Source organism: Mya arenaria, chromosome 16 (assembly GCF_026914265.1).
Source record: "Mya arenaria isolate MELC-2E11 chromosome 16, ASM2691426v1".
Taxonomy (NCBI): domain Eukaryota; kingdom Metazoa; phylum Mollusca; class Bivalvia; order Myida; family Myidae; genus Mya; species Mya arenaria.
Window position 1 is genome coordinate 22,285,959 of NC_069137.1, and position 72,089 is coordinate 22,358,047.

The following is a 72,089-nucleotide window of genomic DNA, read 5'->3' on the forward strand; positions in this document are numbered from 1 at the left end:
CAAACAATACAACATACAATACAAAATACTCAATTAGGTCCAGCATCCAAAAGGATCTAAATTCACTTAGGTACAAAGAGAGTAATGCTATGAGATTGTTTACTTATTTATCCATTCGATAAGCCTTTACATCAAACACTTAAAAGCATTGTAAAGTCTATACCTTATAAAAAATCAATCATTAAAATTTTGAATACTTTTTGTCCTAATATGAATGTATGTTGGAGTATACGAGTTGCTGATAAGTATTTGAACAATTTGCGTGTAAGTGTAATCATTGATGATTTTGATTTAATTGTTATACTCCTGTATTTCCTGTATACTCCTGACCTTTATTTTGTCGTAGATGAAAACAACATTGTAAACAAGATCATTTTGAGCCTTAATACGTCTTTATAAAATCAAGTTATTATTGTTATAATAACTATCCGACAAAACACAATATCCCATATATTATCTTCAGGTGTATGTTTAGTTTATATATATATATATATTATTACTTAAAAAAACAGATGCCGCATAACAAACACCCGTTACATAGGCGAGAGTTGCCGTGGTAACGAGGAATGTGAATATCCTGGCACCTGTCAGTCTGGCCAGTGCGCATGCGCGAATGAATACAGGGAGATCACCGAAGAAGAGTTCTGGATTGATCCGACTTTGACAATTCAGTGTCGACCAAGACAGTATAATACATGTATGTAAACACTAATTCGTAAGAACAAATATATAGCGATTATTTATATGGGACTTTGTATAATTGAGGTGATAAACAACAACAATCTCGCCCTGAGTTCGTTCATATATACGTACTTCCAACATATTATAACTTTAAACAATATGCACTTTGGAATGCGTTCTTTTACTTAAGGTTTCTGTTTAATCCGTTTGCATAGCGTTTGATTTATCATTTCAGGGAAATGCAATGGTACCGTTATCAAAGTTCCATCACAATTTCATTCGGATATTCCTGCTGATGTTCATGCGGAACTCACTCGTAAGTTTCCGTAACAACTTAGTTTTTGTTCCATCTTAACGTTTATTTGCTCTTTTACGTACATTTCCGTCTTAGAAGAGTGCATTATCTAAAGGTTTAAAAATATGGTGTTCTTTAACGTTGTTTACTGGTTAATAAATTGTTAAAAACTACAGCTGTACCTATCAACATCAAAGCTACCAGTGCGTTGTTTTACAAGTGTATTACATAGAACCATTTTGCATTGATCAGGAATTAAATGATTCTCAAAACTCACCTTAATACAAAAGGTAATCATATTGCATAATAAAATGAAAATGAAAGGACACCATGGCATGCTGATATGACGTAAAAACATTTTAGACACAGGAGGCCACGCGGGGGTTGATCACGAGGACCACGTAGAAGTGAATCCAACCATTGTTGTGGACGAGCATGATTCAGGTATAGCCGACAGCCATGATGATAAAGTAAACTCTCTCTCTACCCCCCCCCCCCACCCCCCTCTCTCTCTCTTCCCCATTTAAATGAAACAAATTGATAACGACAATTCTTCATCGAAATAGTATGTGTAAATGTGTGTAATCTCCCTTGCATTTACCATGTTATCATTTTTCGCTAAATATACTTTGCTATATCATGGGTTTTATTTCTTTTCAAACTTATAGCGAAAGCAGACTATGGCAACCAATGTTAATCAAAAGTTTAAGGCAAGTAAAATAGGCTAATTCAAAAGTAAAAAACAAACATGGTCAGCCTTGAAAATTAGAACCCCCCCACTTTGCTCAACATTCACAGTAGCAAATATATAATGTTAAGGAACACGAATAATGACATCAGTGATTTCCATTGCAGATGAGGACTACTTGATGCCCTTACACATTGCAGGCATTTTGGTGGCCGCTTTTCTTGCACTTTTGGTGGCTTGCATCTTTAAGACCCGCAGACGAAAGTAAGAACACATTTTCGGAATCTTCTGTTAATGGTTTTAAAACATCTTGAGATTTAAGCCCCTAATTTTCGAAGCCGTGTTTTAGAAAACTACATTACATTATATCAAACCAAATTATTGTGCGTTTAATCATAATGTATAAGTATATTGTTAATCGTCGTATAATGTAAAATATTTCTTGTTAATCTTCTAGGGCGGTCAAGCGAGATATCTCCTTGACTCGGACCAATATTCTCGCCAACAAGTCACTTTCTGCTGCTGAAGAGGAAGCATTGAGCCAAAAACACCTCGCACTTGAACAACCAATGAATGCTGGCCTAACAATGGAACAACCAATGACACACGGTCTTGAAAATGGTACAATGCGTGCGCAAATGTCACCTGTCAACAATATCGCGCATATTGCTATCCCTAGCAACAACCTCTCCGCACACAGCAATGCGATGGCTGTGCATAACAACATACTGACGTCCAATAGCATTCCAATGTTGGGCAACATTGCCATATATAACAAACATGGATGGCATGAAGGGTTCGCTGATCGAAGTTTCTATGACAACACAACTGATATGTATCCCGAATCTATCACAACTACGCGCAGTACCGGCCCATTCATCGTAGACTCTCCCAAATCAAGTCCGACTGGAGTTGTTTCCCCTTTCGCAATAAATAGAAATGGTCCGTACATCGTGGATGGTCGTGGGCAAGACACTATCAATGCGCATGGTCCGTACATCGTGGATGGTCGTAGTCAAGACACTATCAATGCGCATGGTCCGTACATTGTTGATGGTCGTGTCGGAACGAATGACTCCCAAGGAAATGTTCATTACGCTAATGATCCTGCTGAATGGCGCACGGAATGCACGAGCGACCAGGAGCCCGACCTTGTTTTGTTCTGAAAATGCTTTGAATAGACGTTTTACTATTACTTATATGTTAATAACTTATTAGGTGGAATAAAGCAAAATCATGGAACATCACGTGAACCGTCAGTCTCAATATAGAACAAAGTGTAATTTTTCCAAAATATTTATTTTGCTTTACTTGTGCAAATTTTAAGTGACGTTCATAATGTGTATTTTTGGTTTGAATATACAAACACTGCTATACTTATTTCATTGTAAAATAATATTTCATTGTTTTATGATTGAATTTGTATGATGCAAATTTGATGAATAAGCACATATCTGTATATTCAACTTTGATTTATTAGAATTGTTTGAATATTTTTTATTTACTGATGAAATAATAGGACTTGATGTTAATATATTCAGCTGACCGAAAATATAATGACAGTGACGGATAAACTACTTGAAATTTAAATTAAGATTTAATGTATTAACTTTCAAAGTGGCTTACTTCAAGGTTCCAAGCCGTGTTAAGATGACTTCAAGTGACCTACTTTAAGGTTTCAATCCGTGTTTAGATGTCAGATGCTTTACATAGATAAATTAAAACATAACGCTCAATAAACCATTAAATTTGTAAATGTCATCGGATGGAAAGTATTTAAGTGTACCGATTTGGTCGCCTTATATTTCATAGTGATCTCTAGTCTTGTCAACGTTTTGGATAGACCTTGGACATCGGCTATTGTAACCTATTACTGTTATGTCAATTTGTCAGTATATCTGATTTCAGTTACAAAAAGTGATTCCGTTGTTTTAATCTCACATACAATACAACAATGTTAACAACAGGGACACGCCCAATATTCGAAAATTCAATATAAACCACCATAAGAGGCATAATGCAATGACCAAAACGACACTGAAATATATATAACACGCATGCAGTTTAAATATGCAGATAACAGACTAGTCTATTAATGAATAACATTTATAAGCGAAGATGTTCAGCTTAATTTGACTGGATTTAATGCTTAAGATTTTCATTTCATTAGTTCTGAATGATTTCATATTAACAATGAAACATTTCTAAAAAGATATGATACTGACTTATGTTCACCTTATACAGAGAAGACCGATACTTGATCGCACGGAAAACGATGCAATGGAAATTTTAAAAGAAAAAAGGAAGATATAGACCAATGCTTCAAATATATAGAATACTATAACAGCAACTTTCGAGCATGTTTTCTCGCTTTTGTTTTGTATAATTGTAATTCTGTGACTTGAATGTGTCATATATTTGAGCAATTCATGTTTTTTTATGTTGTTTTTTTCTAAGTTCGGTACAGCCAAATGCCGAATTATATGCATGTTAATGTCTGTACAATGCCTATACATTTATAAGCCTTTAAATTTCATTTCAAGGGTCGCTCAGTTATATTTAACTAGTGGTCATAAGTTGTAACAATGTGTATTTCAGTGCTACTCAGAACAACCAGAGCTTGATGAACTGGTATCTCATAACGTTGTAAATATATGTCATATTGATATGTATGACCTTGTGATTAATTAATGTAAATATATTACTTGAATAAATTTTGTACGTGAACTTCATAGTAATGATTTCCTGATAATAACTTATCTTTTGCCGCTTTCCATAATTTTAATGCTATTCTTGATAGGAGGACCATAATATAAAGTGATAAAAAGCGAAACAAATTAAGTAAGAACGTGGCGAACATTGAAAAGACCGATTGGCCTCAAAGAGTAGTGTAAACTCAACGGTCTAGATAAATTTGTTCCTTAATGGTTAGACTCTCTATCGACTGGAGCAACGGGCACTGGTTAAAAGGCAAACTTAATCTTATTTTGTGACATATTTAAAGCATTTGACAGAGTCAGACATCGTGGTACTTTTTGCTCAAATTACTAAGAAAAGGTATGTCAGGTCTTCGTCTTACATTATTGGGGAATAATATATGTAATGGAACCCAAGGTGTAGCTTTTTCAAGAGGTAATTTATAACGCCATTTTCTATATCAGCAGGAATTTCAAGTTTCAAAGTTTAATGTACAAAAGGCCTCCGGCCCATACACAAACACAAGAGAATACATATTTAATACAAACGTGATAGATAGTGACAATGACATGTAATGAAATCAAGCGTAAACTTCCATCAAATATTTCCTTTCTTTAAAGGCATATAGTATGGGCAAGCGCGCTTTTCTGTGATTGGTCTAAAGCGGTCAAAATTTATAGAGGTGTATATCATACAGATTGTGTGAATGCCAATACGCGTACACACAATTGCGGACATTTTTACATTTCTTGCCAAAAAGCCCTATGCCTCTTTCCAGTGAAGAAACATTTGCATTACTCCTCAAGACGTGAAATAGCGATGGCAAACTTCAGCATTTGAAATTCAATGCATGAAACTTTATAACAAAGTTCTTGACTAATGCAATTTCATGGTGCTTAAATCAGCGATGATATTGTGTAAACAAACATTTCTTGAAACAAGACATTTTATATTGTACCATACAAATGTACAAACTTTCCAGAATAAAATATAATCACCTAAAACTAACCCACACTCTTTTGAAGAATCTAGCATTCCTAAACATAATTGACATTTTCAATTAAGGTCACACTGTTTATACAACTTTAACAATATATTATACTTGGCGAGAACTTGATCAAGTGCAGGGCTGTTTTATAAAATATAAATGGTACAACGAAGGCAAATCAACCTGATATGAATTTTAATAAATGTTACAACAACTAGTCACGTGACCACCCTTGGCAAACAAACGCACGTTGAACATGGTAGATTTTGTATTTATCCAAATACTCTTTTTATGAAGGTAATTGTAGTCCGATCGAAGCATCATATCAGTGTGTCAGTAACAGTCTTAAAAGTCGGACAAAAACTTGATTGATTAGTATAACATTTTATGTTAAATGACAAACCTCTCTTGCATTTTAATAAGTTGATAAATATCGACATGCATTTCAGCAGCCTGCGTTAAAACACACTAAATCATTACGCTTCACGGCAATCTGTTTTCAATTTATTAATTAAATTTCAGTGTCGTTTTTAATTGATAGTGTGAATAATTACTCCATTCAGAACTCACCGTAGTGAGAACATCATTTAAATGTATATCCAACGACATTGCTTTTTAAAGATAATTTATAAATCATTATTATAATTCAAAGCAGCTATGCTGAAACTGTTGTGGTGGACGATCTTTGGAGATGATTTTGATGTGGATTTTGTTCTTCCGTGTGGTAAGTTGCAGTTTTAATTAAGTTATGATTTTATAAACGGTATTTATTAAGATAAACACTTTGTTGTATCGCTTGCATCTACAAAGGCCGGCAGCATAGTTCACAGCATTTTAATGTCCTAAGAATATCGTAATGAAACCGAACACAGAGTATTTTTGCTGTAATTACTTAAAACTTAAAACTAGACAGTGTAAAATTGATTTGCAATGACAAAAATCTGCACTTGAAAACCCCCAAATTAAATAAAAACTTGCGTTGAGCCGTCTACCATGATGTCCATATGCTTTGGTCAAGCATCTGCATTGATTAAAACAATTTAAACATTTTAAATGTCATTTTCTCAGTAATTTTAATTTAACTTTGCATGATTTATAGAAACATCTTGATTAAGTGGAAATACACATTAACTAGTTTATCGAGCCTTATTTTATTTAACATTAACCAATGTCCGAGCATCGTTTTTTAATAGCAAAAGTGATTGGATAAGCTTTGTTTTGTCGTTCAGTTACTACCATTGTCATTTCTGTAAACAAGTTAACCAAAGCAGAACCTACTAAAAACACTGTTAACTAAAATGCAAACTTCAAATGAAAGCGCCTCGATGTAATTTTGTTTAGAAAAACTTTAATAATAGACATTCCCCATGATATGACTTTGAATAAACGACTGTATAAACCTAAAGTGAATGTGTTTGTATAGACCGATTGTATATTTTAGAACTGTTCACTCTTAATCAGCGTCGGCATTAACGCGGTTATTATTCCTTACAGCGATGAGACAGAGTGTAAAATAGTTATAAGCTAATGGGTTATATGATTTATAAGTTAATCGCTTACGTTTACACACTGATGCAATTCAACTGTTTCAAACAACGCTGATTTATTCATGAATTATTTCTACATGGTAATGATTTAATTTCAGGTTATAGCCGATCCCTATGATCGTTTTAGACCATCTTTTGCCGAAGCTGTAATCCCAAATGACAGAACGCTACATGAAATATCGCCAACTCCCGATTGGAGAACACCGTATGCCGACGGCAGGTCCGACTTGCCTCGTAAAAGACAGCCACTCTCCGATAGCAGATCCGGATTTACACATAACAGACCGCCTTCTGCGTATAGAGTACCTAATGTTCCTCGTGGTGTCCCGAGGTATTTGCAAGCCCCTTATGTATCCGGTGCTCGAGCAAGATTAGAACAAACAAGAGCTTCATACCGTTTAAATGGCCAACCAACATCGCCACCTCGTCTTCGGGAATTTCCATTTGCCGGTAGTCCAGAAGCAAGACGGGTGCAAAAACGTCGAGCATTTCCTATGCACAACACTGGATCACCCGATTTTAATAGATTAACAGCACCGCAAAATGGACGCATGAACCGATTTACTGTGTCCGTGAGACCAGAACCATCAAGGGGGGCAGGTTATCGAAGAACAAGATTACCAACAGAACCAACGCGTAGGGGTGCAACTTTGAGTCGCATCAATCTAGACATTGCTATGGCATCGCCGAGAAGAAGAGGGCAAGCTTGGTATAGAGACCAATCGGAAAGACAAGGAAATCCTGTGCTTCGTAGCCTTGCTCTCACGAGGCCATCGAGGGGCAACATAGCTCCCGTTCAAACATTTCCTACATACGTATCGTATAGCTATTATAATACGAAAACGTCTGGTTCACCACGGGTCGGTAACAATGCATATACTCAACGAAAACGTGTGTTACCTTCAGCTCGTTCGATGATAAGTGGAAATCGTGTTATAAAAAATCCACAGAACAAAATGTCTCTTTCAGCTTTTCATGCACAATCCGAAGTTGAACGCAACGCAATACAGACAATACAAGACAGACACGAAAGTTCAGATAGAAACAATTCATCGTATGTCAACATTTCAATTGCCAGAGATATTTTTGCTGATTTCAATAATGGACAACACGGCAAAAGTAGTCTTAAATACATCAACACACACTACCCTATTTTTAGAACAACCTCATTGTTAAAAATGCGGATACAAAAGGAAATTAATGAACAGTCAGTAAAAAAAGGAAAACGAAAAGATAATGAATCCGACTGGCTTAAAGGACTTTGGAATAATCTAACCCCAAATAATTCCACTTATGAGGACGTAAATGGAAACAAAGTCATCAATTCTTTGATTTTTAACAATAATTTCGCAAATCCGCAAAAAGGCGCTACGATCAACTCCTCCAAAGTGAATGTAGAAAATCAACTTATAATTGGGAACACCGTATTCGAGGGAAATCGAATTGGCAACGAAGGGTTTGCATTGAATCCTAGTGCATCAGAACGTTTTACAAATAAGACACCTACCAGCGACCTGTTTAGACCTAATATGCATACAAAAAACATTACCGCAGCAGACACAGATGCTTCAAACGCAATTTTCGATACTGCAAATGTTACAGACTTATGGGAAACAATGGTTGATACCACACGCAACGTATATAAATCAAACATACCCAAGGATACCTCAACAAACGCAGATATTTCAAACACCAAGGTTGACACCGTGAGCAAGACAAATTTATCAAATACAAAATTGGAAAGCGCATCGAATATCTACAATTTAAACACACTAGTGGATACTGAAATGACCATAGACAATACAAACATAATAGTGGAAACTGGAACGAACAAAGACACTTTAAACACAAACGTGTATACCGCCACGAACATTTCAAACAAACAAGTTGATTCTGGAGCAAACATTGACAATTTAAACACACTAGTGGTTAGTGGAACAAATATAGAAGAAAATTTTAACACACTTGTGGGTACTGGAACAAACATTGACAATTTTAACACACTTGTTGATACTGGAACGAACATAGGCAATTTTAACACACTAGTGGATACTGGAACGAACATAGACAATTTTAACACACTAGTCGATACTGGAACGAGCATGGACAATTTAAACATACTTTTTGATACTGGAACGAACATGAACAAATTTAACACACCTATCGATACTGGAACGAACATAGACAATTTAAACACACCTGTGGATACTGGAACGAACATAAACAATTATAACACAATAGTGGATAGTGGAACAAGCATGGGCAATTTTAACACACTTGTGGATACTGGAACGAACATGGACAATTTTACCGAACTTGTGGATAATGGGACGAACATGGACAATTTTAACACACTTGTAGATACTGGAACGAACATGGACAATTTAAACACACTTGTGTATACTGGAACGAACATGGACAATTTAAATACACTAGTGGATACTGGAACGAACATGGACAATTTAAACACACTTGTGGATACTGGAACGAACATAGACAATTTTAACACACTAGTGGATACTGGAACGAACATAGACAATTTAAACATACCTGTGGATATTGGAACGAACATGGACAAATTTAACACACCTATGGATACTGGAACGCACATGGACAATTTTAACACACTTGTGGATACTGGAATTAACGTAGACAATTTTAACACACTTATGGATACTGGTACGAACATGGACAATTTAAACCGACTAGTGGATACTGGGACGAACATGGACATCTTTAACACACAAGTGGATACTGGGACGAAAATAGATAATTTTAACACACTAGTGGTTACTGGAACGAACAAAGACAATTTAAACACACTAGTGGATACTGGGACGAACATGGACAATTTTAACACACTTGTAGATACTGGAATGAACATGGACCATTTTAACACACTAGTGGATACTGGAACGAACATGAACAATTTTAACACAGTAGTGGATACTGGATCGAACAAGGACAATTTTAACACAATAGTGGATGCTGGAACGAACATGGACAACAATTTTAACACACTTGTGGATACTGGAACGAACATAGAACATTTTAACACACTTGTGGATACTGGAACGAACATGGACAATCTAAACACACTAGTGGATACTGGGACGAACATAGGCAATTTTAACACATTAGTGGAAACTGGAACGAACATGGACATTTTAAACGCTCATTTGGATACTGGAACGAACATAAACAATTATAATACAATAGTGGATAGTGGAACGAGCATGCACAATTTTAACACACTTGTGGATACTGGAACGAACATGGACAATTTTATTACACTTGTGGATAATGGGACGAACATGGACAATTTAAACACACTTGTAGATACTGGAACGAACATGGACAATTTAAACACACTTGTGGATACTGGAACGAACATGGACAATTTAAATACACTAGTGGATACTGGAACGAACATGGACAATTTAAACACACATGTGGATACTGGAACGAACATAGACCATTTTAACACACTAGAGGATACTGCAACGATCATAGACAATTTAAACACACATGTGGATACTGGAACGAACATAGACAATTTAAACACACCTGTGGATATTAGAACGAACATGGACAATTTTAACACACTTGTGGATACTGGAACGAACATAAACAAATTTAACACACCTATGGATACTGGTGCGAACATGGACAATTTAAACACACTTGTGGAAACTGGAACGAACATAAACAATTATAACACAATAGTGGATAGTGGAACAAGCATGGGCAATTTTAACACACTTGTGGATACTGGAACGAACATGGACAATTTTACCGAACTTGTGGATAATGGGACGAACATGGACAATTTTAACACACTTGTAGATACTGGAACGAACATGGACAATTTAAACACACTTGTGGATACTGGAACGAACATGGACAATTTAAATACACTAGTGGATACTGGAACGAACATGGACAATTTAAACACACTTGTGGATACTGGAACGAACATAGACAATTTTAACACACTAGTGGATACTGGAACGAACATAGACAATTTAAACATACCTGTGGATATTGGAACGAACATGGACAAATTTAACACACCTATGGATACTGGAACGCACATGGACAATTTAAACACACTTGTGGATACTGGAATTAACGTAGACAATTTTAACACACTTATGGATACTGGTACGAACATGGACAATTTAAACCCACTAGTGGATACTGGGACGAACATGGACATCTTTAACACACAAGTGGATACTGGGACGAAAATAGATAATTTTAACACACTAGTGGTTACTGGAACGACCAAAGACAATTTAAACACACTAGTGGATACTGGGACGAACATGGACAATTTTAACACACTTGTTGATACTGGAATGAACATGGACCATTTTAACACACTAGTGGATACTGGAACGAACATGAACAATTTTAACACAGTAGTGGATACTGGATCGAACAAGAACAATTTTAACACAATAGTGGATGCTGGAACGAACATGGACAACAATTTCAACACACTTGTGGATACTGGAACGAACATAGAACATTTTAACACACTTGTGGATACTGGAACGAACATGGACAATCTAAACACACTAGTGGATACTGGGACGAACATAGGCAATTTTAACACATTAGTGGAAACTGGAACGAACATGGACATTTTAAACGCTCATGTGGATACTGGAACGAACATAAACAATTATAACACAATAGTGGATAGTGGAACGAGCATGCACAATTTTAACACACTTGTGGATACTGGAACGAACATGGACAATTTTATTACACTTGTGGATAATGGGACGAACATGGACAATTTAAACACACTTGTAGATACTGGAACGAACATGGACAATTTAAACACACTTGTGGATACTGGAACGAACATGGACAATTTAAATACACTAGTTGATACTGGAACGAACATGGACAATTTAAACACACTTGTGGATACTGGAACGAACATAGACCATTTTAACACACTAGAGGATACTGCAACGATCATAGACAATTTAAACACACATGTGGATACTGGAACGAACATAGACAATTTAAACACACCTGTGGATATTAGAACGAACATGGACAATTTTAACACACTTGTGGATACTGGAACGAACATAAACAAATTTAACACACCTATGGATACTGGTGCGAACATGGACAATTTAAACACACTTGTGGAAACTGGAATGAACGTAGACAATTTTAACACACTTATGGATACTGGTACGAACATGGACAATTTAAACGCAATTGTGGATACTGGGACGAACATGGACATTTTTAACACACAAGTGGATACTGGGACTAAAATAGACAATTTTAACACACTAGTGGATACTGGAACGAACAAGGACAATTTAAACACACTAGTAGATACTGGGACAAACATGGACAATTTTAACACACTAATGGATACTGGGATGAAAATAGACAATTTTAACAAATTTGTGGATACTGGAACAAACATAGACAATTTTAACACACCTGTGGATACTGCAACGAGCATGGACAATTTTTACGCACTTGTGTATACAGGAACGAACATAAACAATTTAAACACACTTGTGGCTCCTCGAACGAACATAAACAATTTAAACACAATTGTCGATTCAGCAAGTAACAAAGACAATGTCACATCAAATTCATCAATCATAATTGTGGATACATCGCAGACTCATGAAAATGATTTATTATTTAAGATTGACAAATACATTAAACAGCATTCGGGCGCTTCTTCTCGCGATACTACTAGTGACGTTTCTATTGACCAACATGCGGGCGTTACAGTTAGCGATAATGCTCGAGTGGATTCCATTGACAAGCTTTCGGGTGTCACAACTAGTAATACCGCTCAAGATGTTTTCATTGACAGACATGCGAGTGTTACATCTAATGATTTAGCAGAGCTTTTAATCAACCAGCAAACGACAGTTAAATATAGTGATATCGCTAATGAAAGCCTAAAAGGTTCATACCATCTTATAAATTCACCTTTGAGAAACGAATCTGAGGGAATTCAATCAGTTGATACATTGCATATCATTTCAACACTTGCAGGTAATCTAACTAAGACTGTAATAAAGACTAATATAACGACAGAGAGGGCAGATAATGATGAAAATAAAGCGAATATGTGGCCATACAGAACATTTCACAATATGCTTAATAATGGTGAGGAGGCCTTTCAGGTCAATATATCTATGGAGAATAACATTTTCGTTCAACAAAAAAGGACACTTGGTACCGTAAGTGTTAATAATATAATAGATCAATTAGGTAAGTCAGTGAAAAATAATAATAAATCGAGCGAACTTTTCACTCAAAATGTGCTGAAGCAAAATGTATCGAAACTGTTCGTGCAAAATACAACTGATAGAGAAAACAATATAATGAGAACTAATGACAAGAATACTGTTTGGACAAATGAGTCATCGGATCAAAAGGAGTTTAGAAAAGCTGACCATTCCAACATCGATCACAAGAAAACTAGGAATATTCCAGTAAACCACAACGTACACTCAGATGATGTGCATATTCAATTTCAGAAGACAACAGAATCAAATGCAAAGCCATTCATCGATTATATCTGGACCTTTTCGAACAATTATAGAAGACAATTATCTGGCCAGTTTGATTTTGCTAAATCAGTGGTTAATAAGTCGATGCCAGCTATGTACATGTTTAACGTTTACCATCTTGGAAAATTACCATCCGAAAGCCATCCTAACGTGAAAAAGACAACCAAACATCATAACAACATCATAAAAAACATACCAACTTCAGGAACATTTTTCCAAAGTCACATAGACACACATACACGAACAAAACGTCAATCTAACCAGGATCCCGTTTCAAGAGATATTTTACGCAAGCTGCTTTTTGGACTACTTTTGGTAAGCAGCGGGTCCACCAAAAGCAAGCCTCCACTTGTTCTTGACCAAAGTCCCCATAAACCGCCATCTTTAATCCCTTCAAAACAAACACACGCTCCGGTAATTAACCGGGATATGAAGGATACGTTAATATATAAATTCTCAGAAAACGCTACTTTTTCACTTTTGAAAAGCCTATTGTATGGACCACTTAAGCATAAAGAACATGGTATTCAAAGCACTTTCGAATCAGAAAAGAAACTTAAGTTTTCACGGTCTGACATGACAAATGTGCCATCGACTGATGCATTAATAAAGGGAAGTAAAAACTTCGAGAAAACTACTGACAGTAATGTTATGAGAACTGTTGAAAGTACTGTTAAAACAGTCTTTAACAACACCTCTCCTGTATATACTGTTAAACCCAGTATAAGTGAAAGAGACATGCTAATACGGCTGTTGAATGGTACTTTGCGTTACAGAGATGTTTGATTCTGATACTCAAACATATTTAAAAGAAAACTAAAACATGTGTCTGATTGATTGATGGATTGGTGGATGGTTGATTGGTGGGCTATTTTATTGCTTCTTGTAAAGTGTGAAACAAACGCTACACATTGTTCTATCGTTGTTTTATGTCTTTTTCAATGTTCACTATCATTATCATAGCATTATCAAAAGAGATATGATTATTAAATGAATCAATTGAAGTACTGGTGTTGTTTGTTGTTGTTGTTGTTGCTTTAAGGTATCGTTATTATATTTAAACTTGTAATGAATGACGAATACTGTAACACTATCAGATAGATGTTAACACATGCATTAAATGTTATTTGCGACAAACAAATCAAAAACCATACCTTTCCAAAGCACAAACGAATCTACAACAAGATCAAGAACAATAACAACATCTTTAAATGCATTGATGATTTCAATTCTAAATTGCACTTATATGAACTAATTTTAAAGGGATATAACTATTTTAAGTTTTCCGGTGAAGTATATGTCGTTATTAAAATATACTTATTCTCGGTTTAGTGCTCTTAACATGTTTCCCTTCAGGTAACTGATACTTATTTCAAACTACAAATATTTCATATTTCTTGGTTTCATACTGCAATTTTGCATACGCTTTTTATTTATTTTAAACAGGTCAGACTTGTTGGTTATGGTGTTTAAAATGATTATATTCATTCTACTCATGCCATATAAACATGACACAAAAAGCTTTGCATGGAACATCATATACATATAATGAGGCATAAAAAGATGAGCAAATTCAATTGTAAATATCCTCCATATTTTAAAACTCACGTTTGGGGTTAAGGAGAAGGACATAATTTTATACCTCGTTAGTATTCTCTTTCTAAACATTAATGCTTACTTATCATTAAATCTAACAGAACTATAATGACTGGTACACGTCTTTTTTATTTACTTTTGATCTTGTCTTAGTCGTTTTTACATAAAAATAATCGCTTATAATATGCTTCTATCCATATATATTATAGAATACGTGTACGTTTAACCACACTATAGTTGTTTTTAAATCAATTCACTTTATGTCAATGTAACGGGGTCATTTCTTCAATTATTGTGGTGATACCTTAAACAAATGTTGCATGGTGTAGGAGATTGCGTAATCGACGCTTCTTTCTTTACTTACGTTTTTCTATGTATTTACAAATGTGACCTCAAGTGAAATTTAACTAAACTATTTACAAATGCAGATATAGTCATATATTGGTTGTAGTGACGTCATAATTTCAATTTCAAGTTAGTGTTGTTGTTCATTGTTTGTGCTGGACAGATTTTTCTTGTTGTTTTTAAGTTCATTTGATATAACTTTCGGCTGAGACTGTGTGATTACTAAGTGCATTTGATACACATGTTTGTTGTACAATCTACGGATCGTGATTTGTGAATTAACTGATTGAAGACGTTCCAAAGCTACTTGTTGATTTCCGCATCGATTCGCTATTAAAGGTATTTTACCTTTTTACGAACATGAACACATGGACATGTTACAATAAGCACAAGCTTACAAACAAAGTAGAGCTATTTCAGCAGAACATCGCCTAAATGCTCCTGTATCAAATAGTTCGTTCTTGTGATGGAAACTATTCCAGTAAGCGCCGTTTTGTATGATACACTAACACCGAAAGTTCATCGAAAGTTAAAATAAGTTCTTAAATTTCTAGTGGTAACACCAAAAATCCTGTCAATTGAACGTGAAAGTGTCTCCTTTTGAAAACAAAAGTATTTCCGAAAATAAAAGTGCTCAGTTTGCTTTTATAAAACCATACCATAGATACTGAAAAGGGACTACTTTTTCGCCAAAACCGATTACCCGGTAGACCATTGTTAAGCAATATCACTGTGGTCAATTTTCATATAAATTATATTTTGTATTGAAATGAAGCTCAAAAATAGTAATTGTTCATTTTTATTGTGAAAAACGTAAGTAAATCTATTGAATATTTAATTAACGGACAAAAGGCTTCGCCTACCATTAATTTTAAGAAAGTACGCTTTGAAATTATTTGAACACATTAAGGTAATTCTTTATGGCCAATTTTACATAACTTTATTTCATATGTAGGGATTATGTCCGAAAACCCGAAATACATAGAAGTAGAGTCACAGTTTGCAGATGTTATGAACTAAAAATAAAACACCATGTAAACATTTCCTTTTATTCAAGGTAAATAAGTGTAAGAAATTTACCTCTAAAGAATTCTCAACTTATTGCAATCTTTATTGTGAGACCATTATTAAAAGAAACATTTGATTTTACTTAAGAAATACTTGAAGGAAAGTCAGAGTATATGCTTAAAGAAATTCTTATGTAACAAAGTCATTGATAAATCCATGTTCATTAAATTATAAAATATCAAAATGAAACACGCAAACACTATATTGTGTCCATTTTGGAAAGTTCTTCATTTATCTATTATACAGGAACTCTCTCGGAACAGGTAATTGCGCTCTTGCAAGTAAGAGAGAAATATTTGTGCCCGATATCTACACAATAATATGCCTTCCTTTGAGCATCGGATATAATTTCCTCGTACTCTGATTTTGGTTCCACAGTACATTTCAGTAATATACACTTCACATCATTCATATTCAATCCTTTTTCCAGCACCGCAAGCATCTTTCTTAACGAACGTGCACTCATGTTCAAATTTGATTGTTCAACTCTCTTGATATTGTCTGGGAGGCGAAGAGCGTTATCACCGAGGTTTCCAGTGTCAATGGAAATGTTTTCTAAATAAATCAGCCTTGGAAGAGTCTGGCAGAGCAAACTAACGTTTTAATGTGTTTTATTATGAAGTGCTTTAATTGATTCGATCCACGGTCAAATGACTGAAAAATACTGCATTCAACAGTGTTTGAAACACTATTTAAATCCAATGCAATCGTATTGAACATAATATTAGTTGTTTCAGTTCCATGTATTGATAAGCATTTGAGACTGTTGCACGCCAAAAGGTCAAAGTGGTCAGCAGGGGAAAATATATTTACATTTGTTAATGTGTCTGAGGATTTACTGAACACCTCCTGTAGTTTCGCCTGGTTTTGACCGGTACTGGTCTTGATGTAACGTACATTGGACTTATTCATCGATAGCAAGTCATCTAATATTTCTGTGTCGGAAGTATAACTAAAATCAAAGCTGAACAGTGAAAGCTTAATATCAAATACTTGACTGGCTGTGGCCTCCTTATAACCTGAAGCAATGGTCGATTGGATTTGAATGACTCTGGTTTCAGTCACAAATGACTGATTGTCTAGGGATATACTGTTCGATATCAAGGCAGACATCTCATTTGCTAACTCAATGTTCAGACCGCACATGAAGACAAACACCTGTGAAATATCCGACATTTCACCGTTCTTCTCATAACAGGGTGTTAACACACTACGAAAGTCATCGGAATGATAAAACATGTGTATTGCAGCAAGGAATTCCTGAAAAGTTTTGTGAATGAATGAGTAACTTGATTCCTTTCTAATTAAAGACGCTGACTTTGTTTCTTGCAAGATTCCCGACTTCAGAACAAACACGAGATCATCCTGCGCTAAAATGTCCACTTTCTTGAACACCAAGAACGAAGTCATGTCATTCGAAAATAATCTCGTAAAAGCAAGTTCAGCCAATTTCCTAACAATGCTGTAGTACATTTGTACACGTTCTGTGTGCTCGAAACATTTTGGGAAATGATTGTTTTTCACAGGCACAGGTAGAGCAGTTCGCTCAAACATCATTTCAATGACGTTTGCGTATATGTCGCACAGAGAACGGCATTCATGTTTTCCCTCAAACCACAAGCATAACAGCTTTGATATAATCGGTACCGACAAAAGACGTGTGAGTTTCATTCTGTCAACATACTGGATGAAGTCTAGCCTTTTTTGTTCCTCTGGACCTCTTTTATTAAGACAGTTCAATATTTTCTGAATAAGTAATCCAATATATGAAGTTCCTTCTATCTCCAGATACGTGTCTATCTTCGTGTCTTTAACGCGTTGTTGTGACATTCTCCAGGGTCGTGATGTAATCAACACAGTTGTATTTATGCTTGTTTCCAAGTAAGGAATGACTTTGTCTCCTTCTGAACAGCTGCAGTATTTTCCTATGGGATGAGTCCATTCATCAAGGCCATCTACTATGATAACGCACTTCCTATTAGACAGGACACTATGCATAATCATGTTTGCAGCTTCCCTCTTATCTTGTTGGTAAATTCTGTTGATAAGCTGATCTCGTATCATGTCTGTCAGGTCACAGAGGTCGCAGCTATCTCTCAGAGTGAGGTTAAATGAAAACTCAATTTCCGTAAAGAAATTATCATCTTGAAAAAGGTGATCGTTTTCATTTTCGGGGAGGAACATGTGTTTTATATTACTGTAATAAAACTGTAGTTCCGCCCGGAGAGACTCAAATGACGTTTGGTGTGTATCATTTGTGTCATGTTCGTTAATGGTATTTGTTGGTGATATTTGATTTGCCCATTTCAATGCACACATTGCGGCGCAGGTTGATTTTCCCATCCCAGCCTCGCCTACAATGAACACGTTTTTCCTCAATTTTCCCGTTTTACAGAACATTTGTCTGTAAGATGTCACATGAGTTCCATTTTCTTCCTTAGTTGCACCAACCTTTCTGTGGTCTTTTTCGACGATCTTAGGAGGAACGTAGAACATGTCAAGTCTCTCAGCCTTGTCCGATATCAATGGCGAAATGGACGCGCTGTTGAGTTGGTTTTGGTAATAATTGGCAAGCTGTTTTTGTAGATCTGTGAAGATAAAACAAATTGTCAGATTTCAAGTTAGTTTTCACCGTCATATCTACACAATATTTCGAGAAAAAGGAAACCCATAAGTACCTTTAGTGAAAATCTGTGTGTTAGTATATTGAAACAACAACAACATTAGGCGACAGTTGTCGAGCAATCCGTTCCACGAAAATGCTTTAACATATACACCAGAATATGTATTGCCGATTAAAAACCTAATATACGCTTCAACGGACAAGAAATGCTTTTTGGAAACGCACGTAATGCACATGCAAGGTGAATTTGACAAATGTTCAAGAAGCATTCCAGGAATTCTGTTGCTCGGAATGCAGTCATTAGATAATATTTTAATTACCTGATCTAGGCTAACCAATATCATATGGCAAAACGATATAATGATAATGGTGTCAATTTAAAGGTGCATTTTCTGTCAATAAACACAAATGATTTGGCTATAAATTTCATGAAGGTAGTTCTTGTTATTTTTTTTTGTTTGCATTAGACTTTTTCTGCTCCTATTTAATCGTTTTACCATAGTATCATTACTGACATGACATGACTTGTTCTCCTCGGCATAATACTCCTAACAACATATACAATGGATCGCTGGTATCCGCTGCCTCGCGGCCTAACATTTACTTTTTACTTCGCGATAAGTTTTTTTAACTTGCATAAAAATTGCAATCTCATTCAACAGGGGTTTGAAAATGATAACTCTCATATTGTACGCATAGCATCAACGATATTGCGAACAAGAATGAACAATTGTTGGTGGATAAAAAAACTAACTTTGTTGTTCCTTCCCGTCGTTACTTCTGTCATATGAAAAGTTTCGCATCTCCTGTTTGACCTTTCGTTCGACCTCTGTAATTCGAAAATAATAATGATGAAAGTATGCAGTGAATCAGAAGTATATTGATAACCATTTTATTGCTAGAGATTTGAACTGAAAGGTCCCTAACACTACTCTGAAATACCATCAAGCTAAGTATTGCGTCTATCTTTCAATATGGCCACTTCGATATGAATGTGCATTCAAATGAAATAATTAGTTATGTGTTCGTACAAAAAGGTATTGATACCGTAAAACAAGAACATTACAAGTTGGAGTAATGGCTCGCTTCTCTTTTTTGGAGTAATATTTAAGTAATCGAAAAAGTTATCAAAATACCAGAATTTCCGAAAAAAATAATACGTATACATTATGTTAGTATTTAAAAATAATATCCTCATACTAGCTCATGTATTATAAAACAAACATTGCAATGCTCTGCAGATTACGGCTTTATACTATTTATATCAACTTATTGGACACAAATTCTAATTAGACTACGGTATGAATATTTATGTAAATTGTAAGTGTCAAAGGAGAACATTACTTTCATCTATAATTTCTTCCAGTTCCTTCTGTAGCCTATCATATATCGACCCCTCGATCTCATTCAGAGATTTTTTAACGTCGAAGTTTGTCTGTAGCCAATTGTGTAAGGCTTCATTCATGATACCCGGTATCTTTCAGTTTTGTCTTTGATCTGAAAAATTGCAGCGTTATGTAATGGAAGCACGTTCAATTAAGACATCTAATAAAACATAACCCATTAAATTCCGACAACCATCCTTTAAAGAAACTCGCCCTTTTTTGACCAACAATAGATTTCCCGGTAACGCATCTGATCACATTTATTTAGTCTATGTATCATTCTATGAATTCAAAGTTGCAGAAAAAATACAGTTATAATTTAAAAATGTATTTTTATTTTAGTGGGATTCGAACCCACGGCGGTATAATCAAGATTTTTTTTTAAATCCGACGCCTAGAGGTACATCTTTTGACCTCTTAACGGTACAACCATAACATCACATGCGAATGTCAGTCAACCCATTACGCAATAACAAAGCTGTTATTTAGTAATTCTTAGCGCTAATCAATATTTTGTATTTCAAAGACAATATTGGAGCAAATATTAACGTTTGCTGACGGTTTCAAGTTTTTGGTATCTTAGTTTTAACACTCCTAATGATAAACCAAACTTTATTATACAAAAAAGTGAATTGAACAAAATCCTGAGCGAGTTCCTTTAAAGGTTGTTATCATTAAATGTTGATTAGGAGAAGGTATATCCTTAAAGTGTGCTCATAATTAAAGTAAGTTAATATTTGCGCAATAAATTTTATTGAATGGTTATTATCCTAGTCAAAAAATACCTTTAAAGCACTTGCTAGTTTTTTAATATTCATTTATTAACATGAGTTAGTGGTAGTTTTGACAAATTTAACAAGGTTTGTTTGAAAGTGGTTTAATTAAATATGTATCACTGTTCTTTAAACATGTATAATATATAAGAATAGTGTTCATTTACAAAAATATTTGCTTATATTATCGGCGTAAAAATATGTATCAAATAGATATCTTTATAAATAAGTACATGTGTACAACTACTAACTTTTCGTATGTGATTAGCGGCTTGCTTGGCAAAGGTGTCATGTATAAGTACCTGTGGGTCTTCCAGAACGATAATCATCTTGACCAGGCACTCGTCTGCTGTCTGTCCGTCTAGCTCATAGTGGGCGTCATGAAGGGTCCTGTTCCTTATATCTCGGACCTGATATATAAATAGTATTATTACCTCTAGTAAATGTTTTTTATACAATGTCTCAGGGTTTTTAATGGCCCTCGTTTATCAATACAGGACTGTCAGAAATTTAAGAAATATAAATTATGTTTACCTCTCCAAAATCCTGAATATTTGTTATTTGTGTTTTAATAAACGAACTGTTCATACAGATGCTTATAAGTCCTGAGGCCAATCTCATTTGGCCCCGTGTTGTCCAAGTAACCGGGTGTATTGAGGTAACACTTGGCCACCTGCCAATAACCACTGTTTTTATCCTGCCATTTTGTAGAATCTGTATTCATCCAGGAAGGCTTCTTTCTAAGATTAGTCTTATGGATCTCTTCTTTCATTTCATGACAGAAATGGCCCAGTTCGTGTTTGAAAGTTTGTTCATTTTTTACCTAACAATGGCTACATGTCTGGTTCTTACAATTTTTATTGACCTTGTTCATGAACGTTTGGTACTGTTGTTTGCCCTTTGTGTCTACGTATCCTTGAAGTCCTTTTCTCACGTACAGAAGTCCCCAGACCACTCTCAGCCAGTTCTCGTGTCTTGTCTCGATACTTTCATCCATGCTTTATCATTCTAAAGAAGACAGTTTACAAAACACAGTATTATTTATGTTCACTTTTGAAGATTTTTTTGTGTTGGACGTTGTATTTCCTATAAAAACATTTCTGGTTTGGTATAACGCGTAATTCCGTTTATCCAAGAATTTGACACAAATATAATTAGAAAAGTAAACTGCTGAACATATGAAACATATACAGTACAAAATAAAAGCTTTAAACAATAGTATTCCTTTAAGAAAACAACACATATTTTACGTTAAAAATACTTTTTGCATTAAATGGCAGATTAGGAATAGCTTTCCGTTAATATTATTGAAAATGTAAATGTTTTGGCAATTTGAATAGGACCAAATTTTGGTCACAAAGTTGTTCGGATAAATGTACTCCAATTACTGCAAAAAGGTGATCGAATTACATAATGTGAATAACATTTTAATATATTATGCAGCGATAAATAATTGCATTCAACTTTTTCTTGTATATTATTTTAAGAATGGTTCCACGCGAGCCTTTAAGGTTATAAAACAACCATTTTGTTGCGGTATAAGGAGTTTTATGATATTTTACAATATCCCAATTGTAATGCAAGTGTTTTTAGGCACAACCAAATTATCTTTTTCAACCAAGATTGTCAGGCTAAATTGCTTACCATTAATTTATTCTTACCCGTCTCATTTTATTTTGTTCAGTAAATTTAAAGACAAAATATATTGTTAAGCATATTATATTTCGATCAATCATATACACTTATATAGCACATATTATTTAAACGTATCTGTTGTTTCGTTCGACAACTGTATAATATGTGTCCGTTTCGTTATTCCATAGTACATGTATGTCTTTAGCTTGAAAACCATTATAAAACTATAAAGACATTTCTATTCTGGATGTTTAAGAACTTACATGATAATCTGAAGATAAATTTGTATTGGCCATAACTAAAAACCTAACAAATAAGGCATGAAAAGCAGTTAAAGTACAAAGAGTGTCCGGCAGATTTTGCTTAGTAATATGTTATATATTTTTTTTGAAAGATGTGTTCTTCATAATTTAATCTAGGCAAATAAGTTTAAATACTGAAGCAGACAATTTGGTCCATTTATTTATCAATGACTAACATATAAAGCCATATTTCATAGGTTTGCTATCGAGGATATAATGCTCATAAGCATTGTACCCAAACCGTGTTTATACTTTGATATATTTTGGAGACGACAATAAATGGAAATAAATCAAGACTTTCTGAAACAATATAGCTGAATAAGCATGCTTTGTAAATATTTGATAATCCTTGCTTAAGTTAGAGAGCGAACACATGTCAATAAACGGATGAACCATAACTCTGGTTTAACTGTAGCTATATTGCCGAATCTCGCATTTTTCCGAAATATTAGGCAACACTACTAAGTTATCAAGCTGATAAACATTGGATATGAATCGTAAAACAGATAGAAAAGGCCAACTTTGATAATTGAAGTCAATAATCAAGCTGATATTTTACATTTTATATGCATTTGGTGAATGTCTGTCAATTCGCCATTTCACTTCGATTTTTAGCTTGAAAGTTCCATATCTAACAATGTTTTTTCTCATTTTTGTGCACTGGACGGGTACAACTGTTGTATTGCAAAAACTATTTTAAATGTGTAAACATGTCATGTTAAATGAATTCCTACATTTAGTTATGTATTGACATGCTAGGCATATGCAATTAAACTAAATGTGTATAGTTGATAGGTACGTCTGATTAAAATGTCAAAAGCCAAAGCACTGACAAACAAGTTTGATTTTGACCTTGATATTTGACCCACATACATTTCTTTTGTTCCAGGTGGCAATTTTTCCTGGTTGATTGAAAAAACACACTTAACAAAGACTAGTTTAAGCCATTCCAGGTCTTTGAAAATCCAGAATAAAGGGCTAAATTTAAGCAGCGACAAGCCAAATACAAGACAGAAATAACACACACTAAACGACAGACAGAGAACGAACAACATACCACAGAAATAGCACACACTAAACGAGAGACAGAGAACGTACAACACACCACAGAAAGAACACACCCTAAACGAGAGACAGAGATCGTACAACATACCACAAAAATAACATACACTAAACGAGAGACAGAGAACGTACTACATACCACAGAAATAACACACACTAAACGAGAGACAGAGAAAGTACTACACACCACAGAAATAACATACACTAAACGAGAGACAGAGAACGAACAACACACCACAGAAATAACACACCGTAAACGAGAGACAGAGAACGTACTACACACCACTTAAATAACACACACTAAACGAGAGACAGAGAACGTACAACACACCACAGAAATAACACACACTAAACGAGAGACAGAGATCGTACAACACTACACAGAAATAACACACCAAACGAGAGACAGAGAACAAACAACATACCACAGAAATAACACACACTAAACGAGAGACAGAGAACGAACAACATACCACAGAAAGAACACACACTAAACGAGAGACAGAGAACGTACAACACACCACAGAAATAACACACTCTAAACGAGAGACAGAGATAGTACAACATACCACAGAAATAACACACACTTAACGAGAGACAGAGAACGTACAACACGCCACAGAAATAACACACACTAAACGAGAGACAGAGAATGTACTACATACCACAGAAATAACACTCACTAAACGAGAGACAGAGAACGTACAACATACCACAGAAATAACACACGCTAAACCACCTTTGAATGGTAAGTGAAACAGATATTCACTGCGCGTTTAATCTAGATTCTGATATAACAAGCACGCGCTTGTGCACATATGAATAATTTAGTTGTTTTGAGTTAAAGTTGATGAAAGGGATCTGTGTGCAACTTCCAAACATTTAAATTACCCAAGTGCAATATTATATTCATGTGTAGAAGATTTGTTACGTTAGTGGAATTAAGAAAAACCCATATACTTGCCAATAAATTTCATAAAAGTAAATTGATGAAGTGCGATGTTTAATTGTAAAGTTTAACCGCGTTAAGTGAATGTATGCTTTCTTAATTACTTTAAACACAATACAGTTCGATTTCGGTATACCCGATTTAATGGCTATGTTAAGATAGCAATTACTCTTCTGTCTCATTGCATAAAGAAACAGTCTGAATTGATTTAATATAATACACCTTGCCCGACGTATTATGTTTAAGCTACAATCAATGCGGCATACCATGTGTTGAAATGCTTTATAAGTACGCATTCAGCTGAATAAACGTTCAGTCAAGGGGTAAAGTATTCCATTGATCATGATACGACAAATGACAGGCACGGTATTTGATATCCCATAGATCGTTCATACACTGCCTGTGAGGTTTAAGGTTAATTGTTGGACAAAAGGAGACACTACTCGGCTTATCATCTACATTGATCTATTAGTAACAAAATTCATCGCAATATTCTGCTTTATGTGTATGCTAACGCAAGCTGAATGTTTAATAAATTGGGCATTATGAATGAAAAAGAAAGATTCATTAAAACTTAAAACAACTACTTGTAAGAGAAAACATAGAAAAGCTTCAAAGCGTTCTGCAATATTTTGTCCTGATTCTTTGTACTTTGCATGCACTATTGCCATAATAAATCCTTTGATTGTCTTTACAATGTGAAATATTGAATTTGAAAAGGTAATGTTGAAAGAAATTGGTATTAAACCACTATGCTTTAAGAAGCTTTAAAAGTTTTGCCAGACATGAATAAGAGTTGAGTATTTTAAAGAAAGGTGAATTTATTTCATTAACGTTAAGGATGCCAACTTGGTAACGCAAGATTTCTCCCTGAACCAACCGTGCTTTCGAAGTATTCATTACTAAAATTTATAAATGTCTTTACATGTTGACATGAATAAGATTGATGTATATCTATCTCTCTCTCTCTCTCTCTCTCTCTCTCTCTCTCTCTCTCTCTCTATATATATATATATATATATATATATATATACACTCATGCTGGAATAACCGTTTAAGGTTAATATTCGTTAAGAGACTGCCGTCCTACTGTGGTCGCAGATATCAATTATACAGAAAGAAATTAAGATGGCGTGAGACAAAAGCCAATATGCATTTAGGCATCTGCAGTTTCTAACAGGTTTGAACTAAAAAAAATGCACGGGAGCTGATAACAATTGTCCGCTAAATGAATAGAAATAAAAAAAAAATCATGAATAAAAAAGGCAATAGAATTCGATCAAGATCAATATGTACAGACTACGTAGCAGTTGCTTTCGTCGATACAATGCGAGATAAACTGCCAATTATTGAAATTCTACTTACATTTTTTTTATTAATTACGACATTGCATGACCAGGGGAAAAGACGTGACAAAGGTCTGCGTTAACGACTATTTCGGATCTGTTACTATATAAAAGCCGTGATTTTGTGAATAGTGTCACGATTGACGCTATCATGGATCCCAATAAAATTTTGATAATTTTTGAATTTAAATAGTGTTCATTGTGTTGTTTATGGTTTAATTATCTAGTCAGTTTTTTTTCGAAAAATTCAAGATAGCCTTGATGTCATTGTGGTTTTGGCGTTGTTGAGTAAAACTTTTGACCTCGGTAATGACTCAAAACGTGTTCAAGATATTTGCATGAAATTTGCTGTGCTACGAACGTTGACTGTGACAAACCACAGATGAAATAAACCAAAGCCCACCAAACTGGATTTAATATTTGACAGGTTATTTCCCTTTGATCAACTCAATATAACAGGTAAGTCTTAGCGCTCGCTCCGCTCCTCTCTTCTTAAAATGATTACTATGAGTATCATATTGTATAGGAATCCAGGGTATTATGTAGATTCACAGTTTGCTATTTAATGAAACATATGTCCACTAGTCTGATTTACCCACAAATCTTTAAATTATTATCAGTTATTCAATGACGGTAGGATCTCGTTGATTATGATACTGAGTACATATGTAATAAAAATCACGACACTGACTCAAATTCTTGTAGGGTTATGCCATGATTATCAACTTCAGAGCTGCAATGCTTTTTCGTCCTCACAATTGAACATTATTTTTAAATTTGCTCCTGGGTTTAAGCGTACTCCTGATCTACACAGCCTAAACATTGTTTAAAGATTTTAGACTATCACAGGAACAAGTTTCAAGAAATAAGATATTTCGATTTTTATACAATATATATTGTGCTACAGACAACAGCCGCTTATCAGTTGAGATAAAAACACAATTATATCAGCACAAATTTAAATGATATTTACCAGAATATAATACACATCCATTGAGACTATTCTTTAGTGTTTACTGATATGAATACCTGTGCTTTCTTTGACAGATATTTTATAAATAAAAAAGTTGAAGGGTTATCTATTGAATTTACTGAACATGCCGTTGTAAGAGGCTAATAAATGTACTGAGATTTTTCCTTTCACGTTTGTGAATATGACTTATTGATGCTCATATAAGTTTTCTATTATTTCAAATCTATAACATAATGTACATGGTTGTAATAAGTATATTCATGTCCTTAAATTTGTACATTTGCTGAAAGTTATATAGTTTAGCTGTATATACTTGTTAAAAAGGTGTGTTTCTTACATGTAATATCTTCGCGTTTTCATGTGTGATAACTGATGTAAAGGGGAGCTTTTCTTGTAGATGATCACGTCGAATTCACTGTGCGAACGTCGACCCCGCAGGTGGAGACGGATACGAATTGACTTACCAAACAAGACGTGATGCAGGTCAGCAGAAAAGCGTCCAATCGTAATATTCCATTTATTACATACCTTACTATATAAGCCGTTTTCATTTATCGGTTTCGATTTTATTAAAACTTACCGCTATATGTCAAATGTTCAAATATGAATGGCTTGCTTGTAAGAATATGTACCGAACGTTTGGGCATGGAAGACAAGTGAAGCTACTCAAGCGAAGCAAGTCAGAAATCACTTTAGTGAGCAAAATGAAAAAAAAATATGGTTTATATATTACCAAAATAAAATGCTAAAACGAAAGCAATTACTTAATGTCACATCGCAAAAAAATAACTTAAATCAGCGGCATTGATTTTTTTCCGACTTTAAACAAAGCGTCATTACCTTAGACAAAAACTAGGTCATTTTACGTCAATCGCTTTCACTATCGATGACGCGAATTTGCCTTCTGTTTTGTATTTGCCAGTTGCTAGTGTTTATGATACCGTTTTCAATTTATGAACTTCGAATTGGCGAACAACTAGTTGTCTATATATACAGGAAATGTTCTCTGATTCGTGCGTATCCTCATGATTCTTTGAATACCATGCTCCTAGATATTACATGCTACTGGTGGCACGGGGAAAATAAGAGAATGTTATGAATCTTTGTCACGCTATTTTATGCGACGCGATATAAATTCCTGGACTACACACCGTTAGCATGATCAAGAATCAGAAAACGATAGTATGATGAAATGGATTTTAACTATTGGAAATGGGAAAGGAAATGCTAGGTATAAGATAAAACATACATGTACCTATTTGGACACGTCTAAATGCTTACAGGGTCCAACACCGATATGGACACGTATGAATGCTTACATGGTCATGTACCTTTTTGGCCACGTGTGAAAACTTACAAGAACATGTATCTATTTTGATACGTGTGAGTGCTTACATGGTCATGTATCTATTTTGATACGTGTGAATGCTTACATGGTCATGCATCTATTTTGATAGGTGTGAGTGCTTACATGGTCATGTATCTATTTGGACACGTGTGAGTGCTTACATGGTCATGTATCTTTTTGGCCACATGTGAATGCTTACATGGTCATGTATCTATTTGGACAGGTGTGAATACTTACATGGTCATGCATCTTTTTGGCAACGTGTGAATGCTAACATGGTCATGTATCTATTTTGATACGTGTGAATGCTTACTTGGTCATTTATCTATTTGGCCACGTGTGAATGCTTACTTGGTCATGTATATATTTGGACACGTGTGAGTGCTTAGATGGTCATGTATTTATTTGGACACGTGTGAGTGCTTACTTGGTCATGTATCTATTTGGCCACGTGTGAATGCTTACATGACCATGTATCTTTTTGGACACGTGTGAGTGCTTACATGGTCATGTATCTATTTTGATACGTGTGAATGCTTACTTGGCCATGTATCTATTTGGATACGTGTGAATGCTTACATGGTCATGCATCTATTTTGATACGTGTGAGTGCTTACATGGTCATGTATCAATTTGGACACGTGTGAATGCTTACATGGCCATGCATCTATTTTGATACGTGTGAGTGCTCACATGGTCATGTATCTAATTGAACAAGTGTAAATGCTTACATGGCCATGCATCTATTTGTACACGTGTGAATGCTTACATGGTCATATATCTATTTTGATACGTGTGAATGCTTACTTGGCCATGCATCTATTTGGACACCTGTGAATGCTTACATTGTCATGTATCTATTTTGATACGTGTGAGTGCTTACATGGCCAGGTATCTATTCGGACACGTGTGAATGCTTACATGGTCATGCATCTATTTGGACACGTGTGAATGCTTACATGGTCATGCATCTATTTTGATACGTGTGAGTGCTTACACGGCCATGTATCTATTTGGACACGTGTGAGTGCTTACATTGCCATGTATCTATTTGGATACGTGTGAATGCTTACATGGCCATGGATCTATTTGGACAGGTGTGAATACTTACATGGTCATGCATCTATTTTGATACTTCTGAGTGCTTACTTGGTCATGTATCTTTTTGTGCACGTGTGAATGTTTACATGGTCATGTATCTATTTTGATACGTGTGAATGCTTACTTGGTCATGTATCTTTTTGGCCATGTTTGAATGCTTACATGGTCATGTATCTTTTTGGCCAGGTGAGAATGCTTATATGGTCATGCATCTATTTTGATACGTGTGAGTGCTTACTTGGTCATGTATCCATTTGGACACGTGTGAGTGCTTACATGGTCATGTATCTTTTTGGCCACAATGTGAATGCTTACATGGTCATGTATCTATTTGGACAGGTGTAAATACTTACATGATCATGCATCTTTTTGGCCACGTGTGAATGCTAACATGGTCATGTATCTATTTTGATACGTGTGAATGCTTACTTGGTCATGTATCTATTTGGCAACGTGTGAATGCTTACAAGGTCATGTATCTTTTTGGCCACGTGTGAATGCTTACTTGGTCATGTATATATTTGGACAGGTGTGAGTGCTTACATGGTCATTTATCTATTTGGACACGTGTGAGTGCTTACTTGGTCATGTATCTATATGGCCACGTGTGAATGCTTACAAGGTCATGTATCTATTTGGCCACGTGTGAACGCTTACTTGGTCATGTATATATTTGGACACGTGTGAGTGCTTATATGGTCATGTATCTATTTGGATACGTGTGAGTGCTTACATGGTCATGTATCTATATGGCCACTAGTGAATGCTTACATGGCCATGTATTTATTTTGATACGTGTGAGTGCTTACTTGGTCATGTATCTTTTTGGACACGTGTGAGTGCTTACATGGTCATATATCTATTTTGATACGTGTGAATGCTTACTTGGTCATGTATCTATTTGGATACGTGTGAATGCTTACATGGTCATGCATCTATTTTGATACGTGTGAGTGCTTACATGGTCATGTATCTATTTGGATACGTGTGAATGCTTACATGGTCATGCATCTTTTTGGCCACGTATCAATGCTAACATGATCATGTATCTATTTTGATTGGTGTGAATGCTTACTTGGTCATGTATCTATTTGGCCAGGTGTGAATGCTTACTTGGTCATGTTTCTATTTGGCCACGTGTGAATGCTTACTTGGTCATGTATATATTTGGACACGTGTGATTGCTTACATGGTCATGTATCTATTTGGACACGTGTGAGTGCTTACTTGGTCATATATCTATATGGCCACGTGTGAATGCTTCAATGGCCATGTATCTATTTTGATACGTAGGAGTGCTTACTTGGTCATGTATCTTTTTGGACACGTGTGAATGCTTACTTGGTCATGCATCTATTTTGATACGTGTGAGTGCTTACATGGTCATGTATCTATTTGGATACGTGTGAATGCTTACATGGTCATGCATCTATTTTGATACGTGTGAGTGCTTACATGGTCATATATCTATTTTGATACGTGTGGATGCTTACTTGGCCATGCCTCTATTTAGACACGTGTGAATGCTTATATGGTAATGTATCTTTTTGGCCACGTGTGAATGCTTACATGGTCATGTATCTATTTGGATACGTGTAAATGCTTACATGGGCATGTATATATTTGGATACGTGTGAATGCTTACTTGGTCATGTATCTATTTGGATACGTGTGAATGCTTACATGGTCATGCATCTATTTTGATACGTGTGAGTGCTTACATGGTCATGTATCTATTTTTTATACGTGTGAATGCTTACATGGTCATGCATCTTTTTGGCCACGTATCAATGCAAACATGGTCATTTATCTATTTTGATAGGTGTGAATGCTTACTTGGTCATGTATCTATTTGGCCACGTGTGAATGCTTACTTGGTCATGTATCTATTTGGCCACGTGTGAATGCTTACTTGGTCATGTATATATTTGGACACGTGTGATTGCTTACATGGTCATGTATCTATTTGGACAGGTGTGAGTGCTTGCTTGGTCATGTATCTATATGGCCACGTGTGAATGCTTAAATGGCTATGTATCTATTTTGATACGTGTGAGTGCTTACTTGGTCATGTATCTTTTTTGACACGTGTGAATGCTTACATGGTCATGCATCTATTTTGATACGTGTGAGTGCTTACATGGTCATGTATCTATTTGGATACGTGTGAATGCTTACATGGTCATGCATCTATTTTGATACGTGTGAGTGCTTACATGGTCATATATCTATTTTGATACGTGTGGATGCTTACTTGGCCATGCATCTATTTGGACACGTGTGAATGCTTACATGGTCATGTATCTAATTGGATACGTGTGAATGCTTACATGGGCATGTATATATTTTGATACCTGTAAATGCTTTACTTGGCCATGCATCTATTTGGACACGTGTGAATGTTCACATGGTCATGTATCTTTTTGGTCAGGTGTGAATGCTTACATGGTCATGTATCTATTTTGATACGTGTGAGTGCTTACATGGTCATGCATCTTTTTGGACACGTGTGAATGCTTACATGGTCATGTATCTATTTGGATAAGTGTGAATGCTTACATGGTCATTTATCTTTTTTGGCCACGTGTGAATGCTTACATGGTCATGTATCTATTTGGATACGTGTGAATGCTTACATGGGCATGTATATATTTTGATACCTGTAAATGCTTTACTTGGCCATGCATCTATTTGGACACGTGTGAATGTTCACATGGTCATGTATCTTTTTGGTCAGGTGTGAATGCTTACATGGTCATGTATCTATTTTGATACGTGTGAGTGCTTACATGGTCATGCATCTTTTTGGACACGTGTGAATGCTTACATGGTCATGTATCTATTTGGATAAGTGTGAATGCTTACATGGTCATTTATCTTTTTGGCCACGTGTGAATGCTTACATGGTCATGTATCTATTTTGATACGTGTGAGTGCTTACATGGTCATGTACCTTTTTGACCACGTGTGAATGCTTACATGGTCATGTATCTATTTTGATACGTGTGAATGCTTTCTTGGTCATGTATCTATTTGGCTACGTGTGAATGCTTACATGGCCATGAATCTATTTTGATACGTGTGAGTGCTTTCTTAGTGATGTATCTATTTGGACACGTATGAGTGCTTACATGGCCATGTATCTATTTTGATAAGTGTGAGTGCGTACTTGGTCATGTATCTATTTGGACACTTGTGAGTGCTTACATGGTCATGCATCTATTTTGATACGTGTGAGTGCTTACATGGCCATGTATCTATTCGGACACGTGTGAATGCTTACATGGTCATGCATCTATTTGGACACGTGTGAATGCTTACATGGTCATGCATCTATTTTGATACGTGTGAGTGCTTACACGGCCATGTATCTATTTGGACACGTGTGAGTGCTTACAAGGCCATGTATCTATTTGGATACGTGTGAATGCTTACATGGCCATGGATCTATTTGGACAGGTGTGAATACTTACATGGTCATGCATCTATTTTGATCCTTTTGAGTGCTTACTTGTTCATGTATCTTTTTGGCCACGTGTGAATGCTTACATGGTCATGTATCTATTTTGATACGTGTGACTGCTTACTTGGTCATGTATCTATTTGGCCACGTTTGAATGCTTACATGGCCATGTATTTATTTTGATACGTGTGAGTGCTTACTTGGTCATGTATCTTTTTGGACACGTGTGAGTGCTTACATGGTCATGTATCTATTTTGATACGTGTGAATGCTTACTTGGTCATGTATCTTTTTGGACACGTGTGAGTGCTTACATGGTCATGTATCTATTTTGATACGTGTGAATGCTTACTTGGTCATGTATCTATTTGGATACGTTTGAATGCTTACATGGTCATGCATCTATTTTGATACGTGTGAGTGCTTACATGGTCATGTATCTATTTGGATACGTGTGAATGCTTACATGGTCATGCATCTTTTGGGCCACGTATCAATGCTAACATGGTCATGTATCTATTTTGATTGGTGTGAATGCTTACTTGGTCATGTATATATTTGGACACGTGTGAGTGCTTACTTGGTCATGTATCTATTTGGACACGTGTGAGTGCTTACATGGTCATGTATCTATTTTGATACGTGTGAATGCTTACTTGGTCATGTATCTTTTTGGACACGTGTGAGTGCTTACATGGTCATGTATCTATTTTGATACGTGTGAATGCTTACTTGGTCATGTATATATTTGGATACGTTTGAATGCTTACATGGTCATGCATCTATTTTGATACGTGTGAGTGCTTACATGGTCATGTATCTATTTGGATACGTGTGAATGCTTACATGGTCATGCATCTTTTGGGCCACGTATCAATGCTAACATGGTCATGTATCTATTTTGATTGGTGTGAATGCTTACTTGGTCATGTATATATTTGGACACGTGTGAGTGCTTACATGGTCATGTATCTATTTGGACACGTTTGAGTGCTTACTTTGTCATGTATCTATTTTTTATACGTGTGAATGCTTACATGGTCATGCATCTTTTTGGCCACGTATCAATGCTAACATGGTCATGTATCTATTTTGATAGGTGTGAATGCTTACTTGGTCATGTATCTATTTGGCCACGTGTGAATGCTTACTTGGTCATGTATCTATTTTGATACGTGTGAATGCTTACTCAGTCATGTATCTATTTGGACACGTGTGAGTGCTTACATGGCCATGTATCTATATGGACATGTATGAATGCTTACATGGTCATGTATCTATTTTGATACGTGTGAGTGCTTACTTGGTCATGTATCTATTTGGACACGTGTGAATGCTTACATTGTCATGTATCTATTTTGATTCGTGTGAATGCTTACTTGGTCATGTATCTATTTGGACACGTATGAATGCTTACATGGTCATGTATCTATTTTGATACGTGTGAATGCTTACTTGGTCATGTATCTATTTGGACACGTATGAATGCTTACATGGCCATGTATCTATTTTGATACGTATGAATGCTTACTTGGTCATGTATCTTTTTGGACACGTGTGAATACTTACATGGTCATGTATCTATTTTGATGCGTGTGAATGCTTACTTGGTCATGTATCTATTTGGACACGTATGCATGCTTACATGTTCATGTATCTATTTGGACACGTGTGAATGCTTACATGGCCATGTATCTATTTAGACACGTATGAATTCTTACATGGCCATGTATCTATTTTGATACGTGTGAGTGCTTACATGGCCATGTATCTATTTGGACACGTATGAATGCTTACATGGCCATGTATCTATTTTGATACGTGTGAATGCTTACGTGGCCATGCACCTATTTTGAAACGTGTAAGTGCTTACATGGTCATGTATCTATTTTGACACGTGTGAATGCTTACATGGTCATGTATCTTTTTGGCCACGTGTGAGTGCTTACATGGCCATGGATCTATATGGACACGTATGAGTGCTTACATGGCCAAGTATTTATTTGGACAGGTGTGAATGCTTACATGGCCATGTATCTATTTGGACACGTGTGAGTGCTTACATGGCCATGTATCTATTTTGGCCACGTGTGAATACTTACATGGTCATGTATCTTTTTGGTCACGTGTGAATACTTACAGATACATGTATCTATTTGGACAAGTGTGAATGCTAAATGGCCATGTATCTATTTAGACACGTGTGAGTGTTACATGGCCATGTATCTATTTTGGCCACGTGTGAATATTTACATGGTCATGTATCTTTTTGGCCAAGTGTGAATACTTACATATACATGTATCTATTTGGACACGTGTGAATGCTTACATGGTCATGTATCTATTTGGATACGTGTGAGTGTTTACATGGTCGTGTATCTATTTTATACGTGTGAGTGCTTACATGGCCATGTAACTATTTGGACACGCGTGAGTGCTTATATGGTCATGTATCTATTCGGACACGTGTGAAGCTTACTTGGTCATGTATCATTTTTGCCACGAGTGAGTGCTTACATTACCATGTATCTATTTGGACACGTGTGAATGCTTACATGGTCATGTATCTATTTTGATACGTGTGAGTGCTTCCTTGGTCATGTATCTGTTTTGCCACGTGTGAATGCTTACTTGGTCATGTATTTATTTGGACACGTGTGAATGCTTACATGGTCATGTATCTATTTTGATACGTGTGAGTGCTTTCGTGGTCATGCATCTATATGGATACGTGTGAATGCTTACATGGTCATGTATCTATATGAACACGTATGAATGCTTACATGGCCATGTATCTATTTGGACACATGTGAGTTCTTACATGGTCATGTATCTATTTTGATACGTGTGAGTGCTTACTTGGCCATGTATCTATTTGGCTACGTGTGAATGCTTACTTGGTCATGTATCTATTTGGACAAGTGTGAATGCTTACATGGCCATGTATATATTTTGATACGTGTGAGTGCTTACTTGGCCATGTAACTATTTGGCCACGTTTGAATGCTTACATGGCCATGTATCTATATGGACACGTATGAATGCTTACATGGCCATGTATCTATTTGGACACATGTGAGTGCTTACTTGGTTATGTATCTATTTGGGCACGTGTGAATGCTTACATGGCCATGTATCTATTTTGACACGTGTGAATGCTTACATGGCCATGTATCTATTTTGATACGTGTTAGTGCTTACTTGGCCATGTATCTATTTGGCCACGTGTGAATGTTTACATGGTCAGGTATCTATTTGGACATGTGTGAATGCTTACATGGCCATGTATCTATTTGGCAATGTGTGAATGTTTACTTGGTCATGTATCTATTTGGACACGTGTGAATTCTTACATGGCCATGTATCTATTTTGATACGTGTGAATGTTTACATGGCCATGTATATATTTTGATACGTTTGAGTGCTTACATGGCCATGTATCTATTTTGATACGTGTGAATGCTTACATGGCCATGTATCTATTTTGATACGTGTGAGTGCTTACATGGCCATGTGTCTATTTTGATACGTGTGAATGCTTACATGGTCATGTACCTATTTGGACATGTGTGAATGCTTACATGGTCATGTATCTTTTTGGCCACTTTTGAGTGCTTACATGGTCATGTATCTATTTGGACACATGTGAGTTCTTACATGGTCATGTATCTTTTTGGCCACGTGTGAGTGCTTAAAAGTTCATGTATCTATTTTGATACGTGTGAATGCTTACATGGTCATGTATCTATTTTGATACGTGTGAATCCTTACATGGTCATGTATCTATTTTGACACTTGTGAATGCTTACATGGTCATGTATCTATTTCGATTCGTGTGAGTTCTTACATGGTCATGTATCTATATGGCCACGTGTGAATGGTTACATGGCCATGTATCTATTTTGATACGTGTGAATGCTTACTTGGCCATCTATCTATTTGGATACGTGTGAGTGCTTACATGGCCATGTATCTATTTTGATACGTGTGAGTTCTTACATGGTCATGTATCTATTTGGCCACGTGTGAATGCTTACATGGCCATGTATCTATTTTGATACGTGTGAATGCATACTTGGCCATGTATCTATTTGGATACGTGTGAGTGCTTACATGGCCATGTATCTTTTTTGATACGTGTGAATGCTTACTTGGCCATGTATCTATTTTGATACGTGTGAATGCTTACTTGGCCATGTATCTATTTGGATACGTGTGAATGCTTACATGGCCATGCATCTATTTGGACACATGTGAATGCTTACATGGTCATGTATCTATTTGGACACGTGTGAATGCTTACATGGCCATGTATCTATTTTGATACGTGTGAATGCTTACATGGCCATGTATCTATTTTGATACGTGTGAATGCTTACTTGGCCATGTATCTATTTGGCCACGTGTGAATGTTTACATGGTCAGGTATCTATTTGGACATGTGTGAATGCTTACATGGCCATGTATCTATTTGGCAATGTGTGAATGTTTACTTGGTCATGTATCTATTTGGACACGTGTGAATTCTTACATGGCCATGTATCTATTTTGATACGTGTGAATGTTTACATGGCCATGTATCTATTTTGATACGTGTGAGTGCTTACATGGCCATGTATCTATTTTGATACGTGTGAATGCTTACTTGGCCATGTATCTATTTTGATACGTGTGAGTGCTTACATGGCCATGTGTCTATTTTGATACGTGTGAATGCTTACATGGTCATGTACCTATTTGGACATGTGTGAATGCTTACATGGTCATGTATCTTTTTGGCCACTTTTGAGTGCTTACATGGTCATGTATCTATTTGGACACATGTGAGTTCTTACATGGTCATGTATCTTTTTGGCCACCTGTGAGTGCTTAAAAGTTCATGTATCTATTTTGATACGTGTGAATGCTTACATGGTCATGTATCTATTTTGATACGTGTGAATCCTTACATGGTCATGTATCTATTTTGACACTTGTGAATGCTTACATGGTCATGTATCTATTTCGATACGTGTGAGTTCTTACATGGTCATGTATCTATATGGCCACGTGTGAATGCTTACATGGCCATGTATCTATTTTGATACGTGTGAATGCTTACTTGGCCATCTATCTATTTGGATACGTGTGAGTGCTTACATGGCCATGTATCTATTTTGATACGTGTGAGTTCTTACATGGTCATGTATCTATTTGGCCACGTGTGAATGCTTACATGGCCATGTATCTATTTTGATACGTGTGAATGCATACTTGGCCATGTATCTATTTGGATACGTGTGAGTGCTTACATGGCCATGTATCTATTTTGATACGTGTGAATGCTTACTTGGCCATGTATCTATTTTGATACGTGTGAATGCTTACTTGGCCATGTATCTATTTGGATACGTGTGAATGCTTACATGGCCATGCATCTATTTGGACACATGTGAATGCTTACATGGTCATGTATCTATTTGGGCACGTGTGAATGCTTACATGGCCATGTATCTATTTTGACACGTGTGAATGCTTACATGGCCATGTATCTATTTTGATACGTGTGAGTGCTTACTTGGCCATGTATCTATTTGGCCACGTGTGAATGTTTACATGGTCAGGTATCTATTTGGACATGTGTGAATGCTTACATGGCCATGTATCTATTTGGCAATGTGTGAATGTTTACTTGGTCATGTATCTATTTGGACACGTGTGAATTCTTACATGGCCATGTATCTATTTTGATACGTGTGAATGTTTACATGGCCATGTATATATTTTGATACGTGTGAGTGCTTACATGGCCATGTATCTATTTTGATACGTGTGAATGCTTACATGGCCATGTATCTATTTTGATACGTTTGAGTGCTTACATGGCCATGTGTCTATTTTGATACGTGTGAATGCTTACATGGTCATGTACCTATTTGGACATGTGTGAATGCTTACATGGTCATGTATCTTTTTGGCCACTTTTGAGTGCTTACATGGTCATGTATCTATTTGGACACATGTGAGTTCTTACATGGTCATGTATCTTTTTGGCCACGTGTGAGTGCTTAAAAGTTCATGTATCTATTTTGATACGTGTGAATGCTTACATGGTCATGTATCTATTTTGATACGTGTGAATCCTTACATGGTCATGTATCTATTTTGACACTTGTGAATGCTTACATGGTCATGTATCTATTTCGATACGTGTGAGTTCTTACATGGTCATGTATCTATATGGCCACGTGTGAATGCTTACATGGCCATGTATCTATTTTGATACGTGTGAATGCTTACTTGGCCATCTATCTATTTGGATACGTGTGAGTGCTTACATGGCCATGTATCTATTTTGATACGTGTGAGTTCTTACATGGTCATGTATCTATTTGGCCACGTGTGAATGCTTACATGGCCATGTATCTATTTTGATACGTGTGAATGCATACTTGGCCATGTATCTATTTGGATACGTGTGAGTGCTTACATGGCCATGTATCTATTTTGATACGTGTGAATGCTTACATGGCCATGCATCTATTTGGACACATGTGAATGCTTACATGGTCATGTATCTATTTGGGCACATGTGAATGCTTACATGGCCATGCATCTATTTGGACACGTGTGAATGCTTACATTTTCATGAATCTATTTTGACACAAGTAAATGATTACATGGTCATGAACCATTTTGGACACATGTGAATGCTTACATGGCCATGCATCTATTTGGACACGTGTGAATGCTTACATGGCCTTGCATCTATTTGGATACGTGTGAATGCTTACTTGGCCATGTATCTACTTGGATACGTTTGAGTGCTTAGTTTGCCATGTATCTATTTGGATACGTGTGAATGCTTACATGGCCATGTATCTATTTGGCCACGAGTGAATGCTTACATGGCCATGCATGTATTTGGCCACGAGTGAATGCTTACATGGCAATGTATCTATTTGAACACGTGTGAGTGCTTACATGGTCATCTATCTTTTTGGATACGTGTGAGTGCTTACTTGGTCATGTACCTATTTGGATACGTGTGAATGCTTACATGGTCATGCATCTATTTTGACACTTGTGAGTGCTTACATGGTCATGTATCTATTTTGATACGTGTGAATGCTTACATGGCCATGCACCTATTTTGATACGTGTGAATGCTTACATGGTCATGTATCTTTTTGGCCACGTGTGAGTGCTTACATGGCCATGCATCTATTTGGACACGTGTGAATACTTACATGGCCATGTATCTATTTTGGCCACGTGTGAGTGCTTACATGGCCATGCATCTATTTTGATACATGTGAATGCTTACATGGTCATGCATCTATTTTGATACGTGTGAATGCTTACATGGTCATGTATCTTTTTGGCCACGTGTGAGTGCTTACATGGCCATGCATCTATTTGGACACGTGTGAATACTTACATGGCCATGTATCTATTTTGATACGTGATAGTGCTTCCTTGGTCATGTATCTATTTGGACACGTATAAATGCTTACATGGTCATGTATCTATTTGGACACGTGTGAATGCTAACATGGCCATGTATCTATTTTGATACGTGTGAGTGCTTACATGGTGATGTATCTCTTTGGCCACGTGTGAATGCTTACATGGTCATTAATCTATTTGGACACGTGTGAGTGTTTACATGGCCATGCATCTATATGGACACGTATGAATGCTTACATGGCCATGTATCTATTTTGATACGTGTGAGTGCTTACATGGTCATGTATCTTTTTGGCCGCGTGTGAATGCTTACATGGTCGTGCATCTATTTTGATACGTATGAATGCTTACATGGTCATGTATCTATTTTGATACGTGTGAGTGCTTTCATGGCCATGTATCTATTTTGATACGTGTGAATGCTTACATGGCCATGTATCTATTTGGACACGTGTGAATGCTTACATGGCCATGTATTTATATGGACACGTATGAATACTTACATGATCATGTATCTATTTGGACACGTGTGAATGCTTACATGGCCATGCATCTATTTTGATACGTGTGAATGCTTACATGGCCATGCATCTATTTTGATACGTATGAATACTTACATGGTCATGTATCTATATGGACACGTGTGAATGCTTACATGGTCATGCATCTATTTTGATACGTGTGAGTGCTTACATGGCCATGCATCTATTTCGACACGTGTGGATGCTTACATGGTCATGTATCTTTTTGGACACGTGTGAATACTTACATATACATGTATCTATTTTGATACGTGTGAATGCTTACATGGTCGTGTATCTATTTGGACACGTGTGAATGCTTACATGGTCATGTATCTATTTGGCCACGTGTGAATGCTTACACCGTCATGTATCTATTTGGACACGTTTGAATGCTTACTTGGTCATGTATCTATTTTGGTACGTGTGAGTGCTTACATGGCCATGTATCTATTTTGATACGTGTGAATGCTTACATGGCCATGTATCTATTTGGAGACGTGTGAATGCTTACATGGTCATGTATCTATTTTGATACGTGTGAGTGCTTACATGGCCTTGCATCTATATGGACACGTATGAATGCTTACATGGTGATGTATCTTTTTGGCCAAGTGTGAATACTTACAAATACATGTATTTATTTGGCCACGTGTGAATGCTTACATGGTCATATATCTATTTGGACACTTGTGGGTGATTACATGGCCATGCATCTATTTTTCACACGTTTGAATGCTTACATGGTCATGTATTTATTTGGACACATGTGAATGCTTACATGGCCATGCATCTATTTGGACACATGTGAATGCTTACATGGTCATGTATCTATTTGGGCACATGTGAATGCTTACATGGCCATGCATCTATTTGGACACGTGTGAATGCTTACATTTGCATGAATCTATTTGGACACGAGTAAATGCTTACATGGTCATGAACCTATTTGGACACATGTGAATGCTTACATGATCATGTACCTATTTGGACACGTGTAAATGCTTTCATTGTCATGTATCTATTTAGACACGTGTAAATGCTTACATGGTCATGTACCTATTTGGACATGTGTGAATGCTAACATAGTCATGTATCTTTTTGGACACGTGTGAATGCTTACATGGTCATATATATATATATATTTGGACACGTGTGAATAATTACAAGTTCATGTGTTCATGTGTCTACTTGGACACTTGTGAATGCTTACAAGTACATGTGTCTACTTGGACACGTGTGAATGTTTACAAGTACTTATGGTTATTTGGACACGTGTGAATGCTTACAAGTACATGTGTCTATTTGCACACGTGTGAATGCTTACCAGCCGAAATTTGTATTATTGTAAGTATGGCCACGTTAGTTGCATGTAGGCTGTCAGAGTATCCTTTGAATAGAATAGAATAACAGGACTCATAGTATCACGAGCATCAGAACTTTGGATTTGAAACTGTCCGATATCGGCAAAACGATAAGATTTAATAATTGTCTCAAAAGTTTTGGCGATTTTATCGAGGAAATCTGTCAGTTCCTAAGTCGGAGATAAACAGCAGATACATTATTAAATTTGTTATCATTTATCATTTCTAATAAAACTAAATTGTCTGCACAATCTAACAGTCTTATGACTGATTTGACTTTGCGATAACAAGTAAGCTTTTCACTAAATTTCGAAATATCTGAGCTATTTATATTCTTTGGAGTGTCACGTTTTCTATCATTTTTTTGCACAACTGTGGATATCATTTGTATAAACTTAGATTGTGTCTTTCATGACGACGACATAATGCGATAAAAAGGAGACCTAATCAATATTGATACACAAATTTCTTTTGAATAAAACCGCTGTGTTATCAATATTCATACATAATTAAACAACAAAATTAGTACAAATAACGTTCATGATGACTGTGCAAAGCTAGCAATAATTATAAAAACGCTAATTTTCAAGAGTTTAACAAAGATCATAATCATGTTTTCAGTGTACGTTCGTATTATATGTCAACGAGTAAGCACCAAAGATATATTCCACGAGTAGCGAAGCCATGAGTGAACTATTTACTCTTTTCATTCACGGGGTGAACTATATTTCAATCTCTCATAGAAACAAACATGTGTCATTTTTATTGTTTGACTAAAAATGACATTAAATGAAAGTCAATTGTGTTTTTTAACCAAAATACTATGTTCATTCCGGAGATGACGTCATTGCGTCCCATCTGCTTACTGACGTTTGATTTTGAACTAAAAGCGGGCTGAATTTTCATAACATTGTTACATTGAACAATATGTTATTGTTACATTGAACAATATCATAATGCTGTTTTTCTGTTTAAAACAGTGAAATATCATTTGTATTTCGCTGATTAATATCTATAAACCAATGGAAAGCATATCATAATAAAATTTATTTCAAAGCCAATTATCTTCATGCTCACTTTTGCATTTTGGAAGAAATAATAGTAACATTTTATCATTCATACGATATACTAACAGAAAACGTAAAACACTGAAAAATGATTTATTATAACCTCAAATTATTTATTTCTTAGACATATTACTATCAAATGCAACAACACGGAAAATAGAATGATAGTAATACTTATGCTAGCCAGCCAGTTTATTTTTTCATTAAAACAATACTTTTTTTGTTTCTGTTTAAACATAACGGTTTCCATATGTTACCTGCATTGCTGGTTTACATTGCATATTTGGATATTGTATTGCTATAGTGATATCAATTATAGTTACAATATAATTCACAAAACTTTACAAATTGTGCGTTTGCTTTTTTTCCTGAAATCAAAATAAGTTTAAAAAGCACAAATACGCACAATCAGGAAAGTATTGTACATGGTAAAATGATTACGAATTGCCGCTATCGTACTTTGAAACATGTTCATTATACACAATTTAAACATTTACTTTTGTTTCCTACTAATTAACTGAAAGGAGAAGAATTCTCTGCCCTTGATATCAGAATCAAACTTGGCGTTTAACCGAATACAACACATGATAACTTCATATTTATTGTTTGGTTGCACATTGCAATCCCATAGTGAACACTTCACACTATGATTGTTTTTTTTCCAGCCTCTCAATTAGATTTATCAACGACGGCGCCGTCATTTTCACCTGATAAAGATAAACATCAGTGAGAGAGGCTGGGAGGAGAGGAAATGCTTTATCACTGAGGTCTGCAATGATTATGTTCAGTTTTTCCAAATGTTTTAGCCGAGGAAGAGTCTGATAGAATAAATTCATATTTGTTATGATTTCTATACGAAATTCTTTGAAATTCACCGATTCACGCTGAAGTGACTGCAGCATACTGTATTGAACCCTTTCCGAAACATTGGTTAAGTCTAATGAAACTAAACACTTAGTGTTGACAACTATATCTGTTACTTCAGATCCAACTATGCATAAATCTTGAAGACAGTTGCACGCAGAAAGGTCATACTTTCCTGTTTGTTCACACATCCATACATTTGTAAGAGTATCAGTGGAGCAAATGAACACCTCCCGAAGTGTTGTCTCATTTGTTTCGGAACAGGCATGAATAAAGCGTACCTTAGACTTGTTTATCAACAGTAAGTCATTTAATAGTTCGGAATTGCCAAACATGAGATAATCAAATCTGTAGAGCAACAGTTTTATATCCGATACTTTTATACAATTATCTTGGGCTTCCACATAACCAGAAAAAATCGTACGTACTTCTGGAGGTATTTGTTCCTTGGAGTGTGACGGTCTATCGGATATCATGACAGACATTTCATTTGCTAACTCAATGTTTAGACCACACAGGAAGATAAAAACCTGTGAAACATCCGCACTATCAGTGTTATTCTCATAATAAGGTTTAAATACTCTATAAAATTCTTCGGTACGGTGGGACATGTATAATGCAGCAAGAAATTCCTGAACTGTTTTGTGGATGAAAGAGTAACTCGATGACTTTTTAATCAAAGACGCTGCTTTTGTTTCTTGCAAGATTCCCGACTTCAGAACAAACACGAGATGATCGTGTGCCATAACGTCAACTTTCTTAAACACCAAGGACGATGTTTGGTCGTTCGAGAACAATGTCGTAAAAGCAAGTTGTGCCAACTCCATGATGACGCTGTAGTACGTGTGTGCATGTTCCTTATCCTTGAAACATTGTGGGAATGAAATCGTTTTCAGGGAAACGGTAGGCATAGGAAGGGGTTTTCGCACAAACATTTCAATAGTATATGCGTAAATACCACATAGTGAACTAGATTCATGTTCCCCATCAAACCACAAACAGACCAGCAACATTGATATAATGGGAACCGATAGAAGATGTTCAATCTTCATGTTTCTAATAAACCGGAGGAAATCAGGCAACGTTTTATTTTCAGTTACTGTTTCATTAAGACTGTTAATAGTTTTATGAAGCAGAAACAGCATATCTGTAGTCCCCTCTATCTCCATGTACGTATCTATGCTCGTGTCTTTAACGCGCTGTTGTGACATTCTCCAGGGTCGTGATGTTATCAAAACAGTTGCGTCTATGTTCGGCGCTAGATGAGGAATTACTTTGTCTTTTTCTGAACATCTATAGTTCGTTTCATTGGGATGAGTCCATTCATCCAGGCCGTCTACTATGATCACGCACTTTTTGTTGTACAGGACACTACGCAAAGTGCAAAGTGCAGCGGATTTCTCATCGTCTTGGTAAATTGTGTTTATAAGCTGATCTTGTATAATGTCTGTTAAGTCGCAGAGGTGACAGCAATCTCTTAGAGTGAGGTGAAATAAAAACTCAACTTTCTGAAAGAAAGTATCATCCTGAAATTGGTCATCCAGCTCTGTTTTAGGACGGAAATTTTGTTTAAAAACGCTGTTGGATTGAATAATCCTTTCCAGTTTCGCAGACTCAAATGACCTTAGATTTGAATAATTTTCGTCCTGTTCATTAATCGTATTCGTTGGTGAAAACTGATTGGCCCATTTCAGTGCACACATTGTGGCACAGGACGACTTTCCCATCCCGGCCTCACCGACGATAAACACGTGGTCTCCAAATTTACTAGTTTTACAGATCAAGTGTCTATAAGATGTTACAGGAGTTCCCTTTTCTTTTTCAGCTGCACCAATCTTTCTGTGGTTCTTCTCAAAGATTTTAGGAGGGACGTAAAACTTGTCCAATTTCTCGTCCATGTCAGGCATCAGGGGCGAAATGGGCGCGTGGTTGAGTCTCTTATGGTAGTATTTGGCCAGCCTCTGTCGCAAATCTGTGAAGAGATTCAATAAGTATTTTTTCACAGTAATCTAGACCTTGGTATAAAACAGCGTAATTCGATGTGTGTGCAATGCACAAGTTTAATTTCAATATCCTATGATATTGCAAGGGTTTTGCAAGCCAATGAACTAGGCTCATATTGCAACGGAGATAAATAAAAAATCATATGACAATATATAGTGTTATGTTAGGTTAGAAAATACTAAATAACGAATAATACGATTGACCGTCTTAGTTGATTCCATTCTGGACACAATAATCAGATGTGTCTAAGAACAAAACATTTATTAATTCAATATATATTATTATCTTACGTTAAGTTAAATCATAGGTCAATCGATTTATACTCTTGACCAATTTCGCATCAAAACGAAAACCAGCAGTATGCATAATTTAAATGCCCACGAAGTGATATTTAAAGTATTGATGTATTAAATAGAGATATAACTGATGCATACTGGATGTTGAGCAATATTCTAACTGAAGTGTATATGCTTTTATACAGCATTCCATTCATTTCAATGTACATTTGTCCTTATGGTTATTACTTGGGTCTTTAAATTCATGAGTCATGTTATTTGGAAATCCCCCGTAAAGTGTGAACTTGAACTTCGATGTAGGGCATGGGTCTTGTTCCAGACACAGCGTATTAAATGTAAAACATTTCCGTCATTTTTGTCATAATATTATTGTGCATGGCAAAGTACTCTAGTGCAAAAATGCAGTATTTCATATTTAATAAGTGCGACCGAAACCTTAAGGGGTTTTGCACACGACATGTATTTCAAAGCACGACCATCTGTTCCGCTATATGCTTACATTTAGAATACCATGGTGATTTAACTTTAAATATGACCTAGCCCGTTTAGGTAGGGATGTTAAAATGCACGCGAAACGTGGTGAACATCTGTGTTACTTAAATATTTAATCACCTTCGGAAAGACTAAGATACACGACCACTTGTTATCAACGTGAATCTATGCAGAATAAAGTATACTGGTTAACCACTACATGTCATCATAACCTGAGTAGGGTCGTTGGTCTTTCGAGCGACACCTCGACTTTATGTGTCAATCATCTGTGGAAGATAACTGTGCATAACAATATTACACCGCGGACATGACCGAATATTTATTTTAACAAATATATGTATAATTCTATAATGATTGACTTCTGTGTGTGACTAAACCGTCGGAATTGCACGCAACTAGACGTCTCTGTTTGCCTTGCTTTCATGACAGGTCATTTCAAAACATAATTGCATGACAAAATTGCTGTCCGGACATGGAACGAAATGGACGGAAGAACGGTCGGGCGGCTTCTGCGATTCAGTTATGCCAACAATTTGTATACTTCTTTGTCTCTAAGAGTATGGTAATATACTTTTGAACAATTTTATGCTTTGGTATGAATAATAACGCTGAAATTATATTTTGTTTTGATTAAACTTAAAACAGGCCATACCCATACCAAGTTTAAGAAATATGAGTGAAACTCGACACACACATTTCCAGAGACAATGCACATGTTTCGCAATGCTTATTACTATTCAAAGTCGATTAACGCCCCTTGGTTGCTCGAAAAAACTGGCGACCGGTGGCGTGCGATCCGGTCCACGGAAATCCTTTTCTATCAACACCAAAATATATATTACCGAGTTAACACCGAAATTTCGCTTAAACTTATTAAGTTATATTTTGGATTTGTGTTGCTCGGAATGCAGTCTCAATGTTAATTGTAAAACCTGGTCATGGCTTACCAGTAATATTGGGCCAAAGCGATATAAAGCAATGATAATGCGTTTATTTTAAAGCTTTAATTAGCCTCTTTTAGATTGTCACGAGAAATGAGTTTATTCTATTACCCGATAATTTTCCAATTTAGTATATATAAGGTCTAAAAGGACCAAACTTTACTGAAAACAAATTCAACATTACCCTCTGTCAAGTCTTCCTTGCGTCGCTTATCAACCATCCACTCCTCGCTCGATCACTTTGAGAAACTCGTCAACGTCTAAGTTGTTTGTCAGCAGCCATTTGTGTAAAGTTTCATTCATAAAAACCGGTGTCTTTTCAGTTTTGTCTATGATCTGAAAAAATGCAACAGTAGGTAAACCAAAAACAATCAATAAAAGAAGTCCACAGATGTTCATTTTAGACATAAAACCAAACAAAGCCCATTTAAGGTACACATTTTTTCACTTAAAAAGTGTTATCATAATTTGTTAAATAGGAGAAAGCAGATGCTTCAAGTGTGCTCATGATCTTTGCGCAAAATAATATCTAGAATGGTTTTAATGCGAAAACCCGTTTAGGTGCTTGCTACTTTCTTAGTTTTCATTTTCCATCAGACTTTTCGATTGTCGTTAACAAAGGTAACATGGTTAGTTTAAAAGTTGATTTAATATATTTGAATTACTGCTCTGTATGCATATATCAGATTGAAGAAAAGTAGCAATTCGTAGTATAATGTTACTCACATTTACCAGGTAAACTAACAGTTTTTTTAATCGAATATAAGAGCAAGCACTTTTTTTACCTTTCTTATATGATAAGCGGCTTGCTGAGCATAGGTGTCATGCTTGAGTTCATTTTGGTCCTCCAGTACGTTTATCATCTTGTCAAGGCAGTCGTCTGCTGTCTGTCTGTCCATCTTATATCGGGCGTCATGCATGGTCTTGTTCCTTATGTTTCGCACCTGATATGTATATGATAATATTGTTATCCAGTAAGTTTACTGTATGTAGCATATGTCCTTAACCTCATTGGCGCCTTTTGCTATAAGAATATTCATACATGAAAATGAAAATTGTTGTTTGCCTTTTGTATCCACGTATCCCTCAAGGCCTTCTTTCACGTACAGGAGTGCCCAGACCACTCTAAGCCAGTTCTCGTGTCTTGTCTCGGTACTCTCAGCCATCTTTATCAATTCTGAAAGGATTTTTTATCAAGTAAAATATTCAACACTATCAATTTTGCAACTCTGGATGACAAACAAGTGAATGTTTTCATAAATGACGTCGTTATAATTATGTCTCGTTCCAGTATACGAAAGTTAAAACTGGTACTGAGAGCAGGCTTAAATATTAAACAAGTGAAGATAAAAATATTAAAACTACGAGACGGATATGTTAATTTACCTTAATTGTGAAGTTCAGCCTTCCATTAATATATTTAGCAACTGATGTAAGAAGGATAATTATAAATAAATTACACTAACAGACTGACTTTTCATTAAAACTAAACCTTCGATATTGTAACATTTTGAACCAAACATGCAGATTAACGATTGGTTAACCTAAAATGATAAAGGGTCGACACATATGTGAACGTCTCGCTACGCGTTAGTTAAAACTTCCGGATTCCATTTAAAAAAAAATGCAAAATTCCAGACATCGGATTTTAAGCGGTGTTCCGTATTTTAGGGGTGGGATGTGTGAAGAAGGTTTGCGATTTCAACTTAAATGGTCGCTCTTAATTAATGCGTACTGCTTTTAACTAAAAAAATAAGTATACTTATTCAAATATCAATGATCACAGATAGTCTCGGTTTCTCTTTCCATTGCATATGATGAGATTAGATGTTTCAGAATTGTAATTGTTTAACGTTGAATTTATGAAATGCAGCACTGTATGCTCCGTACTTTAACACTTTCAGAATAGTATATCTAAAAAGATGTAAGATTACCTTCAATTTTGTAAAAAAAGTCTCTGATCAGCAAAAAGAGCCCAGCAAAAAATAGTTGTATGATTTTTGCAGTGTTATAAAACCACATAAGAATAATACTCACTATTTGTATCAAGCACGCCTTAAGTCGATTTACACAAACATTGTTAAACGCTCTGAGATTCTCTTTCCTTCTCCTTCATTCACTTCTCATTTTAAACGCACTGTATACACTTGACAGTACATGTTGTCACTACCTAGCCGCCTAGCGAACTATTTTCGGTCTCAACGCGCAGCATTTATATGGTTTGCGTGCGTCACTTCGAATCACGTGTTTGTATTCTCACTCATTAGAAAATAATAATAACCTTTTGTTTCCATCAGGAAAATGATATTATGTTAACAATTAAAAGGTAATTTAAAACCGAACCATGTTCATAAAAGTCCTGTTTACATTAATTAGTGACTGAATTTCATAACTGATGTCATAATCGGCGTATGAACGCAGTTTGACTGGTTAAAGTGTGTAGAGGCCGAAGATCTCATTGCCTTCTTTTAGGACTCCAAGTGTACTCTTACCGGATATTGATATCAATCACATATTTTAGTGCTTATATTTACACAATTCATAAATAGTTTATTATTTCACGACCCGTCTTGAACCCGAAACAGTTGATCAGATGACGGCCACTTTTAATATATTTCTACATTAATATGTTAAAGTGTACAAGCAAATACCTTTTTATGTAAATACTTATCTATCAAAGCGATAATACAATTTTAATGTATCTACTTTATGTACATGTAAAACGTATTTACTGACATAGTTGCTCCGACTCATTCAATATAAGACATTATAGGTGTCGTCTCTTGTTTATCTTACAACCTTATAATGGAAATAAGAACGCCGACTATGGAACAATTGGACAAAAACGCTAACAAAATTTAACGTTTTCAATTACCTATGTTAACACTTGCGCATTATAGAGGAGGGTTAGCTCACTTGGAGGGTAAGAACTCCCTCCCATCCCGCAAACCGTGAAGGTAGTATACTGATAGGTCGCCCATATATAAAAACATCTACAACACGGCATACTCCCGTCTTGCTCATTGAATATACATACATAAACATTTTGACTCATTACACACTGGCACACTCCTACAATGTGAAATACTCGGCGATGAACCATACAAACATCCAATTATAACTTGGCAAGCTTCCATTTAGTCCATACATACCAACACTTACACCGTGCAATACTCAGCTCTTAATAAAGCATACACACTGCCACAACGTGACATACCAATCGATCGCTCATTCATACACGCACCAGCATATGGCCAACATCCCGCTGGATCACACGCAAATGCAGATACTACAAGGTAACAATACTAACAGCTCGCCCACACACACGCATACACGCACGCACGCACGCACGCACGCACGCACGCACGCACGCACGCACGCACGCACGCACACAAACACACACACACACACACACACACACACACACACACACACAAACGCACGCACGCACGCACGCACGCACGCTCGCAGCACGCACGCACACACGCAAGCACGCACGCACGCACGCACGCACACACACACACACACACACACACGTACACCCACCCCACACTCGCACACACATTGACTAACACTATCCAATTGCCCACTAACAAACACATATTTACAATGTAACATACCATCCGTTCGCCCACAAAAACACACATTAATTGCGTAACATACTCCCCGATCGCCTACTTACAAACACACATTAACAACTTAACATATCACTCCTCGCTGGCTCACAAGCATATCACATATCAACGCAACATACTGCTCGCTTGCCCACAAAAATTCACACAGCAGCAAAGTCACACACTCTCCGATTTCCCTCTTCTAAAACACATTTACAACGCAACATACTTCCCGCTTGCCCACTAAACATACATTCCGTGTGATACATACTCCCCCCGTCCCCACTACAACACACACATTAACATCGTAACCTACATCCCGCTTGTCCATACAGATATACGCATTTCAACGCAACATAATTTCCAATTGGACACTCACTACACACAGTAATAACGTAATATACTCCTCCCTTAACCATTCACAAACACACAGTAATAACGCTACATACTCTCCGCTTGCCCATATACATACATAGAGTAAAAACGTAACATACTGTCCGCTTTTCCATACCCATATATAGTGCATCAACGTTATATACCCCGCTTGCATACACATGCCAACACACAGTTATAACGTAACATACTTTCCGATTGCTTAAACACATTATCATTATAACATACATCCCGCTTACTCATACACATAACACATTAAGAACGGTGCATACTCCCCGTTTGTTTATACACATTCACACACTATCAATATTACATACTTCCCGCTCGCATATACATACAATCATGCACATTCAAACAACGTGGCATACTCCCTACTCGCACATACATTAACAAACCCAGAAAACATAGACTCACACACACATTCACACACAAATCCCCCATCCTCGCACACACGCGCGCGTTGATCGTACATTTATAGTGTTGTCTGAGATAATGGCCTCTTGCTGGTGTAAACATTATAGTGCGTAAGTTGACTATTTCTTCATGTGATTTACAAACTGCGAGTTGTTACATTTTTCAGTTTTGACTGGAACCGTTGCGTTTTTGTTTGTGTTTTACGGGATATCTTGAGTGCTGTTATAGCTGTTCTTTTAATATAGAATATTCCCAATCGTCACGTGATGAATGGTACTGTACCGATGACAGTTCTAGGTCTAGTCTGTAAAAAGATAAATGTATTACATACACGGCAGGTGATGCAAGGGATATCTTAATTAACTATGGAACTTATTACAACAATCAATTGATTGTCTCTGTCATTTAAAAATCAATATGATCGAGTGTAAGAACCGAAGATAATAAGGCTTCCAAATGACGTAACGTGCACTGAAGTTACGTCCTTGTTTATTTTATTTTTTATTTTCCGTCCTATTTCATACCATTTATTTGCATTGTTTGGTGGTAATTGGGTCGTATTGGTTAGATAAATATAGCTTAAATCGAGTTTGAGACATTTGTACAAATCTTTATATCAGCAAAATGAATCGACTGTTGATATCATTGATCTATCATGATATATAACTCAATTTATGCCTCATATTTCTTTTAAACCATGCTCCTAGATATTTATATGCTACTTGTGGCGTGAGAAAAATAAGATGTTATGAATGTTTGTCACGCTATTGTATGCGACGCGATATCAATTCCAAGACAAAACACCGTTTAGCATGATACGGAATCAAAAAACCACAGTATGATAACACGGATTTTAACTAATTAAAACGGGAAAGGAAATGCTAGATATCAGAATAAAATATGCATGTACCTATTTGGCCACGGGTGAATGTTTACCTGGTAATGTACTTATTGGCCAAGTGTGAATACTTACAAGTATATGGATCTATTTGGACACGTGTGAATGCCTACTTTGTATCTATTTGGATTTTTAAAATGCTTATAGTGTTATGTATCTATTTGGACACGTGTGAATGATTACATGGGCATGTATATATTCGGAATGTTTAAATGCTTATATTGTTATGTATCTGTTTGGACAAGTATGAGTGCTAAGATAATCATGTGTCTATTTGGACACGTATAAATGCTTATATGGTCATGTATCTGTTTGGAATGTTTGAATGCTTACATGGTCATTTATCGATTTGGACACGAGTGAATGCTTACATGGTAATATTTCTATGTGAACACATGTGAATGCCTACATGGTCAGGTATCTATTTAAATGTTTAAATGCTTATATGGCCATGTATCTATTTGGACACGTGTGATTGCTTACATGGTCATGTATATAGTTTGAATGTTTAAATGCCGATACGGTCATGTACCTATTTGGACACGTGTGAATGCTTACAATGTCATGTATCTATTTGGACACGCGTGAATGCTTACATGGTCATACATCTATTTGAATGTTTGAGTGCTTATATGGTCATGTATCTTTTTGGAATGTTTGAATGCTTATACGGGCATTTATCTATTTTGGACTGTTTTAATGCTTATATGGTCATGTATCTATTTGGACACGTGAGATTGTCTCGCACCTGATATGTATATGATAATATTGTTATCCAGTAGATTTACTGTATGTAGCATATGTCCTTAACCTCATTGGCGCCTTTGGCTATAAGAATATTCATACATGAAAATCAGAAATGATAAATTCGAAAGCGCTCTGTTATACATTAACGTTATTTATAACTGTGTTCAAATAAGAAAAGGTATGCTTACATCGCGAAAATGCTGAATTTTTTCTATTTGTTGTTTGATAAATGAGCTGTTTATACAGATGCTTAAAAGTCCTGGAGCGTCCACCTCTTTCGGCCCCGTTTTATCAAAATAACCGGCTGTACTGAGATAACACTTGGCAACCTCCCAGTAACCGACATTGGGATCCTGCCATTTCGTAGAATCTGTATTTTTCCAGATAACGTTTTCTACATGATTTTTTTGTATCTCTTTCTTCATTTCGTCACAGAAATGACCTTTGTTGAATGTTGAACTTTGTATTTTTTTGCAATTTTTGCATCTAAAATTGATTTGACATTGGCCACATGTTTGGTTATTACAATTTGCATTGATAGTGTCCATGAACGTTTTGTACTGTTGTTTGCCTTTTGTATCCACGTATCCCTCAAGGCCTTCTTGCACGTACCAGAGTCCACAGACCACTCTTATCCAGTTCTCTCTTCTTGTCTCGGTACTCTCAGCCATCTTTATCATTTTCTATCAAGTAAAATATTTAACACTATCAATTTGAGAAAAAATTAAAATGAAAAAAACAACAACTTTATTACGTTTATATTGTTCCTTAATGCCGTTTGAATCCCTAGCTCTGAAGTGGTTAGAATTTTATATCTGTTTTAATAAACCAATAGATACGTTGTCATCAAGATGACGATTTCGATTGATAAACTGTAGCGCTCTACCAGTATCGCATAAAAGTAAATAATTAGTAGTAAATATCGAATATAATTTTGACGCCATACGCTTCGCACTCTCAGATCAATTGTTGAAAATATGTGTTTTTTGTGGTATTGTTATTGCTCTCTGGATTTCTTAAATCGTGTTCATTTATTTATTTTTTTAAAATGAACTTTACGGTAGGCATTTACTTTTTAGACCTATCCTGCAACTCTGGTAGACTTAAAAATTAAAATCATTTATTAGAACGAAAATTGCTTTCCTATGTGTCGAAACCGCAGCATTTCAGAACTTTTAAGTAAAAGTTCGCAATAAAAACCAAAAACAACGCTTGATAGCAAATACCTGAAAAAGGTTGAAATACTTAATTTATTTCTAAAGAGAACGCAATATTCAAAAAGTGATAACTATATTCTGGTTTACCTTATACCGCGCATTTTCCCCGATTTTTGCATAACCTTGTCCGGTCTGTATGTTTTAATTAATGTTAAGTGATTGTTGTATTGCGATTATTAAAACAAACTTTTACAATGAACATTAAGAAAATGCAAAATTTCAGATATCGTTTGGTTTTAAACGTTGTTCCGCATTTAAGGGGGGATGTGTGAGGAAGGATTGCGATTTCATCCTATACTGTCGCCCTTAATTAATGCGTACCGATTTCAAAAAAACACAATAAGTATACTTGTTCAAATATCAATGACCATAGATAATCTCGGTTTTTCTTTTCATTGCATATGATGAGCTTAGATGTTGAAATTATGAAAGGTAGCGCTGTATGCTCCGTACTTAAACACTTTCACAACAGCCCATCTAGAAAGACTAGAATGAACATCAATTTTGTTAAAAAATGATGTCTGTGATCAGTTAAGCTTAAACATCCCAGATAAAATTTAGATGTATGTTTTTGCAGTGTTATAAAACAACATAAGAATAATACTCACTATTTGTGTCAAGCACGCCTTAAGTCGATTTACACAAACATTGTTAACCGTCCTGAGAGTATCTTTCCTTCTACTTCATTCACTTCTCATTTTAAACGCACTGTATACACTTGATAGTACATGTTGTCACTACCTTGCCGCCTAGCGAACTATTTTCGGTCTTAACGCGCAGCATTTATATGGTTTGCGTGCGTCACTTCGAATCACGTGTTTGTAATCTCACTCATTAGAAACTAATAATCACCGTTTGTTTCCTTTAGGCAAATGATATTATGTTAACAATTAAAAGGTAATTTAAAACCGAACCATGTTCATAAAAGTCTGTTTACATTAATTAGTGACTGAATTTCATGACTGATGTCATATTCGGGGTATGAACGCAGTTTGACTGGTTAAAGTGTGTAGAGGCCGAAGATCTCATTGCCTTCTTTTAGGACTCCAAGTGTACTCTTACCGGATATTGATATCAATCACATATTTTATTGCTTATATTTACACCATTTATAAATAGTTCATTATAACTCAAAACTGTTGATCTGATGACGTCAATTTTAATATGTTTCTACATTTAATGTAATATGTTAAAGTATCAAAGTGTACAAGCAAAGACTATTTTATGTAGTTTTGATTACTTACTATCAATCGCGAAGAGATATAACGATTTTAATTTATCTTCTTTATGTACATGTAAAACGTATTTACTGACATAGTTGCGCCGACTCATTCAATATAAGACATTATAGGTGTCTTTTCTTGTTTATCTTACAACCTTATAATGGAAATAAGAATGCCGACCATGGAATAATTGGTCAAAAGCGCTAACAAGATTAACGTTTAAAGCTTGTGTTTCAATTACCTTTGTTAATACTAGCGCATTATAGAGGAGGGTTAGCTCACTTGGAGTGTAAGAGCCCCCTTCCACCCCGCAAACCAAAAAGGTAGTATACTGATAGGTCACCCATATATAAAAACATCTACGACACAGCATACTCCCGTCTGGCTCATTAAATATCCACACATAAACATTTTGACTCATTACACACTGGCCCACTCCTACAATGTGAAATACTCGGCGATGAACCATACAAACATCCACTTATAACTTGGCATGCTTCCAGTCCATACATACCAGCACTTACACCGTGCAATACTCAGCTCTTACTGAAGCATACACACTCCCCCAACGTGACATACCAATCGATCGCTGATTCATACACGCACCAGCATATGGCCTACTTCCCGCTGGATCACACGCAAATGCAGATACTATAAGGTAACAATACAAACAGCTCGCCATCCCCACACACGCACACACGCTCGCACGCACACACACGCATACTTACACACAAACGCACACACACACACACGCACACCCACCCCACACTCGCACACACACTCACTAACACTATCCAATTGCCCATTAACAAACACACATTTTCAACGCAACATACTCTCCGCTCGCCATATTTTATATATTCATATACAGTGTAGCATAACCTTCGCTCGCCCGATAACACACACACATAATCAATGTAACATACTCTACGCTTGCCCACGAATAAACACACATACCCAATGTAACATACTTTGCGCTCGCCCACGAACTAACACACATAAACAACGTTACATACTCTGCGCTAGCCCACAAACAAACACACATAAACAACGTAACATACTCTGCGCTATCCAACAAACAAACACACATAAACAACGTAACATACCTTGCGCTCGCCCACTAACAAACACATATTTACAATGTAACATACCATCCGCTCGCCCACACAAACACACATTAATTGCGTAACATACTCTCCGATCGCCTAATTACAAACACACATTAACAGCTTAACATATCACTCCTCGCTGGGTCAAAACCATATAACATATCAACGTAACATACTGCTCGCTTGCCCAAAAATATTCACACAGCAGCAAAGTCACACACTCACCGATTTCCCTCTTTTAAAACACATTTTCAACGTAACATACTCCCCGCTTGTCCACTAAACATACATTCCTTGTGATACATACTCTCTCCGTTCCATCTACTATACACACATTAACATCGTAACCTAATTCCCGCTTGTCCAAACAGATATACGTATTTCAACGCAACATAATTTCAACTTGCACACTCACTACACACAGTAAAAACGTAATATACTCCTCGCTTAACCATTCACAAACACAAGGTAATAACGTTACACACTCTCCACTTGCCCATATGCATACATAGAGTAATAACGTAACATACTGCCCACTTTCCCACACCCATATATAGTGTATCAACGTTATATACCCCGCTTGCATACACATGCCAACACACAGTTATAACGTAACATACTTTCCGATTGCTTAAACACATTATCAATATAACATACATTTCGTTTGCTCATACACATTTCACATTAAGAACGGTGCATAGTCCCCGTTTGTTTATACACATTCACAAAATATCAATATAACATACTTCCCGCTCGCATATACATACAATCATGCACATTCAAACAACGTGGCATACTCCCTACTCGCACATACATTAACAAACCCAGAAAACATAGACTCACACACACATTCACACACAAATCCCCCATCCTCGCACATACGCGCGCGTTGATCGTACATTTATAGTGTTGTCTGAGATAATGGCCTCTTGCTGGTGTAAACATTATAGGGCGTAAGTGGACTATTTCTTCATGTGATTTACAGACTGCGAGTTGTTACATTTTTCTTTGTTTTGACTGGAACCGTTGCGTTTTTGTTTGTGTTTTACGGGATATCTTGAGTGCTGTTATAGCTGTTCTTTTAATATAGAATATTCCCAATCGTCACGTGATGAATGGTACTGTACCGATGACAGTTCTAGTTCTTGTCTGTAAAAAAATAAATGTTATACATACACGGCAGGTGATGCAAGGGATATCTTAATTAACTATGGAACTTATTACAACAATCAATTGATTGTCTCTGTCATTTAAAAATCAATATGATCGAGTGTAAGAACCGAAGATAATAAGGCTTCCAAATGACGTAACGTGCACTGAAGTTACGTCCTTGTTTATTTTATTTTTTATTTGCAGTCCTATTTCATACCATTTATTTGCATTGTTTGGTGGTAATTGGGTCGTATTGGTTAGATAAATATCGCTAAAATCGAGTTTAAGACATTTGTACAAATCTTTATATCTGCAAAATGAATCGACTGTTTAAAGCTGATATCATTGATCTATCATGATATATAACTCAATTTATGCCGACATCAGAGAAAAGTTTGTAGAATATCCTTAGACAATGATAACAAATGTTCTTTATTGTTGGAATTTGAACCTATCTTACCTATCTTACCACATATTTTGAAATCAATACTGATATTCGAATATCATGCACCCATATCCAGAACACTAGTGTCGCTGTTCAGTTAGTGTCCCTGATTTAGAAAAACCTAATGATGACACCCCAATTCATAAAAACGAATGTATGATTCATGTTTTAGAGAAAAAACATATATATTACAATATCTATAAGGTTCGTTGTTCTGCCTTTCGGGTAATTTGTGCCAAGTGCAAACATTTAGGTTCTCCATGTATTATAGAATGTTTTGCTAGATCAACGAAAGACAGCAAAGTAAAAATGTTATTTGATAGTTTCTTGCTGCTGACATAACGCTATTAACAAAAATCCAGGCACCATGTTAAAGGAAACAAACGAAAAATATTGCGCTAATTTAATCCAGATGTGAATTGGTATGAAAACATAAACGAAATGTTTCTTAATGATTTTGACCGCAAAAGTTCTACGATTAAAAGTTCAATTTCTGTTTACGGCATTGACTTGAAAACAAATACAATGTTAAACAATGAATTTCTTTTCTTTGTTTAAGTGTAATCATGAATCACATTTCATTTTCATTTATTACTCAAATTCATATTCAATTTGGCAGGTTTTGTGATAGATTTCAAGCATGCTTTCTGAAGAAGAGCGATCGTTCAATCGGTTTGGTATTTTGTTCAACATACAAATACAAATGACAGCCACGGTACTTGATATCTTAGAGATAATCAAACACTGCCTGTGCGGTTAATTGTTGAACAAAAGGAGTATCCACTGGGCTTGTCATTGCCAATGATTTAGTCGTCATAATAGACCTCTCAATTTGAAAGGGCGGTAAAAACATGTGTTAAAAGTGTTTGCTAACATAAACCATGACTTTACTCTTTTTCAGACACGCACATGCAAACTATGTTAAATTGGAAACGTCAAGATATGACCTAAATACAATATAATGTCATTACTGAACGTTTCACATGCTATGGAATCAAGGTATATTTTTACGCAACCCAAATGTTTTAGAAAATGGGCTTATGGAAAACGAGTATTTAATGTATTTCAATTTAAAGCACTGACCCTGTATAAGAAAACATGGTCATGGTCAAGCTTCAAAGCCCCCTTTTCTATTTTGTCGCGATTACTTGTGTGCGTTGTTCATCTGTTTACTGTGCATAAGTTATTGTCATATGCAGGCGTCATACTGTTCAGAAATGGACTCCAGATGGCTTTAAGACTATTGAATTATAAATTCCGCGTGAAGAACTTGTAAAAAAAACAAATAACAGCTCAAGCAAGTACGATGCTTTCCCGAAACGGACTCCAGATGGCTATACGTTGATGTATGAAGAAAACGATACGTCAGAACTAGGTAACGATGGTGTGACATGACCTCCCGATGATATATAACATTTTCCCCAAGAGTATTGTCCCATACTATGAGGTATGGGACAGGAATATTACAAACAGGTAGAGACTTCTTTTCAGGGAGATTGAATAAAATATTCGGACTCTCCAAGCCTTTCCTAAGTTCTGCCCCATTGTAGATACTGGGATCGTTGCCTGAACCATCAAAATCTGAGAAATTTGCTGTCAACGTCGACCAGGGCCATGAGGACAATGGAGAAGCTTGTAGTTCCTGTACACAGAAACAGTATTCCAAGTACAGGTGACCGCCATATGCATAACATTCAGAGCACCACGGCACCAGGGCACCACGGCAGTGCGATCTCTTCTCAAACTGCTAGGGCACTGCATAACTGGGCTTAGATGGCATCACCCACTCAATTAATGATGAGAGGGATGGTGTTTTGCGCATCTCTGAAGTTGTAGGACAAGCTTGGAAAATTGACGCCGCGGGCAAGGTGTCGTCGACTGATATACAGCTTGAAACCAGGACAGATAAATGTTCTGTACCATGTGTCCTTCTTCTTTCTTCTGCCTTCTACCATTCGCAGGACCTCATCGAAGAGGCTTCCGGGAAGTGTAGGCATTTTTATCGCCTGTTTTTTTAGCTCATTTAATAGAGTGATATAGTGGCCATAGCGTTCTCCTCTAAGTTAGACAGCCATTTTCTGGTCTACATTGACCTGGGATTACTCCTTCGTTTTCCCATTACTCCAGAAATTAAAGAGCAAAACAAGGTTAGTATCTTGGCTAGAAGGGCTAAACACAAGAAATGATAATGTGTAATGAGATACCTTTATCTGTAAGGGGAGTTACGCATCATGTTCTCTGACTGTATTAAATAACTATGTTGCTGCCTTTTTTCCTGATTGTCTCATCGTCAAGGTATATCATTCTGCAGGAACTTAATTGTGATTTGAGCATTTGGAGTTATACATATCTCTGCTATGTACAGTTCACAAGGCTGATTAAAAAAAGGTATTCGTTTGTTTGTTTGAGTTTATTAATGTATGCCCTCGCCTATTGGCTAAATAATGGCTGGATCCCGCAGTGACGCCATCACGACTTAAAATGTGTTTAATTCCATAAGTTCCATGAGATAGAAATGACTGCAATTAGCAGTCGACTCAAGACATATAAAAACTTTAATAAAGAACAGAGAGCGATACAAGAAATATGTGTGCGATTCACATAGCCGTTTGCGAATAGTCCTCTTGGTTCTTTAACAATATCAAAAATATTTGAAAGGCACATTGCAAACCAAGTTCAAGATTACTTCTATTCTACAAACATAATACACACTGAACAGTCTGGATTTAGGAAAAAACATTCCTGTTGTACAGCGTTAACAAGTTTAATAGATGCATGGGTGAAAGATATTGACAGTTGCAAAATTGTTGGTGCTGTCTTTCTAGACATACGAAAGGCATTTGATTTAGTGGATCGTGAAATTCTAGTACATCAATTAAACTTGTATCATTTTTCTGACAATTCGATAAAGAGTTTTAAATCCTACTTATCTAATAGAAAACAATTAGTTAAAGTCGGAAACATACAGTCTGGCTTGCTTCCAATATCATCAGGATTACCTCAGGGATCCATTCTTGATCCACTGCTGTTTCTTATATATATCAATGACATTGTGCTTTGTAAAACGAATATGAACATAGATTTATTTGCAGATGACTTAACATTGCATGAAATCGGTAGTATTGTAAACATCATTGAAAGTAAACTACAACGACATCTTAATCTCGTTGTCGATTGGTGCCAAATAAATAACATATCATTGCACCCAACTAAATCCAAGTGTATGGTTATCGGAACTATATATAAAACAAAATAAGTTAGTAAATTAAATTTTACAATCGATGGAACAGCATTAGAAAATTTGACTGTGCAAAAACTACTTGGAATCTATATAGATAATAACCTAAAATGGCGTCCGCAAATAGAAATTGTTTGCAAAAAAATCTACTGTAAAATCTCACTTTTGAAACGTTTATTGTTCTACCTCAATGATGAGATGAAACGTTTGTTTTTTAATGCATATATCCTTCCAATTTTAGATTATTGTTGTCATATTTGGGGCAAAGGAAACTCAAGTTACTTGCAAAATAGGGCTGCAAAAATCATTCTTGAAATTCCTAAATGATCATCTTCAAACGGATTGTTACAAGAACTTCAGTGGCTAACGTTTACAGACAGGTGTAAATATCACTGTGCAACCCTTGTCTACAATACCCTTAATGGAAAGGCCCCGAGGTATATGTCTGAATTGCTAATCTTTGCAAATAATAAACACTATTCTCTAAGATCAGCTTCAAAACAAGATTTAGTTTTGATACAAACACCGCGAACTAACTATTTCATGGATTCATTTTCGTACTACAGTATGAAGGTTTGGAATACTATTCCGGATGAAATACGAAATGCAAAAAAGTTAAACACATTTAAGCATAATTACAAAGTGCACCTCTTGAAATGTGCATATCATTAGTTTCAAAAAGGTACATCATTTTTTCATTATCTTAAAGATTGAAATAACTGTTGTTTTATAAATTGTTGTGTTTTATTGAGTGTCTGTCGGCGTGTACATGATGTTTATTGAAATAATTGTTATGTTAATTTAACATGATTTGTATAGAAAAATTATATTCAAAACATCAAAAGTTTTTGTATAGGAATGTATAAGTGCGATGCAGATGTTTTATGATTTACCAAATGCATTTTGCTTTTGTTTGTTTGTTTTTCTTCATAGAAGGCCACATTGTAAATATGATGTTGTTATGGTTGAACCTGTAATTATGTCATAATGTGTTTACACCTTCTCTAAATAAAGATATTATTATTATTATTAAGCACCGATGCATTAGATATAACTTTCTAGGGTTGAACCAGTACAGAACACATCATCTTCCCCAGTACACTTCTTTCAATGCCGAGCACTACCAGGGGAGCTCTTAACGTCTTTTGGTTCGTTGGAAAGAGGAAAATGATATGTGGCTGGCCTTTTATAGGTCCACGTTACAACGACACATTGGAAACACTCAAGTTATTCAAACTCGACTGTTTTCGCCAAATTAGTGGTTCAATCTCGATGTCTTTGTATTATAAAAGATGGTTACATGACGGCTACACGGTGGCACTGCCGGGGATTCAAGTAGACGTGTTCTTTGCCTTCGACAATCGGGCCGCTTCTTTACGTTTCCATCGTATTGTATTCGTTAGGCGAAAATGCCCGATGACAGCGATGATCACACGAAGTCAAGACGAATTTGATACGATTTGACAAGATGCCCTCGAGATCGCCTTACGAAGGGAAAAATGGACATAGGAATTCAACACAAAAACAAAACATCACAAGGTATTACGCTATTTTTTCGGCATTCAATATATTTTGCAACCGCCCAAGAAGATGTTGCCGGGCCTTGAGAAAATTCTTCGGCGGTCATACGATGATATAAGATGGCCTGATGTTTTTTACAATCAGAGCCAGAATTTAAAATTTGATTAAATGTGTTGCTATCTGGTGTCAGTTTCAGGACAGTGTGACGCCTTCAGTAAAATCCCTTTAAAGTTTTTACACTTAGGTTTATTGAATTTGAAAATGCACTGTTAAAATAAAGACTGATTAAACAAACATAATATTTAAAAAAAATAAACTGCGAAATATGCGTAAGGTAACAGTTAGATAATTCTACTTGTAATTGAATTGTTATTTATTAAAGAAGTTTTTATCTTAATTTATGAATTAGCTTATTTATTCAGCTCATTCAATATGGCTGAAATTTGTAATATCTTACATAAGAAACATACAAAACAAAACTACAACGTACAAATTACCACAAACATATCTTATACTAAACACCACATACATACCACATAAAACACTACAACTAAACAAGTTACAAAACACCACACACATAAAACATACTTAATATCACAGATATACAATATACCCAACACCTTTTAAAACAAGTTACAAAATACCACACACACACCACATACTAAATACCACATACATACCGCATACTACACACTACAAACAAACAAGTTACAAAACACCACACACATACCACATACTAAATGCCACAAACATTCCACAAAATATACATCACCAGACAAAAAACATAAGCTGAATATATCATACACAACTCACTTTCAACATACGTAATCAAGCATAACTACCTCAAACTGAACACAACATATATACATCACCATAAAAACAACATGCATACCACATAATAAATTCAGAATACACTACACCAACTAAAACAACAGGCATAACAAATGCTAAAATCAGACATACCTCATACTATATACCACAGACCCCTAACTAAATTATATAGACATACCATATACTCATTACAACAAGAATACCTAATACTAAAAAACGCAGACATACCGCATAGGTAATGTATTACAAATTCCTCATACAGAACAGCATAGATATACTACGAAATAAACAACACAAACATAGACAGGCAAACACCACAGACATACCACACTCTAAACACCACAAACATATTCACATGCAAAACACTATACACATATTAACCACTAAACTCATACCACATACTAAACACACATACATTAATACAACATAATAAAAAGCTACAGTCATATCACGTACAAAACACCATACTCATATCACGTACAAAACACCACACTTATATCACATACAAAACACCACACTCATACCACATACTTAACACCACACTCATACCACATACTAAACACCACACTTATACCACATACTAAACACCATACTCATACCACGTACAAAACACCACACTCATACCACATACAAAACACCACACTCATACCACATACTTAACACCACACTCATACCACATACTAAACACCACAGTCATACCACATACAACACACCACACTCATACCATACACTAAACACCACACATATACCACACAATAAACACCACACTCATATCACATACTAAACACCGCACTCATACCACACACTAAACACCCAACTCATACCACATACTTAACACCACACTCATACCACATACTAAACACTGCACTCACACCACACACTAAACACCACACTCATACCACATACTAAACACCACACTCATACCACATACAAACACCACACTCATACCAAGTATAGAACACCAAACTCTTTCCACACACTAAACACCACACTCCTGCCACGTATAGAATACCAAACTCTTGCCACACACTAAACACCACACTCATGCCACGTATAGAACACCACATTCATGCTACACATTAAACACCACACTCATGACACGTATAGAAAACCAAACTCTTGCCACACACTAAACACTGCACTCATGCCACGTATAGAACACCACATTCATGCTACACACTAAACACCACACTCATGTCACGTATAGAACACCACATTCATGCTACACATTAAACACCACACTCATGACACGTATTGAAAACCAAACTCTTGCCACACACTAAACACCACACTCATGCCACGTATAGAACACCATATTCATGCTACACACTAAACACCACACTCATGCCACGTATAGAACACCACATTCATGCTACACACTAAACACCACACTCATGACACGTATAGAAAACCAAACTCTTGCCACACACTAAACACCACACTCATGCCACGTATAGAACACCACATGCATGCTACACACTAAACACCACACTCATGCCACGTATAGAACACCACATTCATGCTACACATTAAACACCACACTCATGACACGTATAGAAAACCAAACTCTTGCCACACACTAAACACTGCACTCATGCCACGTATATAACACCAAACTCATGCCACACACTAAACACCACACTCATACCACATACAAACAAACCGCTCATATCGCGAACTAAGCACCACACTCATACAACGTACTAAGCACTCGATGCATACAACATACTAAACAACACAATCATTCCACAAATTGAACACCACGGTTATACCACACACTAAACACCACACTTATAACACATAATAAACACCAGACTCATACCATATGCTTAACATTACACTCATTACACATACTAAACACTACACTTAAACCACATACTAAACACCACATACCACATATTGAAGACCACACTCATGTTACGTACTAAACATCAGACTCATACCACACACTTAACACCACACTCCTACCACGAACTTAACTAAACATACATATAACGTACAAAGCATCAAACCCATGCCACGTACAGAAGACCAAATTTATACCACATACTAAACACCAGACTCATACAACAAACTGAACACCACACTCATGCCACGTAAAGACCACCAAACTCTTGCCATTCACTAAACACCGCACTCATGCCACGTATAGAAAACCACACTCATGTCACGTATAAAACACCAAACTCTTGACACACACTAAACACCACTCTCATGCCACGTATGGAACACCACACTCATGCCACACACTAAATACCACACTCATGACACGCAAAGAACACAACACTCATGTCACGTACTAAACACCACACTCATGCCACGTTTAGAACACCAAACTCTTGCCGCACACTATACACCGCACTCTTGACACACACTTAACACCACACTCATGCCACGTATAGAACACCACACTCATACCACACACTAAACATCACACTCATGTCACGTATAAAACACCACCCTCTTGCCACACACTAAACACCGCACTCATGCCATATATAGAACACCAAATTTTTGCCACACACTAAACACCACACTCATGCCACGTATAGAACACCAAACACTTGCCACACACTAAACACCACATTTATGCCACGTATAGAACACCAAACTCTAGCCACACACTAAACAACACATTCATGCCACGTATAGAACAACAAATTCTTGCCACACACTAAACAACGCACTCATGCCACGTATAGAATACCAAACTCTTGCCACACACTAAACACCACACTCATGCTACGTATAGGACACAGCATTCATGCCACACACTAAACACTGCACTCATGCCACGTATAGAACACCACACTTTTGCAACACACTATACACCACAATCATGCCACGTATAGAACACCACACTCATACCAAACACTAAACAACGCACTCATGCCACGTATAAAACACCACACACTTGCCACGTATAGAACACCAAACTCTTGCCACACACTAAACACCACACTCATGCCACGTATAGAACACCACACTCTTGCCACACACTAAACACCGCACTCATGCCATATATAGAACACCAAATTCTTGCCACACACTATACACCACACTCATGCCATGTATAGAACACCACACTCTTGACACACACTAAACACCGCACTCATGCCACGTATAGAACACCAAACTCTTGCCACACACTAAACAATGCACTCATGCCACGTATAGAACACCAAACTCTTGCCACACACTAAACACCACTCTCATGCCACGTATAGAACACCAAACTCTTGCCACACACTAAACACCGCACTCTTGCCACACACTAAACAACGCACTCATGCCACGTATAAAATACCACACACTTGCCACGTATAGAACACCAAACTCTTGCCAAACACTAAACACCACACTCATGCCACGTATAAAACACCACACTCTTGCCACACACTAAACACCGCACTCATGCCAAATATAGAACAACAAATTCATGCCACACACTATACACCACACGCATGCCACGTATAGAACACCACACTCTTGCCACACACTAAACACCGCACTCATGCCACGTATAGAACACCAAACTCTTGCCACACACTAAACAATGCACTCATGCCACGTATAGGACACAGCATTCTTGCCACACACTAAACAATGCACTCATGCCACGTATAGAACACCACACTATTGCCACACACTAAACAACGCACTCATGCCACGTATAGGACACAACATTCTTGCCAAATACTAAACACTGCACTCATGCCACGTATAGAACACCACACTCTTGCAACACACTAAACACCACACTCATGTCACGTATAGAACACCACACTCATACCACACACTAAACAACACACTCATGCCACGTATAAAACACCACACTCTTGCCACGTATAGAACACCACACTCTTGCCACACACTAAACACCACACTCATGCCACGTACAGAACACCACACTCTTGCCACACACTAAACACAGCACTCATGCCATATATAGAACACCAAATTCATGCCACACACTAAACAACACACTCATGCCACGTATAGAACACCAAACTCTTGCCACACACTAAACACCACATTCATGCCACGTATAGAACACCAAACTCTTGCCACACACTAAACACCACATTCATGCCACATATAGAACACCAAACTCTTGCCACACACTAATCACCACACTCATGCCACGTATGGAACACCACACTCATACAACAACCTAAACACCACACTCATGACACGTACAAAACACCACACTTATGCCACGTACAGAACACCACACTCTTTCCAAACACTAAACAACGCACTCATGCCACGTATATAACACCAAACTCTTGCTACACATTAAACACCACACTCTTGCGACGTATAGAACACAGCATTCTTGCCACACACTAAACACTGCACTCATGCCACGTATAGAACACCAAATTCTTGTCACACACTAAACACCACACTCAAGTCACATATAGAACACCAAACTCTTGCCACACACTAAACACCGCACTCTTGACACACACTAAACAACGCACTCATGCCACGTATAAAACACCACACTCTTGCCACGAATAGAACACAAAACTCTTGCCACACTCTATACACCACACTCATGTCACGTATAGAACACCAAATTCTTGCCACACACTAAACACCGCACTCATGCCACATATAGAACCCCAAACTCTTGCCACACACTAAACACCACACTCATGCCACGTAAAGAACACCACACTCTTGCCACACACTAAACAATGCACTCATGCCACGTATAGAACACCAAACTCTTGCCACACACTAAACAATGCACTCATGCCACGTATAGAACACCAAACTCTTGCCACACACTAAACACCACTCTCATGCCATGTATAGGACACAGCATTCTTGCCACACACTAAACACTGCACTCATGCCACGTATAGAACACCACACTCTTGCAACACACTAAACACCACACTCATGCCACGTATAGAACACCACACTCATACCAAACACTAAACACCACACTCATGCCACGTATAAAACACCACACTCTTGCCACGTATAGAACACCACACTCTTGCCACACACTAAACACCGCACTCATGCCATATAGAACACCAAATTCTTGCCACACACTAAACACCACACTCATGCCACGTATAGAACACCACATTCATGCCACACATTAAACACCACACTCGTGACACGCACAAAATACCAAACTCATGACACGTACAAAACACCACAATCTTGCCACGTACAAAACACCACACTCATGCCACGTATAGAACACCACACTCTTGCCACACCCACTAAACACCACACTCATACCACGTACAGAACACCAAACTCATACCACATACTATATTGAGGTTAATCTTGAAGAATAACGTGACGTTCTTTTCCTGCCTGAAATACAATATCATACGTCCTTAGCACATATGGAATTAACGTACTAGCGTTTATCATAGTTGTCAAAGTCGTTATAAATAATTCTTAGTCTTTATATAGTTGATGTGCTATTGAATGATAAAAATTAACGGATGGTTAAAGATTGAGAAATAAACACAAACAAGAGCTGCTACGCTTGTTTGTGGTGTCTTAAGGCCTTTTAGGAAGTCCAACATTTTGTTCCCCAACGCGTTATCAAAGAATGTGTGTTTTTTAATACACTTATTTCTGTTGACTTCATCTGCTACCAATTATCAATGCGCTTTGTTTAAGGACATAAAATGAAATAGTGGATTATACAAATGTAAAACGATACTGGTATTCTTTATCAAAGGCGTGATTTCCTAATAGTTTTAAATACGTACATTTGGCAATTAAACATATCACTTTCTGTTAACGCCATTTACTAAATAATTAAGTACGTTAAACATGCGATTACCTCTATTGTTTCAGTGCAATCACAAAACAGATCAACGTTATATTATTTCATTATAAGCTGTTTTACTAATTATATTTGAACTAAGGTCAATTCGGCATACCAGGTTTTGGAATGCATTGCAGGTGTGCTTTCTGTGGAAAAAATGTTCAGTCCCTTGGTCTTGCTCTTTATTTAACATAATTAGACACATCACAGACACGATATTTAATATCTCCTCGATCATTCAAGCACTGCCGGTGAGGTTAATTGTTGGACAATAAAAAATACTCCAGGGCCTGCCATTGATATATAAGTTACATTTTATCTCTCAAATTTAATAAAAGGCTGTAAAAAGCCTATTGTTAATTGCGACTGGTAACATTAACCATATACTTAACCATGACTTAACTAAATTCACAAACTCACCTGTAAAATATCGTTGCATATAAATGCCTTGAGAGAAATAACAAACTTACTTCAATGTAAAATAAATTGCTGTTTGTTTTAAAGACATTGATAAAGAAACAATGTTTATTTTAATACAACCTAAATGCTAAACAAATTGGGCTGGAAGTAAAAACTTGTATTGTTTCATTTAAACCACCGACTATGTAACAGAACGCAAGCTTTAAAACTTTCTTTTCCATTTGTCGTGATTCTATTTCTTTGTGCTATTATCATTTGTATACTCTTAATGTACTATACACAAATTTTTATTCATGTATTATGCTTAAATTTGTATATTTTAATTTTTAGATACACTTAATTTGATATTGTTATGTTGAAATAAATACTGTTTAAATCAACATAACTTTTGAGGCTTTTGAAGTAAAATTTTGCCGATTATGCATGATATAACATTAATTGACCGAGTTTTTAGATTAAGAAATGCCAAATCGTTAACATTAAATTGTACGTTGAGTCTAATTTGCTCACGAAGTATTTAGTACTAATGATTTACGTGCTTTATAATGTAAGGAGTTTATAAGGGAAATCGTCTTATTTAACATAAAAAGTATAAGGTGTATTCACATGTATTTAGA

At 36.3% G+C, this 72,089-nt stretch overlaps 2 protein-coding genes across 6 annotated transcripts; one reads left to right on the forward strand and one right to left on the reverse strand.

The window, feature by feature from the left end:
• The first annotated feature begins 5,935 nt into the window (after positions 1–5,935).
• On the forward strand, positions 5,936–14,656 carry LOC128222249 (uncharacterized protein PF3D7_1120600-like). The gene is made up of 2 exons (XM_052931203.1): positions 5,936–6,073; positions 6,995–14,656. The coding sequence occupies exons 1-2, from the start codon at positions 6,041–6,043 to the stop codon at positions 14,255–14,257; spliced, it is 7,296 nt and encodes a 2,431-aa protein (XP_052787163.1). The 5' UTR covers positions 5,936–6,040; the 3' UTR covers positions 14,258–14,656.
• A 5,786-nt stretch (positions 14,657–20,442) lies between these two features.
• LOC128222209 (uncharacterized) lies at positions 20,443–56,490 on the reverse strand. 5 transcript variants are annotated; one of them, XM_052931129.1, is made up of 6 exons: positions 56,330–56,490; positions 54,693–55,187; positions 50,476–53,163; positions 49,224–49,615; positions 48,623–48,774; positions 43,919–46,677 (listed from the first exon to the last, which is right to left on the reverse strand). In XM_052931129.1, exons 5-6 carry the CDS (start codon positions 48,657–48,659, stop codon positions 44,486–44,488), a joined length of 2,229 nt encoding a protein of 742 aa, XP_052787089.1. In that variant the 5' UTR covers positions 48,660–48,774; positions 49,224–49,615; positions 50,476–53,163; positions 54,693–55,187; positions 56,330–56,490; the 3' UTR covers positions 43,919–44,485. The 5 variants fall into 5 exon arrangements, 4 of the variants coding, with proteins under 4 accessions (XP_052787092.1, XP_052787089.1, XP_052787091.1 ...); XM_052931131.1 differs by lacking the exon at positions 50,476–53,163; XR_008259098.1 differs by lacking the exons at positions 43,919–46,677; positions 49,224–49,615; positions 50,476–53,163; positions 54,693–55,187; positions 56,330–56,490 and adding exons at positions 20,443–20,600; positions 21,513–21,671; positions 21,796–22,269 and having other exon boundaries at positions 48,623–48,760.
• Between the last annotated feature and the right edge of the window lie 15,599 nt (positions 56,491–72,089).

Excerpts from the sequence above, each read along its gene's own strand:
- LOC128222249 (XM_052931203.1), top strand. The coding sequence starts at position 6,041 with ATGATTTTGATGTGGATTTTGTTCTTCCGTGTG. Across the intron at positions 6,074-6,994 it reads GGATTTTGTTCTTCCGTGTG|GTTATAGCCGATCCCTATGA; the intron begins GTAAGTTGCAGT and ends ATTTAATTTCAG.
- LOC128222209 (XM_052931130.1), bottom strand. The coding sequence starts at position 48,659 with ATGGTTGATAAGCGACGCAAGGAAGACTTGACAGAGG. Across the intron at positions 46,678-48,622 it reads CAAGGAAGACTTGACAGAGG|ATTTGCGACAGAGGCTGGCC; the intron begins GTAATGTTGAAT and ends ATCTCTTCACAG.